This window comes from Opisthocomus hoazin, chromosome 4 (assembly GCF_030867145.1).
Source record: "Opisthocomus hoazin isolate bOpiHoa1 chromosome 4, bOpiHoa1.hap1, whole genome shotgun sequence".
In the NCBI taxonomy this organism is placed as follows: Eukaryota; Metazoa; Chordata; class Aves; order Opisthocomiformes; family Opisthocomidae; genus Opisthocomus; species Opisthocomus hoazin.
In genome coordinates this window covers 87,368,883-87,437,455 of record NC_134417.1, presented here as the reverse complement: position 1 = coordinate 87,437,455, position 68,573 = coordinate 87,368,883, and the positions used below count along the sequence as shown (strand labels likewise).

The following is a 68,573-nucleotide window of genomic DNA, read 5'->3' as shown; positions in this document are numbered from 1 at the left end:
TGAAAAAAGAAGCTCTATTATTTTCAGAAAAATAATTTCAAAAGGGCAAGTCAATAATAGTAGGATACACACAAAATAAAACCTTTGGAATCCTGTTGTTATTATTATTATTATTATTGTAGGGTCAAATGACTCAAATGTTATTGTTTTCTTCTTGCATTACCAGCCAAGAAAACCAATGACAACCACATAAAGCTCTGCAAATCTCAGCAGTTTTGATTCCCACTTACATTACTGGAGCAGCTGTTGCACTCGCAGAGTTTAGCAGGTCAGCTCTGCATGTGGACTGGCCCACACTGTGCTTCGTCTTCCTGGAAACTTTAGCTTGATTTAAGAGCAGGATTCACGTACAGCCTACCCTGCAGAACTAAACTGAACCTATAGCACTAGGCATGTTACCGTGTCAGAAGGGCTCCGTTATGTGCTAGGACCTTGTGGCACATATAGCACATAGCACTGGTTTGTGTACTGGTAAGAGACTTGTTTTGGTGGTGACTATCTTCATGGTAGGCATGCACGGAAGAGGTCTGTTCCACAGACATTCTTTCACTGTTGCTCTCTCTAAGCTGTTGGTTTCCAACAGTACAAAAAAAATGCAAGGGGAAAGTCAGCTGAAACCACAGAGTCTTGCCCGTCTGTGAGTCAGGATCATTCACCCACCTTCCCACTACCATGGTCATGGGGCAACAATGTCAAAGCTTAAGAGCACCGCTCCCAAAACATGAATAAACCTGTGCTGACCATGAGCGGGTTGTCTTGCCTGGTGTGGTGTCTTGCGGGGAAGGAGTTGCACGGCTCTCTTACCCCATCGCATATGATGAGCAATGCTGGAGGCCACCAAGAGCTACTCACATGAGAAAACAGCTGTCTTAGTTTGTATCAGGCTAAACTGAGTGGGGGGGATCCCAAAACTGCTGCAATAAGTTTAACAAGATTTTAAAAAAATTAGTTTTTCCATGAAATAGCAGGGACTGATCCTTCACCATCTCAGATGCTGGAGTATCCTAGCAGGAGCACATGAAACCATTCTGAGCGAGAGGAAGCATTCAGTGCGTGTTGGACTGTGTGAGTGCAGGTGTGAATGCCTACACAAAGTGCAGATTTACCACGATCCACTAGAGATCGTTGTATTTAAAGAAGGAATTTACAATAACAATTTCAATATGATTTCATGTTTGTTTCATGCACAGTTTGACTGAATACACTGGTACATTCCTCCACATGTTAACAGGCTTAAACCAGGACAGCCTGACTTAATTACAAACTGACTTATGCCGAACCGCATAAAGACGGTCAGCTGTCCATGGAAAACATGGTGCACCCATTTGCTCTTTCTTCAGTGGCTCTGTTGCTCCAGGAAAAATGAATACACCTTTTACTTCTGTCTTTTTCCACTTTCTTCCATGTGTGTTTAGTTTCTGTCATAGCCACTAGTAAATATGGGAACCGCTCATGTTGTGTGAGATGTTATTGCACCTCCTTTGCTGGCTGAATGGTTGCTCTTGGAACAAGATGACACCAAACTACAGGAGTCCCAGCCACTGGAGGTTGATTTAACTGAATTCAACTTCTCCAATAAATCAGATTATTTAAAATTAAAAACCAGAACAAATCACCATATGCAATGCTGAAGATGCTGACCACATCAGGCAGATACCATCTGATTCAATGACTTGTTAGCTATTTCAGATTTACTCCTGGACAAGAGTTTGAGCCCATGGACAGTAAACAAATCAAAGCCAAATGTGTTTTCGCTCAGGTTAGTTTTCATAGAATCATAGAATCATAGGTTGGAAAAGACCTCTGTCCACCCAAAACCACCATGCCTACTAAACCATGTCCAAAAGTGCCACATCTACATGTTTTTTGAACCCCTCCAGGGACAGTGACTCCGCCATTGCCCTCGGCAGCCTGGTCCAATGCCTGACCACTCTTTCAGTAAAGAAATTTTTCCTAATATCCAATCTAAACCTCCCCTGACGCAACTCGAGGCCATTGCCTCTCGTCCTATCACTAGTTACCTGGGAGAAGGGACCAACACCTGCCTCACTACAACCTCTTTTCAGTCGTAGACAGCAATGTCCTTCCTGTACTGAGGGGCCCAGAACTGAACACAGCACTCCAGGTGCAGCCTCACCAGTGCCGAGTACAGGGGCATGATCACCTCCCTACTCCTGCTGGCCACGCTATTCCTGATCCAAGCCAGGATGCCGTTGGCCCTCTTGGCCACCTGGGCACACTGCTGGCTCATGTTCAGCCGGCTGTCGACCAACACCCCCAGGTCCTTTTCCGCCAGGGCATGGGAGCCAGGATACCTGTCAGTGCTCCGAGGGTGTTAGGATGTGTTCCCTCTGCGTTTTTACCCAATCATTGCTTAGGCTTTAGCAGTGACCATGGCTCTCCTCCTGGTGCCAGAGGTCAGGGATGTCCTTTGAAGCTGTTCGTCTCCTGTCTGTGATCAGTCAAAGAGGTCACTTTGAGCAAGAGTTTACTTAAAGAACTAACAGAACAGCTCTAGCAGACACCAAGGAATGAATTTGGTTTTGCCAGATTTGGATAGGTGTCTCTGGAGGAGGAGAGAAGTGAGCACAGGAAGGTGCGAGGGCTGGGCGGCCTCAACAGCAGGATAACGCCTCTCGAATTCCCTGGGGAAGGGCGGTGGCTGGGCAGCCCCTTTGCCTGTGCAAGCAGTTAGTAGAGATTCGTTTGAGCTATCACAATATCAAACATGCCAACAGTGGATCTGTAGGCAGCTTCCTCCTTACCCTCGCTATACACACATGTACTGGGTAATACGGCAATGCAGAAGTACTGCAGTTGTTCAGATATCTTCCAAGGATTCGTTTGAAAGAGGTATTCCATCAAATTCCCGCATTAGCCAGCTACAGAGAAAGGACATTCGTGTATGCAGGCATTCTGGCAGGAGCTATTTGCTTTGGGGCCAGATGTAATTCAAAGTTATTCTGAATATTACGCTGGAGCAGCCTGGCCAAGCACAGTAATGCTGATTACTAGGGCTTTCCTGGTTTTCCAGATGGAGCTGATTTCATTTAGTTCTCTCTCTTGTAATTAATAACTTGTCCTTTTATTCATTTTTGAATATTTGTTTTATCTCTAGCATTTTGTAGAATAGTTTCCAGTTTACTTAATCCATTGCTTGCCTCCTCAGTGCACGCCGCAGAACTCATTCAGCCATACAGTTTAATAACGTACAGCCCAAATCTCTGCTGCGCAATCTCACATCCACTTCACATCAAGCTGGCATTTTTGTCATTTATATTTTATATGCTATAAACTCACAAATCGTACAATTTCATACTAGAGCAATGTCAATAATTGTTAAAAAAAAAAACCTAGCCACTAGCAAACATATGGGATCTGTATGTTCTGTCCTTTAAACAAGTGCAGATTTAGCAAGGAGGGGGAGGGAAAAGGAAGAGAAGCAGAGCCACAGCCCCCCGCTGCCAACGCAATGCGCGTTCCTGCAGCATCAGGGTTTGGATTAGGCCCATGGTCACCCTACTTAGATTTCAAATCAAGAAAAAATAGATGAAATTCAATTCCCCGCTGCCAATTTTTAGCCATATTAGACTTCTGCGTACAGAGGATTTTTTTAAATAGTGTTCACTTGGGGCTAGCCGTTTGCACTGACAACATGTTCATAAAAGGGATATCAGATGTTAATAAATGGTGAGTATTTGGTCTGTAAATGTATTACAGACATGTGTAAAATGTGCCATGGGTGGCTAAACACCAGCTGATTACAAACAGGGTTCCACAGAACAGCACAGATTAGCCAGACGTGCCTTTTTTGTGTTTTTAACTCCTGGCACGCAGCAGGGTCAAGTCCAGGACTGGGGCTCCTAAGTACTTCCACAATTTAAACAATAAATATTAATCTGCTAGAACATAGAAAGAGACGATGAGCTTGAAGCATATAGATGAAGTGGGCTTGCACGCAGGAGCTGTATGTTGGAGCCAGCCTGTACATCTGTGTGTACGTGCGCAGCCACACATATCCTATCGAGGAGGAGGAGCGATGTCAGCGGGTCCCTCTCAGGCTGCCCTGCACGGAGGGAGGTCGAGCTGCTGAACCCAGGAAGCCGTGCAGCAGAGGAGCTCACTACAAGAAGGACACTGAGGTGCTGCAGCATGTCCAGAGAAAGGCAACAAGGCTGGTGAGGGGTCTGGAGAACAAGTCTTACGAGGAACGGCTGAGGGACCTGGGGCTGTTCAGTCTGGAGAAGAGGAGGCTGAGGGGGGACCTCATTGCTCTCTACAACTACCTGAAAGGAGGGTGTAGTGAGGCAGGTGTTGGTCCCTTCTCCCAGGTAACTAGCGGTAGGATGAGAGCCAATGGCCTCAGGTTGCATCAGGGGAGGTTTAGATTGGATATTAGGAAAAATTTCTTTACTGAAAGAGTAGTCAGGCATTGGAACAGGCTGTCCAGGGAGGTGGTGGAGTCACCATCCCTGGAGGTGTTCAAAAAGCATGTAGATGTGGCACTTTTGGACATGGTTTAGTAGGCATGGTGGTTTTGGGTGGACAGTTGGACTTGATGATCTTAGAGGTCTTTTCCAACCTATGATCCTATGATTCTATCTGCAATATTGCGGTTCTGGCCCCAGCATTAGTGGGACAGTCACCTCCCCAGGCTGTGTGCTCCAAGTGTTGAGAAACCCAGGTGTGGGTATTTCTGGGCTTACTCTGCTGTTCTCAGGGGAATGTGGATGGATGGTGGTTCTTTATTTTCTTTTGTCCTCCAGTTACTTGGAGCATCTGGGATTCCAGTTCGTGTATATTTTAAAGCCTTTGTTTCTTTATCCTTCATGCTGCACTGTGACATTCAGTGTGCTTCAAATGAATGAAAAGCCTCCTTTCAAGCTAGTCACAATTCAATGCCTGTCTTTATTTGGGAACACATTTGGGTTTTTTTAAGAGATTAATGGCCAGAGGGTCACAACAGAGAGCAATGCATGTGACCGAATATTAACTTTTATTAGAATGCATTGAGCTCAGGAGCTGATTAGAGCCTTCATGAAGCAAGAGCAACACTAATGCTGGAAGGACTCCTAAAATCTTTCATAAGCTGCATTTAATGAAAAGAAAATTAAATACGCAAGAGCCGATGCATGAGTTGTACATTTGTGCATCCCACTCAATGAATGAATCATTTCCCTGCCTTCTCCTCTGACACAGAAATACCCATTAAAGACACTTAAATATTTATTTAAATATATCACCACAAGCCACCCAGGACACGGCCATTGCAGGCCAGAGCTGTTCTGGTGTAGCTATAGCCCTTCTGCAATGATTTGAGTAGAGGATGACATCCAGACCGTAGGCTGTCCATAAGAGGACATAATTGCTTGTATCACTGCGAAGGCAAGCGCCATCCAAACGGTTATGAAATTCACAAATTAGAATTTTTTTGTATTTCCATACTCCCCCATAACACAGATATGGCATGTGTTCATCTGGGGCAAAGCTTGACTGATGGAGCTCTACCAACAGTAACACTTCATCACGGGAACAGCACGTGTCCTTCTCACACAGGTACAGGCCCAGCTGTTACCAATTGCCCCAGTCCTGTTACTGGTGGAGAGCCACAGGGATGAGTGTGAATGGGTCGAATGGCAGCCGGATCCGGTGTCAGACTGGGATGCAGTACAGGACCAGCCATCCCCCTCCCCTGACACAGAGCACGGAGCCTGCTCCTCCCAATCCCATCCCCACAAAGCAGAGCAGCCCTGCAGGCACACACGCCTCGTGCCTCAGTGTGCTGGGGACCTGTCAGCCTTGCTCATGTCCCTTCGAAGGGCTGGAGACACTGGTTAAATCAGCAGCTTTCCCACTGGATTAACACAGAGCTTCGCAGCACTGCCAGCACTGTGCCCGTGCCTGTCAGGATCCATCAGCCAGCCAAGCCTTAACAGCGAATGGAGTAACGGAGTGAAAAAAATAAAATTACCCCTTTCTGAAGCAGCCAGAAACACTCTTAGCTAATACTGAAGACAGCTGATGACTTCACAGAAAGGAGGCTACCTGACTTCTGGGCACCGAACGCAAGGGGAAGCGCCCGGGCTGCAGTGGATGCTCCGTAGCTGAACGGGCAGAGATATCCCCATCCCAGCTGTGAAGCACTGAATGGGGTTCAGGAGCACGGAAACGACTGGGATGGACTGGGAGTGCTGAGGGGGAAGAAGGATGGGAAGAGGGTTTTGCGGAAAGTGACAGTGCTGTGGCTGTTTTCTTCGCTGCTGCCCCCTCAGAATGTTGTTGTCAACTGAAGGGCTTATGAATCAGGGAGCAAAGAGAAGATTGCTCAGGTTTTGTGCCTTCAGGGAATTTTTTTTTTAATGGATTTTTAAATGTGTGCTGATCTAAGGTCAAAGTAACTCAGGACAAATGATTTCTGTCACCTTCGCATCAGGACCAGCACGACACACTCCGACAGACCCCGCAAGTCGGTCAGATCCTGACACAATCCTCCTGTGTGTCCTCACACAGCACGAGCAGACCCTCTGAGAGCAGCGCGCCTGTCCTCACAACACACGTGTGCAGCAGTGTGACCCCTCCAGGCATCGGGACTCAGCGTGGTGGTCCTGGATGGGGCAGAGTGGGCACATGTCAGACCACAGCCGCACCAGCGAGCAGGTTCCCGGGTCTGCTTGTCGCCACCGCTTCTGGCCCATCACCCCCATGTCCTCCTTACAAATCTCTGCAGAATGAAAAAGCAAATTCATAGCACATAAATCAAGCTTAGAAAGGTTGCAAGTCCATTCCCTCTTGAACTCATCCAAGTGATGGAAATAAAGGACTTAGAGCCAAAAGCTGGTGTTTAACAATTTATTCCATGGGTCTGTGAGTGGGAAGGAGGGTGATGCCCGGTCTCAGCAGGCCATTGCTGGTAGGATGAAAGCTCAGCTAGAAGTAGTTGATGACTCTTCTGATGGACTGGACAGTTGCGCTGCGCGCCTGCCACGCATTGAAGCTGCTGAACTCACCCCGCTCCACCACGTACATACGGCCTCGGTAGTTGGGCTCCTCGTACAGCACCCACCTGAGCAGAAAGGGAGGGTCACCTGGGTCCCAACAACATGTTCATGTGAGGTGGCCTGATGCTCACATTGAGCGGCTACATTTAGGCATCGCAGTGCTGCAAAGTACCAGGGCCTGATGGTCCCTCTGCACTCCTGGTCCCATCCTGCACATAGAATCGTAGAATCATAGAATCATAGAATCATAGAAAGTTTTGGGTCGGAAGGAACCCCTAGAGGTCATCTAGTCCAACCCCCCTGCAGCGAGCAGGGACACCACTAACTAGATCAGGTTGCTCAGAGCCCAGTCCAACCTGGTCTTGAATGTTTCCAGGGATGGGGCCTCCACTACCTCTCCGGCCAACCCGTTCCAGTGTTTCACCACCCTCATTGTAAAGAATTTCTTCCTTATATCCAGCCTAAACCTACCCTGTTTTAGTTTAAAACCATTACCGCTCGTCCTGTCACTGTTGTCTCTACTAAAAAGATTGTCCCCATCTTTCCTATAGGCTCCCTTTAAGTACTGAAAGGCTGCAATCAGGGACTCCCCGCTTCACATTGCTGTAGGAATGGATCTCTATGAGCTTCACCATGTGTAACAGAAACAATTTAATAGCATCTGATAGTGCTAAAGAAGGATGTGAGTCCCCTCAGCCCCTGCATAAACCCGTTTTGGACTGTAAGGAGGAATGTGCAACACTTGAAGTATGTTTTTTCTCTTTGAACTGACTCCTTAGCTATGATGGGAACCACATTTAATAATTTCTCTCTTTGCTAGCAATCCTCCATGCCCTCTGTTTGATGCTTTCCAACAGACAGCAAGACTTGTCTTGGTTATCTTCACTTTATCTCTACGTCCAGAGTTAACTACAACTTCCCCTTGGAATACAGTCAAATAGATACAACACTCAACAACCTTGGTGACTTTGGCACACCTGACTTCTTCACCTAGCTTGGCTACATCTTTCTCCACTGGCATATCTATGTGCATGCCTTTCTCCATTTGAAGGTCCTGAAGTCATGAGCAATTCTGGTGGTCAACGGGGAGAAATGTTGCTGCTCTTCTCTTCATCTCTTTAGCACACACTGTGCCATGATCTTAATGTGGCTACAAGTGTCACCTCTTTCCTTTATTTAATTCTCCCATGCTTTTTAAACAAGTTTTGCCATTGCTCTGATAGTTTTACAGTCAGGTTTCCACCGGATCATTGCTGAACTGCTCATCTCTACCACGTTCTTCTCTTCTAAAAATTTGTAAGGATTTTTTAAGGATCTCTCTATTGGCTCAGCAATGACAGCAGAGCACAAATGCAGCCCTCCAAATCATTTGGTTTCTGTGGTCTGTCTCTTGCGAGGAATTCAGCTGTGACACCAGAGTTGGGACCTACTCTATGTGGGATTTCCAAGGAGAAACTCCTTTAGACACTGGATGGGTCAAAGACTGCTGGGCCTCCAGGGTCAGACAACAGCTGGTGAACTCAGATCAGTCTGACACAGAGCAAAACGCTGGAGGCCTTGGCAAAAAGTTGCTTATAAAACCAGCCACTCAGGGGCATTATTAAAATAAGCGCAAAAGGTTAGAGTATTTAGTTGAGCCACCTTACAGATTCCTTGACGTATTTGGATTTATTTTGTGTTTTTGAGAGGACACGGGGTGGGACTGTGGTGGGTCCCTTCTCTGCAGCATGGCTGCAACATGCTCGGCTGAGACATTTGGATCCCAAGCATTCCCTGCAAACAAAAAAGTTCATTCTTTGGCACTTTTTGCAGCCAGTTTATATAAGAACAGAATTACAAAGTCATCCTCAGACTTTTCCCTTGAAGCTCACTTTGCAGCGTGTGGAGAAGGCTGCCCGCTGCTCATGGGAGTGCAATGGCAGGCTGCCCTGAAGCCGGGTCCACACCATCACATATCCTGATGTGCGCCGTCAGAGAGCATGCTCAGCTCTTCAGCTTAATTAAGAACAATTTATAAAATTACCCTCCTCCTCTATGTACGCCCCAGCCATGTTTATAAGGCTTTCCTTCTTTTCTACCCCATCCATTCAGCTTATATGCATCTCTCCATATTTTTGGATGATCCTGAGCCTCTTTCTCCAGCAGCTCACCACCCCCCCCTTCAAGCACTCCTGAAAAGAGCTCCCAATCCCATTTTCTGCACTTTCCAGTCACTCCCTCCTGCTGCAAATACATAACGTTTTTGAAAAGACTGGATGGTGGTAGGACAGGGATGTTCACAGGGCGTTGCTGGCCCACCAGGACATGGTGGTTCTTCCAGCTTTGCTCTGCTGTAGGGCATCTTTCAACAACTGCTGGACCCTGGGAAACAATGCAGTGGGTTAGAGCAGCCTCTCACAGTCACTGTCTTTCCCAAGACCTCTGTGATTCTCTCCAAGCACATGGTTGATGTGTGGAGGGAATGCAGCAGGCCTTGGGGTAGATGGAAGCAGACTGTGTGACCTGGTGTCGTGATAAGAACCTGCCAGTTTGTCCTTCTGCTTAGGGAAAGACTGCAAAAAAGAGGAGTAAAAGGAATAGTAGAAAGATGGGAGTGAAGTGTATTGGCAGTGCAAGGTGATGAGTGAAGACTTGTAAGGCTTACTTAGCTGTTCGTTTATTGCCTAAAATTTACATTCTCTGAGACCATCAGTGAGAGAGGAAATCAAGTCAGTCAGGAGCCCAGAAAACAACAAAAAAAAAGACAATCCTGTCCTCAAGCCCAGCATGGGAGAGCTGATCCAAGCACATAGCACGCAGCCCTCAAACATCTCGGTGCTGTGTTTCATTAGCACATAAACCCAGAGGACATGGGAATAAAACTCGCATGGAACCAACTCAAGCCCTGTAAGCCAAAACTGGCTGCTTGGGCTGAAAAAATGAGCAGGGGAGTTCTGCAGCTCCAGCCTGAACCAAGCTGATGCTGTCAGTAGGGCTCGAGGTCACTCATTCTCCACGTAGGACTCGAGCCATGCCATGAGCAGCTGTCGCCTCTGCTGGGAAATAGGTAACGTGTATTGAGAGCTTGTTGGGTACTTGTTCTGGTTAATATTTCACAGCCTGACTGCAGCACATCTACCAAATGGTCGCAAATGCTTCAGCAGAATAAATGGTTGGTCTGATTCCTTCAAGTTACATCACTGTAGCTTGGAAAAGCCCTTTTTTGGGATATTGTCTCCCGGACTGTAAAACAAATTCAGCTTTTTGGAGCTGTCATTCCTCAGCAATGCTCTGTGGAGTGGCTGAGGCACAAAGAAGGAGAAGAAGCACTCATCTTCATCTAAAACCAGATGATACCATATGTGATACCAGAGCTGGCTCTGCTCGTGGGACTGGCAAAGCTGCTCGCCACGCAAACTGCAACAGCTTCTGAGGAGGAGGTAACATCTCCACATTGCTCCAAAATAGCAAGCTCATTTCCAGCGTGGCTTTAACAGCTTTTTCATCAGCCTTTCTGGCTGTGCGGGGTAGCAGTCGCCAGCGCCAAAAGGGCAGTGGGGAAGATGCCAGACACCCTCAGCCCCATTGAGACACCAGACGCACATTGCGTTGGGGGAATGAAGGGGGAAAATTGCAGAGGGAGACTTCAGTGCCGCTGGGAGCAGGCGAGGAACTCAAGGGGACCCTGCTTTACGTCCGCTTTCAGCATGCACAGGGTAAACCAGACCCACGCAGCCTGGGGATGTGCTGGAGACAGCATGTGGCTGAAACTCCCTTTGTCTCCATGACCTGATCTCCTCCGCTCCTCAAATGGTAGGCAACGGGTCCTTGGAGAACTTTGCCAGGCTAAGTCCAGCACCAGCTACAGCTGCAGCACTTCTGAGGTCACCTGGGCTTGTATGGTCCCTCCAAAGGAGAAAAGCAGCACCATAGGGTCCCGTTCCCCTCCCTGGTCTCACCTTTCCTCCTTAAGCCCAAGGCCAGCAGGTCCATCTGCACCATCCTGCCTTTTGAGGGCCTTTACAGACTCTTCCCCACGCTTTCAATGACCGTCTTCCCGGGGTCCGGATATAACTCTACAAAACACTGCCAGTTTCCTCACCACGCTCCTCTCAGTACTTTATTTTTTTTCTGTTTTTTTTAGTCGCTACTCGAAGCCTTTGAGAAGTCATGTAACGTTAACATAAGCAGTCTAGGCTCCCATGCGAGGGAAAGCAAGCTTTGTGCCCCTTCTACGTTTTGCAGGGGAGGGGGAAAATCCATCTGAAAGATTTAAGTGCTTGAAAGTTTCTGGGCAGCTTCCCAACTTCTCCAGCTCCAGGCTCTGCTACAGGGACACGTGTGGTAAATAATTGGCCCTAAATCTCTTGCCAGAGCACCCACAGGCTCTCTCTTGGCTTTGTAGTATTGGTACTCAGATGCCTTTTTCTTCAAATGCTCAGCGCTAATGGGGTCCCCAGTGGGCTCCAGCCATTTCTTCCCATCAGGAGCTTGTAGCTCTGCTCCTTAGTTTTAACGAACTGTCACTGCCTGGTCATAAGCCTCTTTTTTTGGAAGAGGAGAGGTCTCAGCTGAATCAGAAAGGGTCCTGCAGCCCACTGGTGTGAGGATGTCACGAGCTTGGATGGCAACAACCGTTTTCCTATTCTGGGAGAAAAGGGCTGAGGACAGAAAGGGTCCAACATCCCATGCCATGGCCCAGTGAGTGTGCAATGTCCAGGCCAGGCCAGGTGGAGAAGAGCGTTTGTGTGCGCCCTTCTCTGCAGGGGTTCCCCTCTGCCCAGCTCTGGCAGGATTTTATGTCATTCCCCTGCTCCCAGCACAATGTGCAGTGAGAATGCAGTTATACAGAATCACACAGAATCACAGAATGGTAGAGGTTGGAAGGGACCTTTGTGGGTCACCTAGTCCAACTCCCCTGCCAAAGCATGGTTGCCTAAAGCAGGCTGCACAGGACCTTGTCCAGGCAGGTCTTGAATATCTCCAGAGAAGGAGACTCCACAACCTCCCTGGGCAGCCTGTTCCAGTGCTCTGGCACCCTCAGAGGGAAGAAGTTCTTCCTCATCTTCAGACGGAACTTCCTGTGCTTCAGTTTGTGCCCATTGCCCCTTGTCCTGTCACTGGGCACCACTGAAAAGAGCTTGGCCCCATCCTTCTGACACCCACCCTTCGGATATTTATAAGCCGATATAAGATCCCCTCGCAGCCTTCTCTTCTTCAGGCTGAACAAGCCCAGCTCCCTCAGCCTTTCCTCATAGGAGAGATGCTCCAGGCCCCTCATCATCTTTGTAGCCCTCCGCTGGACTCTCTCCAGTAGTTCCTCGTCTTTCTTGAAAATGGGAGCCCAGAACTGGACGCAAAATTGACGGACTGTGGAAAGGGAAGATGGACGGATAGCAACCCTTCTCACAACTGGAGCAGATAACCATAAAAAGGACCGACACCATCGACAAAATGCAAACTCCCACCCAACAGCAAGGAAAAGGTGAAGCTGCCATCCTGCCGAGGCTTTCGGGAACATCTGCGGGGGCAGGAGGATGGGGCTGAGCATCTGCAACGCAACCACAGAGTGGGTGCACGAGGCACTGAGAGTGACCAGACCTCCGCCTCGGGATGGCTGTGCATCACTGCTGCCATTGCCCCTGCCTTTCAGAGGCAGGATTTAATTATACGGCGAGATGCTACTGCTTCATTTTTGCTGTCCGAGGAGGATGTTGCTGGTGTCACAGTGAGCCTCAGTGAAGCCACTTGCAAAGCAAAAGCCCTGAGCTGCATCACCCAGAGCCATCCACCCGCCCTGCCCAAAAGCCTCTGGGTGGATTTTGAAGGGGTGTTGGGAAACATGCACAGAAGTGTTTAAAAAAAAGAAAGGAAAAAAGTGCTGGGTTTAGGCTTCTTGTTTCATCCACCTTAAACAGATGTCTCAGAGCTCTTTTAGTTGGTGAAGGGTCTAGAGAACAAGTCTTATGAGGAGCGGCTGAGGGAGCTGGGGCTGTTTAATCTGGAGAAGAGGAGGCTGAGGGAGGACCTTATCACTCTCTACAACTACCTGAAAGGAGATTGCGGTGAGGCAGGTGTTGGTCTCTTCTTCCAAGTAACGAGCGATAGGACAAGAGGCAATGGCCTCAAGTTGTGTCAGGGGAGGTTTAGATTGGATATTGGGAAACATTTCCTTACTGAAAGAGTGGTCGGACGTTGGACCAGGCTGCCCAGGGAGGTGGTGGAGTCACCATCCCTGGAGGTGTTCAAAACCATGTAGATGTGGCCCTTTGGGACATAGCAGGCATGGTGCTGTTGGGTGGAAGGTTGGACTTGATGATCTTAGAGGTCTTTTCCAACCTTAATGATTCTATGATTTGATTGTGTTTAGCTGCTATGCTCCAGAAATCACGCTCCTTTGAAGCAGATCTTGATGGGCAGGCACCAAAATTCATCTTTAAACCACAGGTTTAACTCACATTTTTAGGCTTTCTCCAAGTCCTCCCAGCATCAACAGCTTTTTCCATGACCGGGGGGGTCTCTGCAGCTGACCGCTCCCCTGCAGCACTGGGTGCGGAGCACCACAGCGGCTGCGCACCGGGACACGTGTGGTTACTTACGCGCCATCGCCGTACACTTTGAGGGCGTTGATGCAGGTCTTGTCCCAGCCTTGTCCCTGCAGGAAGGAGCAATCTTCTGTCAGCTCCAGGCTGGGACCGCTAAAATGGCTCCCCTCAAATATTTCGATCCTGTAATGCTCGCCGTGCTGGGGACAAAGGGATTCGAGTCAACATCCCCAAAAAATGCAGGAAATTTTTTCCCTATCTTTTACAAGATGAAGAGGAAGATGGAAGGGTGCTTCGCAGCGGAATGTGAAAAGCAGTCCAACACCACCAATGCCAGCGCACACAGAGCATGCAGACTCGTGCCACCTCCCAGCATGCCACTACAACCAGAAAAGCAGCCAGAAACCCCTCGTTTCAGCCAGAAACCACCCGGCTGTGCCTTCCCGTGCCAACACGTGGCTGGTGGGACGCGCTGTGCTGTGCTCTGCCGATCCCCCCTCCCAGCCCACCAACCCTCCGTCCCAAACACCACACCAGCTGCAGCCTGGGTCTCCATGTACTCACACAGCTAAAAAAGAGTCTATATCCGGAGCATAAAAAGATGTTTGACCATTCCTCTAAACTAATTTGCATTGCCTCCAGTTCCACGTGTAGCTGCTGTTCCTGATGGGACATGTTGTGCCTTTCTTTGAGGAAAATAATAAATGGGAAAAGAATAGGAAACTTTCCGAGCATCATCGTTGCTACGTGAGCCCTTGAGGGTGACACAACATAAATTCCTCCGGGGAGATTTCTGCAGCCTGCAGCACAGGAATGTGGGACAGAGCAAGCTGAAAGGATGTTTTTAAGCCAAATTCAAAGAATACCTAAATGCATTTTTCAAATAAACAACGTCAACGCACGAGAAGGCCGGGCTGCTATGCCAAACCCCACAGCAGGCGGCTGCCAGCAGCAGCCGAGCGGGTACCGAGCCTGAGCAAACATTCCTCCGGGAATCTGCGCTGCAGAAATACCTCGAAGCACTTGCTGGCATCTCCCAGGGAAAATCATGGGCCAGGGAAGGAAGAGCACATCCTCGTGCCGGCTGGGCTCCAGGGCCCGGGGCAGAGCATCTCTCCCCGTACGGACCACGGAGGTGCTTAGGGAAGGACGTTACGGACCTGGAACAAACCCATTGCCGTGCCAAAAAGGCAGCTTTGGTGCCTGCGAGAAACCCCACCAGCTCCAAATGGGTTCATCATTGCCTCAGGGCTCATGAGTGACAGGAGAGTCAGATGGAAAGACCTAACCCAGATTTATTTTTCTTTGCTACTTTTTAATCTTCCCAATTAAACCTTCCTCTGGGTGCTGTTTTAAAAGCTTCATAAGGTGAAGGGTATCTAGTATACAGAAAAAAAAAATTATTTTCGTTTAGGATTTCTGATGAGTTTTTGCAGCAGCAGAGAATTCAGCCAAAATTTGCTAGGAGCAGCCCAGCTGCCCATGGGTCCCTTTCGGAAACCCCACACCTTCCGGTCCAGGCTAAAACATCCCTTGGGCACTGACCCTCCTCCACAACGCCCCTGCGAGTGTTCAACAGTGACTCGCATTAAAAAGCAAAACCACTTGCCACCGGCAGGACCTTGTCACCTCATCTGAAAAAACATCAGCAAACCTCGTCCCGCTGACGCTGCTGCGTTTCATGCTGTGAGAGGAAGGCGATGTGTCTTCTCCCAGCTAGGAGGCACGGGAAACCGCGACTCAGCTTTGTAGCCTGTGCGGACCACTCCACAGGGTGACAAACCTGCCCTGGGAGACTATTTCTTTCTCATTGGGATGCATTATTTCTAAAAAGCACAGATTTTTTATTACGTTTATTCACGGGGCTCGTAAAAACAAAGCCCAGCGGCAGCTCCGTCCGACAGACGCTCCGGTGGCACCCACTCACCATCCCGACGGGCCGGCAGGAGCCCAGGCGGTCGCCGTGGCCATTCCAGCGACAGAAATCGGGATAGTCGCCGTGCTCCAGGACGTACTGCTGCCCTCGGAAGTTGGGGTGGTCGAAGCAGACCCAAGCCCCACTCTGGACGCAGATGGAGTTGACCTGGTTGAGGAAACCTCGGTCCTGGAAGCTGCTGCAGCTGCCGCAGACCTCCAGCTTTCTGCCCGTGAAGCTTTTACCTTCGTAGAAAGTGATCTGAGGAGAGGGAGGGGAACGGGCCAGCGGTGAGAAGCAGGCGCATCGCCAGACCCCCAGTTCCAGCAGGTGGGAATCTCTTGCAGGAGCATCGTTTTAGAACACTTTGGGGTTGGGTTTTTTTAGCTGCTTCCCAGCAAAAGGAGCACAGCACCACTGGCATTTTTTCCTAAGAACCGTATTTGTTTTTCTGGGAAGGCAGCGCATCCCGCATTTATGACGCTTCTCACCGCCTCGTGCTCGCTCTCACATATTTCCAGCAGGAATGTTTAAACAGGAAACTCAGCTCCCGAAACGCGGCTCCTTCTGCCGCCCCCCTCCCCGGTGCCGCTACCAAACCTGCTCCCGGTGTCACCACTCCCATCGCATCCTCCGGGATATGGTCTTAACCCGCTCCTTCAACCCGGAGGGTGCTGGGGCTCCCTGGCCTCAGGCTGAAAGGAAAGCGGTTGGGTCGTTACTTACTTTTCCCGAGTACTGAGACATTTTCTGCTGGATGCTGTCCAAGCCCGGAAAAAATCAGGAGCCAAACCACAACCGCGATGGACCAGGAACGTCGGACACCCTGCTATATAGCAGCTGGACGGGGGGGGACACGGGGCTGGTGTGGCCACGGCTTTTTAACAAAGCCGCGGGAAGCGGGGGCTTTGCGCTTTCCTGCTTCGTAGGCAGAACTGCCGGTACCGGGGCCTGCTGAGTCCGGGGTTTTGATTTCGGGCAGACGATCTGACAAAAGATCTGCTTGGCAGGGCTTTGGTCGATTAGCGGTGCACATTGACTGCCCTTTTTGGAAGGACTTTTTTTTTTCCCCTTTTTTAAATTTTTATTTCTTTTGCCTTTTTCCCTTTTTTTCCCCTTTTTCCTTTTTTCCGCCTTTCTCCTCCCTTTTTCCTTTTTTGTCTCTTTTTCCCTTTTTTTCCTCCTTTTTTTATTCTATTTTTTTAGAACAGACAAGCAGTAAATAAGGAAACAACAGCATCTCTAAGCATGGCACGTGTTTCCCTGTATTGGGTTCACTTCTTTTTACTGATTTTTTCCCAGCTTCTCACCTATCACAGTGTGGCTGCCAAAAGCAAGCGTCCTTGGAAGACTCCTCACCAATAACCCGCTGCACTCCATCCATCAAAGCCCTGGTTTCTCGTTCAACCTTTGAACCTCTGTAAATGGCATCTCTGAAAGCCAAGGACCTAATCCCCGCCGAAACGCAAAGGTTGGGCTTGCAAACCCACCGACGTTATTCACAAGTGTTGTTTTTATGAATGTTTTGAGCTTTCAGCACTGAAGCACCGAGGCACAGATATGTCAGGCTTAGAGGGATTTTTAAGCCACACCACTGGCCATAAAGCAATATTTCTGCTATAGCTGCAATTGCTGCTTCACCGCTGTAGACCCTCAGAGTCTGGCAACTCCGATGCCGGCGCAATGGAAGCGGCTTTGTATTCCTCTCTTCTGTGTTATAAAAGCATCCAGAGACTTGAACTGTCTTATTCTCAGGACAAATGGCAAGGGAAAGCCCCAGCCCATAAACCCCGTCGGTTTGTATTAACGAGCCAGGCTAGGAAGAGGTAAAGACAAATGCACGGGGTGGCCCATGGACCAGCACACAGAGACATGCCAGGGCACCTTATTAAAAGGAGATTAGTCTTTTATGCTATTTAATAGCTCTGGAAGAAACCTCACACCCCGCTCCTACTCATCAAATCCTCCTCTTCATCACCCGTAGGGCTCCCATTGCCTCCCCCTCTCCGCCAGCGCTCCGCTCCCTGGACCGTCAGGTGCACATTTCGAATCCGAACCCTAAAAACTCATTTCTTGGCAGGTTGCTCCCATCGGCACGTGTGCCAGGCGCCTCGCTCAGCAACCCTGCTCTGCTGGCGTTGTTCACCGCTTCGTTTCAAGATTAAAGACTGCTTGGGAAGAAAGGATGTCATTATTAAGGCTTAAACGTACGCCGCCCTTTCAATTAAGATGCAAAAGTTAATAAGTGTGTGCACACGCACATGTAGGCTGAGCTGGAAGATGTCGCGTTGACTGGGACGTGCTGGAGGAGGAAGGAGGGAGGTGGCACATTGCGTGTGGAGAAGAAACACATCCTTCAGCTGACGCAGGTGAAGCTGCCCCGGCATTGCGGAAACGCTGTTTGCATTTACATGTTCTGATGGGAGGCAGGAAATAATGAAGAAAAGCTATCAAATTAAAAAAAAAACCAAACCTTCCTTGAAATGCTGATGTTATTTTCTAGGTTTAAATTAGTCAGCAAATGGTGTGAGAGAAGAAACAGCACATGGAAAGTCCCAGCTGGAAGAGCGGCAGCCAGGGTGCGGGGCATTACTGGTGTCCCCAAAGCCAGCCCTTCCCCAGGGCCTTGCACTTGGTGCCCTGGGAGAGAAGGACGAGACAGGCAACCTCTTCCGAGTCATGGCGGGGAGCACCAGGGTGATGAGGTGGCACCATTGTTGGCGTCGGGACCCAACACTCCCAACCACTGGGGTCATAATGGTCCACACGCTCTTTGCATTGGCCATGAGCTGGTTGGCACCTGGGGAGGAAGACCCACAACATCCACGACAAACTGGCCCTGAAGTGCTCAGTAAAGCAAATCGTACTGCAGGACGAGGTTTTTATGGAACCACAATAGCCAGGTTTCCTCCAGCTCTGTCTCATGATGGGATTTTCCTGTTTCTCCTAAGGTGCGAGCTTTAATTAAATCTGCAGGAACTTGACATATTTGAGACTTGTGCCTGGCTGTTAGATTTGTTAGAAGTTGTCCAACAGGTTCAAAAGCTATTTTAGGAAAGGTGGAAAGAGGGTGTAACAACTTTATGTTCATTCTTTGAGAAACCATGTTAAAGATATGAAACAACAAAGGACCCGTCTCTAGAAAAAAGGAAAATGATGGGAAAAAAGAATATTGAAGAACGGCAAATCGTAGTTCCTGGGCAAACCCCCTTAATTCCTTGCCAAGGATGGAAAGGCTGCCAATGGCAGAGATCAAAGAGCAGCCTGAGGAGCCTGCAGCCACTCTCAGCCTTCTGGACACACAGTGCTGGGTCAGACCTTGCCTACTGCCCGAGTCCAGGTGCAGGATCCCATCCCACCATGGTAGCCCACACTACCAGGATCGTGGACAGCCCTCCTCCGCTGCAGCCGTCTTAAGGATGAAGCATTGGAGACATAAAATCACAGAATGCTTTGGGTTAGAAGGGACCTTCAGAGGCCATCTAGTCCAAACCCCCTGCAGTGAGCCAGAACATCTTCAACTGGATCAGGTTGCTCAGAGCCCCGTCCAACCTAGCCTTGAATGTTTCCAGGGATGGGGCATCTACCACCTCTCTGGGCAACCTGTTCCAGGGTTTCACCACCCTCACTGTAAAAAATTTCTTCCTTCTATCTAGTCTACATGAACTTACAAGTTTGAGTATTTGGTTCTAACAGACAAAACCCAAAAGTCTGAGATTTTTTTGTGCGTCTTGGTTGGAAGGCAGTGAGAAATCAGGCTTGATGGCTGCAAGGGCAGCTCTGGGCTGTGGTATCTTTGCCTGCTTTGGCTGCTGTAGGGCGGAGGAGTGAGGAGGTCAGAGCCATTTTGCTCCAAGTTCAGGCCTGAACCAGGGGTGAGAAAACCAAACACCTCAACCACGCAAGATGGCCAAGCTTGATTTCAGGTCCATTGTAACCCTGCAGTTATGTCGCCAGCAAAATTGGGGCTGGAATGACTCAACACCACAGGACACTGTTGGTGCTGACACCAGTTGCAGAGACAGAGCCAGCCATGCCAGAAACCAGAACTCAACCACCCACGACCAAACCACCCTGCCTGGATAAACGTGGTGGCTCCAGCTGCCACCCTGCTCTGCTCCCCGCATCCCATCTGCACGCAGGATCTGGGCACAGCTCTCATCCTCTTGCAAAGTGATTTCCATTACATACCAAGGGGCTGCAAGCAAGGTTATGTTGGCATAAATCAGCCCAGTCTGGGGGGTCTTCAAAAGGCAGGCGTGAGATCCCACCATCCCTTGCTATGGGGTGTTACGCAGGATTTATGAAGGCGATTTTTCCGTGCCGCTCAGCAGACACTGACCTTCGGACGTGTCTGCACAGCAATGCGCCTCACAATAATCCGCAGCGTTAGGTGGTGCTGGCAGAAGTATGCTGCCGAACCACCCGAGTCACAGAGGGGAGACGCCAAACTCCCTCCTTCTCTGACGCAGACATTTCCTCAAGAGAGCAGGGTGTGACTCCTGGAGGTGAATCCTTGGGGCTGACCTTGCTAATGCCAACAGGAATGTTTCTTAGCAGAGGCTGAGCAGGATTCGCGTTCTGCTCAGAGGTACCTACTACAGCCGGGACAGCCCCACGCAAATAATCATTAAGTGAGCAACAGCCAAGGCATTGCACTGCATCCTCCGAAAGGGCCACGCTCCAGCTTCTGGAGGAGCTTTTGGTGTTTGCAAAGCAGCGTAAGACCCGGCACATGAAACATCTGTATCTCAGGGCTTTGAAAAGGCCATCTTGCTTTAAAAAGCTCACAGATTTCTTCACGTACCTTAGTACGAGATGCTTCTAGCTCATTAGATACGGGACAACCTTTGTGTCTAGCTCCTTCCCATGGAAAATTTTTTGTCTGGCTGCTGAAAAGGATGAGCACATCTTGTGGGCTGCTTCTGAGCAGCAACAGACCTCAGGGGGAGAAACCATCCTGATGACTCAAGGGAGAGTTTCCATATTAAACCCACGTTGCCCTATAAAGCACTAATTTCCGCTGGTGATTAACCCATTCCCAGTGCCTGGGCATGCCACGCGATGCCGCCCAGAGCTGCCAGGGTGGCTTGCTGCACTACCTGCGGGACATCTCTGCAAACCATTCAAGCAGAGAAGGGATCTTCCAATGCGCCGCTCCATGGGTGGAACACACCACCAGTTCCTAGAAATGGGAATCAGCTGCCAGGCAACAGTCTTGGGCTCAACGCGTTGGCTTCATCTCGGATGCACCAAGACAAAGAGTCTACGCAACGCCTCTACCAAGGGTGGCCATTCCATACCCTGACCCACCACGCAACACCTCACGTTGCCCCGTGTGGAGCACAGACTCCGAAACACCTCCTCACGCCTGAGCAAACCCTGTCACAAAACGACAGTTCAGACCCCGCCAGGTTCCTGCTAGGAAAAATAGCTCCTCACCATGGAGCTGGGACCTGCTGGTCAGGTTTAGCCAAATATTTCTTAGCAGCGCTGCAGAGATGGATATTGAAAAAAATCTGCAAAAGCTTGTTTTCAGTAATATTCTGCCAAGGAATCAGTATTAGTGCAGCTCACCACACAGCAAGCATCTGACTGAGATGGGACTTGGGATTTCATTTTGGAAAACACCAGACAGCCCAGGGTTTTGGGTGAAATCCTTCCAATTTTCATCACATTTCAAAAAGGAAAGTGTCCAGTAGGGAAACCTAAGGACACCTAAGGAAAAGCTGGATGCTGAGGACACCCATCACCCAGCCCTAGTTTAGCCACGTTCCTGCCATGCCTGTAACAAGCTGAAGGCATCTGTGCAAAGGTTCTCACCCCCCTCCCCAGCTGCCAAAGGGGAGTCGCTCTGACCTGATTAGATGAGGTTCTGAAGGTTAGTCAGGATCAGCAAAATGCTCTGAAGACGAGCAGGACTGATTACATAAGGGCTAATTAGAACCTGTTGATTTCTCCTTCTCCAGAGGCAACAGCCCAGCAGTGCTAATTAGCGGGATCAGCCCAGCAAGCCCGGGTGCGTCACCGCCCGCACCGCGCTCACGCCGTGCTGCACAGCAGCCCGCCGCATCTGCACCCAGCAGCAGCACAAATTCTTTAGCAACAAAGGTGCAAGACTGACCATTTCTGTTAAAGCAGGTGAAAAAAACCAAAATCAGGACCATGACATAGGCTTCCCCTTTGCATTTCGGGCCACTGCCCCCCTTGCGCTGGCAAGGGAACTGCTGCGAGCAGGGATATCGCCAGCTGGGTGTTCTATGCTCACCTGTGCCAGAGACAAGGGCAACTGCAAGTCGTCCTCGATCGCTTCCAGGGTGCAAGTCTGGACATGGAAACGTCTCTGTTCAAAGAAACCAGAAAAGTGAGAGCCTGAAGTCTTCACCATCGCTTCCAACACTGCAGGAACTTCCTCCGCAGAGTCCCATTTCAGCCCACACTCTTCTGCCCTTGGTTGAGGAACGGCCTAAGGCTGCCTGCTCCAGATACCACAATACAAGGGGCAACGGGCACAAACTGAAGCATAGGAAGTTCCATCTGAACATGAGGAAGAACTTCTTCCCTCTGAGGGTGACGGAGCACTGGAACAGGCTGCCCAGGGAGGTGGTGGAGTCTCCTTCTCCAGAGATATACAAGACCCACCTGGACAAGGTTCTGTGCAGCCTGCTGTAGGTGACCCTGCTTCGGCAGGCGGGTTGGACTAGATGACCCACAGAGGTCCCTTCCAACCCCTACCATTCTGTGATTCTGTGATACAGCTAGTGCAGACAGAAGGGAGCAGAAAAACACTTTTCCAGCTTTTTTATTCTCCAGCGTGCGTTCACCGACCCTTTACAGAACCTCAGAAGAAGTGCTGAGCAGAAGACTGCACAGACCCAAGGCAGATGGCCTCCAAGCCTTCCCTGTCACGGAGTTGATCAGGCAGGGATAAACTTTGCTACGCACAGAAACAACGGGAAAAAGAAGGATCACATGTCCACTTTCTGCCTGCAGTCCACCCTCCACTTGCTGAACTGCACCTGCCCCACCGCTGTCCCCGTCCTCAGCGTTTCCACACGCAGCAGGCCGGGAGGTACCGAGAGGTTCCTTGGTGTTCACGCAGCAAAGCGCAGAGTTGGACAGAAGCACGAGCAAGGCAGGAGTCATCTCCAGAACAGCGCATTTTAAATCCACGCAGGTCAATGGGAATTTAACTTGACAGGATCTTTGCGCTTTCGCCTCTGTCAATGACCATCCCTTACGAACAAGGCTAGGGTCCATTAAGTGCCTATCAGACTTGCTCTAGCCTGGGCGAGAGAACATCTGTCCTTTGTGACTTACCTTCTAATTCGTGCACCGTTCTCCGCAATCCTCCTGAAACCTCTGAAGGATCAGGGCCTCTGCCAGACAAGGCTGCATAAATTCATCAATTCCAGGCAAGCAGCAGTTTGCTAGATCCTGTTTTCTTGCTTCTGTCCCTAACACAGGGCTTCCAAGATGTCCCACCACCCCATTTCAGGGCTCTCATGGTGAAGAACGTAACCGGTGCCAGCTCTGAAGTCAGCGTAAGGAAGCACAAGCCTGCCCTGGCCTCTGTCAGACCCCAGCTGCTGGGAGGTGCCACCCCGAGAAGCCAACTGAGATCTCTGCACAGCAAAGGGGAGTCGTTTGCCAATCACGCTCGACTACACCTTTCATTACAGCTGCAAGACTATTGCGCATGGCTGGTCTTCAAATCTTGTTAGCAGAGAAAAGCTTGGACAAGTGGAATAATTCACGTTTCTTACTGGATGAGCCAGCAACAGGAGAAAGGAAACGTGTGCTGATGAATTCAGCTCTTCAGCTACTGCAGAAACCGCAAGAGCAGCACCTGCTTCTCCTTGCTGAGCGCATCGAGTCTTGGGAGTTCCCAAGGCAAATCATCCAGGCAGCCCGCACCAGCCTTCAGGCCCTCCCGAAAAGCCTCACCGCTGGAAGGCAGGGCCTTGATCACCCCACGATGATCAAGCTGAACATTCCCTCATCCACAGCCAGGCCCTTTCAAGCCTCAGCATCTGGCACACCTCCAGCACCAAGCCAGCAGCTTCTTCAGGCTTTAGACTGATCGTCAGTACAAATGGCCTCTGTTCAAAAAAAAAAAAAAACCAACCAAAAACCAAAAAAACAGAACAAAAAAATACACAAAACTGGTCATTGAGGTTTCTGGCATTCCAGAACTCCTACCGTGTGATGCAGACCCCATGACACTGCATCCATGATGCGATGCCACAGACTCTGGTCACGCACCAAGTCATCTCCCACCTGACGATTAGGCAACGAAGGATGCTACTGAACAGACGTACGCTGTTCCTGCATTCCACAGATCACTTTCTGAATCCTCAGCAACTTCACTACCAGCCAAACTCCCCTCGTTCCAGTGCTGCAGGTTCTCCTGAAGGAAACCTACTGTGCAGCCCCAGACCAGCCTGGCTCTGGAATGGAAGCGCACACTGGTTTCCCTGAATAACAGAACCATTAAGGTTGGAAAGGACCGCTAAGATCATCAAGTCCAACTGCCAAGCACCCCGACTTCGCTGAACATCAGCGATCGATCCTGCACAACGGTCATCCAGCTACAGGACCTGTATTTGGCACAGGGTACGAAAATCCAGGTAACAGACACGAACTTTCAGAAACTTTGGGAAATATCCCAAAGCGAGAAAACAAGGCAACTTTTTTTGCCAAGAAGTCAGTTAATCTCATGGTGACCGAAGAAAAGAGCAAGTTTTTCTACACTCACTGTTAACTGAGGGGTTTAGACAGTTTTCTATAGAATATAGGGAACCACTGCACAAGAAACGAAGAGATGAGACAAGCTGAATTTGTATCTTTCAGCACAGGCTGAAATGCAAAAGCTAATTGTGCTTGCAAAAACATTGCAAGTTTCCCTTCCATTTTACTCCTGCCAGAAATTAAAAGTTTTCAAAACGGACACAAAAATGCACGAGAAATACTTCAATTAATTAACTGGTCCCCAAATCAGCCTCCTGTGTTTTTGTTGTTGGTGGTTTGGGCTTTATGTACAAAGTAGATCAACTGCACATTTTTAAAAATATATGGTTGAAGCAGTTTGTTTCCAGACTTAAGAGATTAAGGCTTGTTAAGCCTCCAGTCCAAAAGCCAAGCAAAAACTCGCAGGCGGAAGCTTCGGGGCAGCTGCCAGAGCCGCACCAGGACGCTGGCGCTGTGCACGGCCGGGTGCCAGGAGCCCGCTCGCCTCTACCGGCGCTACCCCCACGCAGGAGCGCAGACAGGCACCACGAACAACCCACACCGGTTCCTTCAGGGCATGCCATTTCCTTTAAACGACATTTTTGTCTTCTTCGCAAGTCTACGCTTGTGACCTGGATAAATCCGCTCCGTCCCGAGCGCGTTCCCGGGCCCGAGGCCGCGTGAACAGTCTGTAGCAGACGTACGCCGGCCCCTTACTCGGGACAGATCTGCGTACCCTTTCTTCTTCCCAAGCAACAGCCAAACCAACTGCCGGCTCCCAGGATCTCACGCCTCCTTTTAAGGTCAGCAGGTGAACATTTTTCACACACACATACAAAAAAAGTTGATATGGAGTCATCAAGAAAAAAATTATAAACGGAGCATTTAAGGTTTGCAGCTATTTTATTTACAAGTATACATTTAACACAAAGAAACACTGATATCCAAGCCTAGTTAATAGTAGTGTAACAATATGCATCATTTTGATGATTATTCTAACCAACAAACTACACTGAAAAATTAATGCCAGTAAAATTCTTGGTCATAATATTAAGAAATACAATATATAAATTGAAAATATGATTGCTTAAAATTTGAAAATGGAAGTGAAGCCATTTGCACAGGAGTCAGAGTTTAACATAATCTGAAGGGAAAGGCTCCAAACCAACTGTTTATCTTTCAGGTTAACAGAAGAAAAAAATAATAATAAAAAAAAAAAAAAAAAAAGAAGCATAGTTTATCCTTAAAGATAATGGGCAGTTTTGCTTCTTCAGGTAGAATGTATTCCCAGTGTTTTCAGGTTTTGCAGTGGAATTACATTACTGAGCATGAAGACTTCCCTTGTGAAGCTGCCCCATCAATTTTTTCTGCCTCCAAAATTATCCTCTTAAAAACATCCACGGCAGTCTACAAAGAGAGAGTACAACATTAGTAGGTAAGGATAAATGGCTCTTTTACTGAAAAAAAAAAAAAGTTTTAAAAATGTTAGCAGTTTTACTGGCTACACCAGCAGATAAACATCCATCCAACGCTCATTCCAAAAATCGAAGAGGGAAAATACGGTAATTTCAGTTCTGAAAATTTTCTTCTTTTGGAAGAAAAGAGTAATAAACCCCTACTCCACAGCAATCCCCAGCTATTTTCTGTCACTGCAGGGAGGGCAAGTACAAACTGAGCCATACTCACAACAGAGCTAATAGCTGTAATTTGGCTTTATTTTAAATAGTAAGCTTGCGCTGAGTGACTAACAGCATTGAAGATTCTGATGCTCTGCTGCTCTGGAGAACAAATCAATTCATTTCCTCCAAGTAATCTTTAAGATTCCAAGTAATTCTAGAAAACTGCGGGTTTTTCAGCTCTAAACACCGACTTTGTGCAGCCCAGTATAAAGGTTACTTTAATATTCTTGATTTTCTCATCTTACCTATGGGCAAGACACGGTGCAAGAACACAAGGGGAAAACACGAGCCAAACTAGCCACTGTCTAATTTTAAGCAGCATCCTTTGATGAAGACCTTCAGAGAGAGAGGGGTTTTATGTTGTAAACAGCTCGAACTACAGGACAGCCATTGCTGACACGGTCAGGCTCCCTTCAGTTAAACTTCACTTGAACTGAAGCAGAGACACTGAGATAGGATGTCAGCCCACTCGAGTGGTTCAGGAGATTTTACAGCAGAATTTGATCAAGTCTAGCTTGGTTTCGGTGGGGTTTTGTTTGCTCATTTTTAAAGCTAATGAAAGATGGGGAGAGTCAGGTGCCCGGGACAACATCATGAATGCTACTTGTAGTAAATACCTTACACTGTTCATCTGGTATTTTCAGGATTTGTTCAGTTTTAAGGGTTTCAAAATTGTACACTAGCTTCCATCAGAATACGCAGAAACTACAACACGCAGCATCTGAGATTGCCTAGAAGTGATTCAAGAACAGATCTACACTACAGCCAAGGACCAGTCTAAAGTGCTTTTCTTCCCTACGGTGTTTTCCAGCTGAAGATTCACCACACGATCAGTACTTCAGCACGGGAATCTCCAGCTTGGAAATGGTCTCCCGATCGTCTCCGACATGCCATTTTATGTTTATCTAACCTCTAGCCATTCGCTTCACGAATTCCAAGCATACGCTCCTTAGGAAGGAACGTATATTCATTATATAAAAGCAGTCATGATATGAAAGAGGATAAAAAGGGGGTTTTGTCGTTTTTAATCAGCAGGCTGAAGAGCACCCTGTGATTTATAACTATGTGTTCTGACCTGAGAGATGTTTTTCTGCCTCCACAAGGTCTAATTCTTAATTGGATCACTTCCAAATTAATCCCATTGACTAAAGTAGCCCCACAAGAGTCTTAAAGCAATCTTTGCAAGATTAGACTGAATTTTTAATATTTCCTGTATTTATACCGTTTGTGCACGGTACTATCTCTGGAACTATTTAACATACTTCATCAGCTGGAAATAAGAGCATTCCTCTGTATAATGAAGTTTCCCTGCAATCCCAGCTGACTCCAATAGAAATGGCTCATTAGTCCAAGACTACACAACCCATTTCCTGGGCAAATTAGACTCTCGGAGAACCCCAGCCAGGGCTGCAATTGCTATCAAACTGGTGCCACTACTAAAGAGCTTCCCTTAATCAAAACTTGGCGACATACTGATTTACACATACACTGCACCAATGTTTCCTTACTTAGAGCTGACTTTTTCAACGGTTTCATTTTAATGCGCAAGTTCTTACACCCCTGCTTCCAAGCACCCATCAAAAAAACCTCCACAGTGTATTCTGTCAACCCAGCAGCTGCGCATGCTCTGCCAAAGACGTGCTGTTTGAAGCACCAAGCTGGAGCAGTTCACAGGGCTTGTTAATTCATTTCACAGAAAACTGGTATTCACTGAGGTGGTTTAATCACTGTCCTACAGTTAACCCTCAGGAATTTGTAATTCAGCCCAAATACGCTGAAGTATTTTACCATGAGCTTTTAAACGACGCAGGAAGCTGTGTTTTGTGACGAGGAACAAAGAACGCAGCCAGACTTTAAATGCATTTGTCTCCATACGGCCCGGTTACAGACCGTGGGTCACACCTAGCCTACAGAAAGCCATCTGGCTTGCTTCTACCTTTCTCCCCCGGGGCAACAAAATAGATGTCAGCCTGGGCAACACACGCTGCCTGCAGAGCTTCGCACCGCGCAAGAGGCTCAGCCGCTCCGGGGACAGCCGGCTTGGCCCTCCGCACCGGCACAGAGCGGGACACGCTGCCAGGAGCCGGCGCAGGAGGGCGCAGACACCCGAATCCGGCCCACAGCCAGCTCATCCTCCGGTATGCTGCGTTTGTCAACTACGCAACGGGTTGATTACTTCTAAGAGGAAATTCTCCAGTGCTTGTGCTACTGGTTTATCTCTGCACAGAAACTCCAACAATAGTCAGGTGAGGAAGAGAGGTCCATCCCGCCCCCCAAGCCCTCCCTCCCAGGTACACATGTCAGGCGCCTGGAGCGGGGCTTGGACACCCAAGAGAGCCCCGAAACGTGCACCGAGCACTGCATCTTCTGAGCTGGACGATGAAGTTACTCTTGTAAAACAAGTGCTGCCCAAGCAACTGCTTTTTACAAGAGCGCTGTTTTTGCGAGGAGTGGTGTACTGGGTTTGCGTGGCAAGGTTTCAGCAGCAGGAAGGCTACAGGGGTGGCTGCTGTGAGAAGCTGCAAGAACCTTCCCCTGTGTCTGACAGAGCAAATGCCAGCCAGCTCCAAGACGGACCTGCCACTGGGCAAGGCCAAGCCCATCAGCCATAGCAGCAGCACCTCTGGGATAACGTATTTAAGAAGGGAAAAAAACCTGTGCATGCTGGAGCAGGCTCCTGCCAGGACCTGCGGACCCATGGAGAGAGGAGCCCATGCCAGAGACGCTTTCTGGCAGGACTTCTGACCCCATCGGGGACCCATGCTGGAACAGCCTGTTCCTGAAGGACTGCACCGCGTGGGAGGGACCCACGCTGGGGCAGTTCGTGGAGAACTGTCTCCCGTGGAAGGGACCCCATGCTGGAGCAGGGGCAGATGGTGAGAAGTCCTCCTCTGAGGAGGAAGGAGCGACAGAGACAACGTGTGATGAACTGACCACAGCCCCCGTTCCCCATCCCCCTGCACTGCTCAGGGGTAGGAGGGAGAGAATTCGGGAGTGAAGTTTGGCCCAGGAAGACGGGAGGGGTGGGGAGAAGGTGTTTTAAGATCTGGTTTTATTTTCTCATTACTCTACTCTGATTTGCTTGGTAATAAAATTAATTTTCCCCAAATCAAGTCTGGTTTTGCCCGTGACGGTGATTGGTGAGTGATCTCTCCCTGCCCCTATCTCGACCCACGAGCCTTTCGCTGTGTTTGCTCTCCCCTGCCCAGGTGAGCAGGGCAGCAATGGAGTGGCTCTGGCGGGCACCTGGCCTCCAGCCAGGGTCAGCCTTCCACAAGCGTACTTTTTGCTACTTCCTTGCCCCTTCTAAAACGAGTTTTATCTAATGAATTTTGCATAACACAATTTGGCTGCTCCTCACTCCCTAAATTCTTCCAGTACAAGTTGGCTCCCAGCTTCAACTGCGTTTAAGACCAATTTGGATTCTGGTTGTATTTCAAACAATTACTACTTAATTGTCCTGGGATTAAGATGAAGTACTATACTATGGCTTAGGTGAAACACAGTAGGGAATCCCACAAGAACAACTCGAAGCTCCTGAAGCTAGCCCAAGCAGTTCAACATACCTGTAATAATTAAGCAGCGTGAGAAGCTACGACAACGATAGCCCAGCAGTGACCTAAAAGAGGTCTTTTCCATTAAGTCTCAGAATGGCCTTCTCAAAGCCCAGGGATTTCCCTAGATGACTGATACGTTGCTGACATGCAGGCTCCTCCAAAAGTCCTACCAGGTCCCCCTTGTCTGGAGGAGCCAATATGTAGCCTCAAATGTATTTGACCTTGGGATCTCTTCCCAGCCGCTACCATTTATCCTCACGCAGCACCAATCTTTGCCTCTCGCGCTTTCCGTCTATTCAAAGTCACACCACTTCTGGAATGCAGTATCTTTTGGTAACTCCTGGCAGAACAGCACTAGTTTGCCTAAGTTAATCTATTTCATAGATATACTAGGGCTGGGCTCCTAGGGCTCTCACAGATGCGCCAAAAAGGATTTTTCTCCTCTTGGCTGAAGCAGGAAGGGAGAAGAGTCAATGCTCTCCCACCCCCTTTTAGGGGGAAAGGAGTCTTTGCTATGAGAATCTGTTGCACAGAGTATCTTCTCTGGTTTCAGCAGTTCCTTGCAAACAGAGCTGTTACACAGGATAGAGCACATAGCTGACTGAGTGTGGTCTAACCGCTGTAGCAAGGACACCCTACTCTCCTCGCTGCTGTGAAGACAATCACGTACCAAACCGACTTCAGACCAGCACAGTAGAAGTTGTGATACTTTTGATCCACATCTACCCAATATAGATGGCTAGGTTTCAGAGAGAGCGGATTAACAGACCGCCCCCCCCAGCCAGGAAGGTTTGAGCTCTTTGAAGTTCTTAAGCTCTAAATTCCCAATCCAGTCCAGCTCATCCCTTTAAGCACCAAATTAGCTTTCTGTAAAGCAAACAGAATCTTAAGCAGTTTCAGAAGGAGTTTAGACTTAATCTTGACAGGCAAGTTACATTTTCTGTACCAAGCCAATACAAGGGATGATTTGGATGAGCCTGCAAGAAAGAAGTGCTGAGAGACTTCTTTTTTCAGGAATGTTAGCTTAGCTAAGGGGAACGTTCAGTACCAGAAGAATGGCAACCAGCTTTGTTACTAAGTTCAGAATAAGCCCTTTCCCCCTCCAAACCAGAGACAGTTTCAAAGGAAGAGAACACATTTTGTCTTGACAGAGGTCTATGTATCAGCTGTTTTGATCCTGTCAAATCAGGATTTTGGGGAAAAAAACACCTGAGTTCAGAAGTGCTTCTTCCAAGGAGCAAAAATCCAAGTTTTTCTTCCAGGGAAAATCCAACCTCGCTGAAGTAACTTGTAGAACTGTTGACAACAGACACCAGACAAAAGCTATTTGTTTTGCTTTCAGGGATGGGGGAGAGGGAAAGAAAGGCTGCTTAAGCAGGTCCTGTCCTAGCCATAGGACTGCCCTTTAGATTGTGCTGATGTTACCAAGGAGGTCAAGATGTGATACACTAGGTTAAACGCGAGACGATGTAAGCGTTTCTTCTGCATAAGGACTCATTTGCTTGAAACTAGCCTGACAATGTCCTTTTGACCTTATTATATGTCTATATTTTAAAAAAGCAAAAGCTTTGATACTGTTGACACCTATAGAAGTAAAAAAAAAATGGGGGGGAAGACACCCCCCACTCCATAGCAGTTATCCATTACTTCAAGCCCAAACTAGGAGGCTCTCGTAGCTTAGATACACAAGGTGTCAAAGCAATGACAAAGTATTATTAACAGCCACAGGAACAAATTGAAATACTAGACTGTATTTAAGAGGTATTTTGAAGACAGTTAGTTAGAGCAACCAAGAATAATTTGTTATTTAACATGTAATTAAAACACTGTCTTTCCATGATAGGAAACCAAAAAGTGTAAATGTGTGCGGGTTATATCACGTCAGATCGTGCAACTTCACTACAGCTGTATCACAGCAGTACCTGACAGCCTCTGCTGTATTCTAACACTTTCCTGTTGGGGTTTTTCTCCCCCTCAACGGACTTCCCACATTAGAAAGACCAAGCCTCGCCTAGCCCTTTAAAATGCGAGGTTTGTCCCTTTATACCAACTCACTCCTCTGCAACCACAGTGACCTCCTGTTTCAGGTCACTGCAGCAGATCACAGACCCTGCTCCACCCACCACGCAGATTCGAGCTATAGTTTGTCACTAACTCTTCTGCTGTGCCTAGTGAAGCTTAACTTTCAGTTCTTCATTTCCTCCCTTCCTTTTACAGTTGCATGGAAAAACTTGTATACATAAAACTGAATGTGGACAGCCATTTTGTTTCCAACCATCTACACAAAGTATCCGCAAAGTACACGAAATATTTTAGCTTCCTTTATTAAGTGAAACTATGAGTCATTCCACTACATTGTTATTCAAAAAAATGCATCTCAAATCCATTACCTGATTTTCTTTAGCAGAAGATTCCAAGAAAGCTGCATTCCAGGATTCTGCTAAAGCTTTCCCTTCTTCGTAGCTGATCACCCTGACCAAAGAGAAAAGGGATGTTTCTTTATAACTTGCAGAAGAATTGGAATTTGATACTTCAGCAAAGTCCTCAGAGTACCGAAGCACATAAATGCATGTAAGAGGAATGTTTTGTGAAGTCTGATCCAAAGCATTTGCTTTTGGCTGCTGTCAGGTAAGTGTATTTGTACTGGGCCAGGTAAAACTGCTATGTGACCCAGAAGAGCAGGTGTCCCAAAGTATTGCTTTGTTTTCATAATCTGTTATATCATCTGATATTTTTCAGTTGTGAAAAAATACACTTCTGTTACTTGTTTTGGGGGAAGGGGGTCAAAAAAAAAAGTGTTTAATGACCTTCCCTGGAACCTTACAGCAAAAGTCAACATGACAACAAAAGTTCATGGCTCCTAGTTCACATTCTGGACACAGTTCCCTTGCCAGTACCCTATTTTAACCTACAATTTGATTTTAGTTACGGAAAGCCAAGAACAAAACTAGCGCATTGCAGCCACAGGAATGCTGGCTGCTGTCTTGTATTTCCCACACACTGGAGTTCACATACCGTTCCATATGCAGGTCTTTTTTATTTCCAACCAGCATAATGGGTATTCTGTGAAAGAAAGTTCAGAACTTCAGAACAGTTATAGTATACTGAACAAAGTACTAGTAACATGCCTGCAATGAAATGAGATGAAAGTGTCACTACTTACTGGACTTTTCCCACCATATCCAATAACTTGCCATGGATAACTTTTATCACTTCAAAACTGCAAAATAAAGGGATGAAGTCACACATGCACTCCAATGTTTATCCTCATACCCAATACACAAGCAATTAAATGCACATGTAGGCTGCTGTGTTTAAAACTTACTCTATGTATAGCGGCAGAAGTACAAAGATGCCGAAAGCATTACCGATTTGCGTACAACAGACAAAACGGTCTCAAAAGCAGCAAAGACCAGCCTACCATTATAGCCTCCCTGGTTATGATACTTGCAGAATAAATAACATTACCCAGGACTGATGCACCTAACATAGGATTACTAAGCGCCCCTCCCACCTCCCATCTGGTTTGTATCTGCAGCAAGATATTTAACTGCTAGTGTCCAATAACTCTGGATGAGCATGTCAAAGTAAAGCAGTTTCAAAGAAAAAGGATTTAGTTAAGCACACTCCATCTTAAAAGAATACATAATTTAAGTACATTTAGTTCATAAAGAATGGTTCAGTTTTATTTATGTGAAAGCTAGAAGAAGCCTAAATTCTAATTTTCTATGGAAAGTGAGTAAACTGATCTGCAAGATGGTATCGAAACAGTGGTTATGCAAACACTTGTCGTCTGTTCACCTACCATGTACGTGGATGACAGGAGATAAGAAACAGTACTGTGAAATCAAGAAGCCAAAAACCCCACTAACGAAATCCACTGCATCTGACATTTAGTACTTTTGAGAACAAGCTACCAGCGCGTCTGAAAAGCAGATGTTGTGCTCCTCTAATTACAGTATGGAAAAAATGCTGGTACATGAAGTGCGTAATTCAGAGAGAGAGGTACAGGTTCACAGACGAGACACACTACAGCAAAAAAGTGACCGAAACTTTTCCAGCTTCCAAGGTTGTTAGCTACAGGCAGTGCCCTGACTTGCACTGCATTTCAATTAGAACTGAAATTCTCAAAAATAGAGCAGCACTCAAACACAGTTCCAACTCGGAGCTCTCCAAGAACTGGTGCCTAAAACCACCATTCAAGCTATGTGAATGATTAAAACTTCTGATTTCTGAATATATATAAATAATAATAAATGCTGCCATATTTAAGAAGGATTTTCTGTCAAGTAGGTCAATTTGTCTGACTTCAGCCGTAATTTTTGAGACTGCGTAGAACACAATACTTGTCCATGTTCAGCTAATGGTTTTAGTATATCCTATCAAGAAAATGACTTCTTCATAAACCAAAGCATGCCTTAGTCTGGCACAACATACTATTAGTAACTCAAGTATAATAGTACAGTTTACATAAAAATGTGGAATCAATGAAAGGACTTCAGGGTTACAAAAGAGTTTATGCTGAAAAGCTATTAGTGAAATACTGGTCTTGACAACTTATCTTGGACTTTCATTCTTACAATTATTTCCAAAACAAAGCGTTAAAGGGAGCTCGGTTGTGACAAAGTTGAGAGGCATTGCTACATACAGAACTAGGTAACCCTGTGAACTGAAAGAGGAATAAAACTGCTACAAAAAAAAATCTGCTACAGACCACAAAACTGTTTCTCAGTCTGAAGTAACAGGAAAGATCTAGCGTACTGGCCACAGAGTAACTGAATCACTGCTACAATACAATCACTGTTTCCTTTCCACTGTCAGGCCTGCTGTTCCCAGCACAGTTCGCAAAAGCCATGCCACGGCACAGCACCCAGGCAAGCCTGAGGTTCCAGTGCACAACGCTGCAAAGTGCTCTTGTTCAACTCGGGCTCTTCGTTTCCCAGTTCTGTGTATCTGCTTATCTAGTATCGTTCACAAGCTCCAGTTTTAGTAAAAAGACTAAGAACAAACAGCTGACCTTTGATAACAGATCAAGGTGGAAACCAAAAGAGAGGTGCCATTTAAACTCAAACACAATTCTGACACAGAAGTTGCTAAGAACTGCCAAGAATGAAATTAGCTTGACCAGATGAGTTTAATGTCCTAGAAAGCTTTCCAAATGAATAAGGCTAGAAGGAGCAGAGGCAAAGCCTAAGACAAATATTGACCAATCCAAAGCATCACCAAACCAAGCCATGAAACAGTAAGAGATCTGGATACCATAAGAGGGCCTTTCCAGTTGTGACAAGAAAATAGGGTTACAGCAAACAGCTCCATGTGTGAGTACAACAAAAATACTACTAGCTGTCAGCTAAACGTGTTACACAAAATCACGGAACATAGTAAGATACAAAACTGGAATTTAATTAAGTCGAACTAGAGCAAAAGCCTTCCAGTAACCTTGCTGCTAAGAGCAGAACACGGAAAACGTAAGGCGTTAGCTTTTACGCAAGTCCCATTTAAACCTCCCACTGGAGGTTAGCAGGGAAGAGGATAATGTTAAAAAGGGCATTTCTATTAAGTTTGCTGTCAAAGCTCTCGCCCCTGCTGATCAATACTCAGATCAATATACACACTTTGACAGAAGTCAAGACAGCTGGTGACTGTATTCTGATTGCCTGGGCAAGTTATCTAGGGCACCAGAGTGCTGTGGCAGATCTTTCCTATTGCTTAAACACCGTCTTGATACAGAACACAAAGAAGTGAACAAGACAGGGTCATTGCCACTTTGGAATTTCAAGGAAGAAGCAAAAATCTTGGATTAAGTTGATCAAGACTAAAATACTAACGAAAATACTATCTACCTACAGTCTGAACACACCTTGTTCTGTTAGAATTTTCACCATAATTTTGCCTTCTATTTTAACTGACTGAATGCTACCACTGAAAACGGATTTTCATTTCTTTATCTGGGCTGCTAGGCTTAAGACATCATCAGGCAGCAACTGGAGGAGCGCAGAGAGCACATGTCCTTTAGCTGCCAACCAGGGAACAGCACAAGCTGCAGAAGCTTCCAAGGTTCTATGTTTATTTTAGTCAAAGACATTTTTGTCCTCACAGTACCACTTATCAATTTACACTCTTCTCTTCACTTTAGAAGTGGAGAGTTATCTACTTAAGGCTGAGAATACTAACTCCTATTTCATGAGTTATGATGAAGCTACAATTAAAAAAAAAGTTAGGTAGTTTAGTATCACCAGACACACACGAAAGCCTGACTTCTGTCGCATCTCCTCCAGATCACAGGCGTTTGCCCTTCACTACCTCAGAACTGAAGATGAAAACAAAGAATGAAGGACTGAAAATCTGTTTAACATTAAAGACCTTGCAAACAATGGAAATTTAGAGCCAGACTGTATCCTTTTTTTGAGAAGCACAGAAGAGCCAACAGGCAAGTTGTTTTACCTGTATTTTATGACGGTCTACTAAAGAGCACTTGAGATGACCAGTTTTGTCTGCTTCAGATCAAAAGGCATGGAATGCTTCAGCACTTGTAAAAAGCTGATCAGCCTCCTTGCAAGTAGAAGGGAAGCATCAAGTTCTCTTCTACTTGAAGAGAGTGAGAGGCCTAAGGTTTGAATCATTTTACTCAAACAAAGATTTTTAGAAATAGGATTATTTTCACTGTCACAACAAAGATAACGTACAATACTAGAAAATTAAGTTCTATTCAAGAACGACCAGTATTTAAAGAAAGCAGAACAACCAGATGGAAGAGACAAAATAATGGAAGATGACAAAACCTTACGAAGGCTGAGACACTTCTTCCAAGTAAATGACCCTAGCTACAACAGACTCTGTCCTCAGGTCAGAATGGACCGCAGCCAGCAGCGGGGACAAAACAGACATTCTGGGAAATTTTTCAAATAACATATCTGCTGCAGCCTGGCAAGAGTGACTCTACAGGCCAGAAGTCATACATTGACACATTGCTATTTATATGAAAGTTTCCAACCTTTAACCAGAACAATCCAAGCCAAGAAGTCAAAGAAATCTCAGTACTGTAATGAGCTACAAGGCTGAGGGACCAATCTAGCAACTAATTGGGTACTTCACATAAGTGAACAGTGCCCTTTCGGTTCATATTTAAGTCCACCTTTATAACTGATGCTAGAGTAATGAACTCTAATTACTCCTGAAACTGTTCTATGTACTTTTCCTTACACCTCCAAACAGTGTAGCTCAGCACTGTCTCATTTCTTACACCATACCTTGCATATTAGGCCGTAAAGCACCTGTGACATTTGGGTCTGAGGGGAAATTTCTGAAAACCCATTAACTTTCATTTCCATTATACTTCTAGGGGAGATTCAATGAATTACACACACGTACAGAAAACACAGCAGATGCAGGAGCTGAACCCAGGATATATCTGGTTAATATCTGAACCAGAAGAACACAACAGATCATTACCTTTTTATTGACGTGACTGAATAAACAAGAATGTAGCCATTGATGTCTATGGAGTACGTCTGAGGAAATATGGAGTATTCATCCTGTAGAAGAAATAATGCATTTAAAATTATTTGCTGTCACAGCTGATCACTCGATGCTAGCAAATCATCAGCAGTTAAGTTGGTCTACTTGTAAGATATGAGGTATGGGACCATTTTGTATAGCAGAATTAAGTTTTTTCATCGTAATGCCAGATGCGTAATCTTTACCAAATTAAGAGAAAGCTGACTCAGTCTGTATACTCTAAAATTTAATCTACAGCTTTTTTGGTTTAGTCCCTCTAAGACTATTCATCAGCTAAAGCTATCCCAAATCCTCTTATCCTGCTTAATTATCAGTTTATACTAGTACAAAACACCCACCCTGTCCTACCACCAATTAGCAATTACATCTCTTCTCTTGCTAGTGATACATCTCAAATTCCTAATTTCAACAGCTGACGACAGGATCTAGCAGTTCATAATTTCAAGACTGATCATGTCTAAATTACCCAAGGGGTCTGTTAGGGAGCAAATAACTGTGGCTCACCAACTAACTAATGCTTATCAACCGTATGTCCAAGAAATATAGTTATTAGTTGCTTTACGACAACTAGAAGTTTACGTTATATGGCACGCATTTAATTGAAAAACAAACAAACAAACAACCCAGAAGCTTGATCACTAAATTTGTTACCCCTGTAGAAAAGGAACTGACCCAATATGTAAATGAAACAGACTGACATACTGCACGAAATGCAACACGAATACTATGAATCCCATGTTAAAAATCTAAGTTGTTCTAATCAATGTTTCCAGGAAACATCCCATATTGACAAGAGCGATACCTCTTAATGTATGAGTTCTCAAATTTTTAAACCTATGCTTCTCGAGACGTTAATTTTAGCTTAAGATCACATAACCTCTCTGTATATTGTCGTGACTAAACAGATGGAGCAATGCAATCACACAGCTTAAATCTAGACAGCCAAATTTCAAACTTCCTTAACTGGCAAATGAGGAAGAACCCTTTCTAAATCAACTTCACAGATTCAGCCAAAAAAAGTCTGAAAGAATAACACTCGACAAAAGATACCCTTATTTGCCTTTATTGCTACACACCGAGGGCAGCCCTCCCCCATCTTCACTGAAATGCCAAACTGTCACTTCCGTTGGCCGTGTAATCCCAAAGTCAATACAGAGGGATCGGAGCAGTCTGCATGTAAAACAGGTGAAAGTGCAACTCTGCAGTGGTTTGACTTTACCCGGAATTTCTCAGGCTTGCCCCAGCTAGAATTTGGTGTTACCCAAGATTTCCTTTTGCGCTCCTCCTCTGTGATGCTGTACCAAGACTCCGGTTTAAATGAACTGTGCAAACCCAAACAGATAACCACGAAAGGTAAAGAGGCATGGGACAGAACAGGAGTACCAAGAAAAGTAAGTGCCATAACCTCAAATGTTTCTAATTCATTACTTCATTTTTAGCTTCTTCAGAGAAGGAATAAAAGCTTCTATGCTTTCTGGAACTTGTGGGTCAAATGAAGAACTTTGCCAACTGATAAAACAACATAGCTGTAACTTTTCAAGTCATAGCCAAGTTCTCAAGTACGTAACAACTCTACAGTATAATCCTTGCTATGCTGTATACACATGAGGACTCCCTACGGAACATTAGGCAAGACAGACTTCAGACAGAAAGCTGTCCAAGCCACACCTTCCATAATCCAGCATAATCTCCCCCCTCTAACCCTGTGAGCCAGAACTCAAAGTTCAAGTCATAGGAAGAATCAAATCTGAAAATAACCACAGGCTGGGAAAGAAGTTATTTTGGTTTTACAATACTGTGTAACACTAAATCCACCCCGAGAATGAACCTCAGAAAGAGAAGTATGTTACCGGTGAAGTCACACTGCCTTCCCAGAAGGCCGTTTCTCCCTCAAAGAGAAATTTTACTTTTCTCACTACGCTGCAACCAGAGATGTAAGGCAAGCCATTTACGTTGGCAGGACGTAAAGCCTATGGAGCTTGCTCTGCTCTTCACACTTCACAGCCCGCCCATCTCAACCCTGCTCTCCTCTGCAGAATACTCCCCATCAAACAATCCTGCCCCAGCACGTGTCGCCAGTATTGCATTTTTCATCACTTCAGACACCTCTGGCAGGTTATAAGTGGATATAGTGCTGCTGATTAGCACCACAAGCTGACACCACATATATACACAGTACAATTATTCTGACGTCATGTAGTTCTCTTCAAAGAAAGCGACCAAACATACCTAGAAGGTTACAGCCCTTCTTAGTAGTGTCCCAGCTATGAGCAAGCATCCTACAGCTTTAAAGTCTTAAGTACTGGCAGCGTAGTATAACACCAAGTACTACACTACTCATAGTGCGGAAAAACCCCAAGGCATAATATCAGAACTCACGGAAGGTAAGAACAAGTAAGTAATAAAAAGTTTAGGATAAAATTACAGGAGTTTCACAGTCCCCGTTCTGGTTTTTTCCTAATATAGCATCTTTCAAAAGACAGAGCACTCCCGCGCACGGAACACGCGCTGCGAGTTCAGCCAAGCAGCGCTATGTAATGAACACCCGCACTTCACGAAGCTACTGGCCATGCCACAGGACACGCATCCACTGTCTCCTCCTGCACTCCCCGTCATTATGCGTGCCTTCATTCAGAAGCACGCCTGAATCATCATTTAAAAATGTAAACAAACTGCAGCAGTTTATTGGTAGCCCAGTAAGTACTACCTAGATGCATTTCTGTCTTCTCCCCATGACCATTTCATGGCTATAAGTCACGGTGGCGTAGCTGGAGCACACAAATAGGAAAACGTCATGGAAAACATCTCTATGGTTTATTGAAGTGACATTTTCCATCTAAAACAAGACTGCTAGTTTATTCTGTAAGTATCAAGCAAGCTACTTATGAACTTTTGGTACATCACAGTTCAGGCAGTTCCTTCTTCACTTTTTTAGGTATACATTCAACAGACAGGAGGAAAAAAGCACCCAAAAAACACAACAAAATCATCTAAGTAGACACTACAAAAACATTGCTCTTTGGTGACTAAATGACAAGGCACAATCATTTCAGTGAAACTTCAGCTTTGAGCGCATGGCTGCTACCAACTTCATACAGAAGTAACTATACTTGCCTTAATTATTAAGAAAGAGTCAAAGAAAGAAAGATAACTTACTTGGCCGGCAGTGTCAACCAGCTGAAGATGATATTCTTGGCCATTTACTGTGATCAGTTTTGTAAAAGCTAGAACAAATAAGAAACACATACACATTTCACAATTATAAACAAAGGAAGGGATCAGAAGTCACTCATCTATGCCTTTGTCAGCCAAGGCACTAAGAAAAAGAACTTCAGTTACAGGTTTTAAAGTAGCAGTAAAAAGCTAGATCAGGTGGCTGTACTCTTCACTAGCACATTACAGACAACAAAACTCAGAAATTTATTTCAAAATTTCAAATTTCAGAAGATTCTCACACTGGATGCAGTAGTTTCTCCTTTACTTACTTCGAAATGCATGTAAAAGCCTTTATGCTCTTTCCTTCTAAGAGACTTCCAGGCAACTCTAATTTGTGGTAACACAATACATTTAAACACAATTAGCATAAAAGCTAACTCTGAATTTATTGTAGGATATTTTCCTCAGTTTCCAAGCAGTTTAGCAAAATCAATTCCTAAATGTAAATACCGTGAGGTAAATGATCTGGATTAAAAAAAAATTCTTTGAGGGCTGAACCACATACCGCCTAACTTCTGAATATACTAAACCTCCATAATGAGGATTTAGCTACAAGCTGACCACGTTGCTACCAGCCTACCTAGTCCTCTGCCAGGAAGTACATTCAGTCCCTCAGAGCAATGAGCACTGCTTCTCTTCCTCGGATTCACGAAATGCCAACGCACTGTGAGCTGAGGAATGCTACTCAGTGTTTGTATTATGCAACTGCAAAAGCAAACAGTGTCAGCGCTCCTGTAGGAATAATGTACTACTGAGCACTACATGTACCAACCAGAGCACACAGGTCTGGCTTCAGAGCTTCACTTTGGCCTTCGTGTTGTGCCGAAGACACGATTACTGGAGAGTGCTCATACACTGAGTAAAGTTGGTGGTGTCCTCTGGCTGAGGTGGCTTTCCAAAATACTAACAGTCCTAAGAAGCTTCATCTTTCATTGCAGAGATGAGCAGGGAAATAGCTAACACTGCAGTGACACGTCCATCACATTCTACGTTGTCCAACAGCTTCCCGAAGCTGCAAAGTTGGAACGTTCTGGATCCTGCTGTGCAGTCTCCCGCCTATGCCTCCCGGGTTTTGTACAGGGTCTCCTAGAAGCTGAAGTTTGCCAGCTTTCCTCCTCCCCGCCAATGCTCGTTGCCCTGTCAAGTCTCCACAATGTGAGTATTCTCTTGAGTAAGTGGGCTGAAATATCTGCAACTGGAGGTTTCAGCCCACCTAGTAAAACACAGGACCGTTCTTAAAAGCGGAGTAATTCAAACAGCAAAGCCCAACTAACGCAGAGTGTTTAAATAAACAGAGTAAAGTGCACCTATGGTTTCCATTACAATACTGACAAGCACAGCTTGAAATGGAGCCTCAAAGAGAGCGCTCCTGCCTTACCCCGTCTGTCCCCCAAGCAAGCTGCTTTAGCACACGTGCGTGTGAGCTGCTATCAAGTCCCTGTCTGGATGCTGTTGTCATCACTGCACAAAATTTTAGGGTTACGAAGCAAGAATCCGCAACAGCTCTTTGCCTTGGGTGAATACTGTGGTGGGGACAGAAGGAACCGTTCGTCTGAACAGATGTTAACAGGCAGCATTGCTATATACAGCACCACTGCTTCAAGGCAGAGGGAAAACAGATGCAGCTGGAGAGGTACTGCATTAACAGGTATATTAAAAGTAACAGCCTCTAGTCTCTTGACACCTCACAGACACATCAAAGCACTTGGCAATCAAAGTAGCTTCAAGAGCCTCATGAAGTTAATATTTAAAAAGGGACAGAGACAGATGGCAGTGTTTTCAGACTATTCTAGAAGCCTAGAATAGACCCAGCATTGGGACTGGAAGCAGAATGTGACAGAGCCAGGGGAAGGAAGCAGTGGAGGAGTCACCGCAGACTGGGTGAGGAGAACTGTTAGTTCAGTGCAGAGGCTTGCAGCACCAGGAACAGCCCACTGCATGAACACAAATCTGCTTTGATGCAGTCATAATTAAGGACTCCCATTTCTTTGCTGAAGTTTTTTCAAATATATTCCTGGTAAGAATTTAACCTTGGGAAAAACCTGCAACTGTATGAAATGCAATTAGTGATCCATAGGTCCCCCTGATCCAGAGGAAGTCTTCACTTCCAATTCCATCACCTACATCCTGGGACATGCTGCCTTCTGCCGTGCCTGTGAGCAAGACACACAGCCGACAATACGACCACCGCACATCACGGCTCTTCTGGTACGCCAAGGACACATCTCAGCAGACCTGAACAATCTCTGCGGTCATAAGTCATAACGTGAGCACCTGCAAAATGCTGCTCAGCAGCTGAAGCCTGAGTAAAGCCTATTTTAACTCCTTGAAGCACACAGACCTCAGAACAGAACATGTTTACAGCTTGCAGCACATGACTGAAGTGCAACTACATGAAGAAAGCTGCAAACCTCACCTTACAATTGTTTCTAGTTTTGATGCCTTGCTGAAATTTGGAGAATATGATGCTGCAGTGAACAGCAGAGTGCCAGACAGATATATGCATACAGCTCAGGGTGCAGCAGCCAACAGCTGCCATGCAAAGAACTAAAGCCATTTTGCTGTCAGAGAAAGTCCTGGTACAATTACACGCAGAGCGCAGCCCTGAATGCTGACACAGCTCAGCAGAAGCGTAACTTATGCAGCAAGTCCATCAGCTGCTGACCATTGTTACTCTAAGACCACATATACTTCCGTTAGACTAATATGAACGAAATGATTTGCATACACAACTCAAATGACAGCTGCTGTGAAAACAAGACATTATGATAAGAAATCAGTACCAGGCACATGAATGCAGGCTTTCAGATCAATAGTGCCGCTGAGTAAAGGTACGAGAGAGTTGGGGCTGTTCAGCCTGGAGAAGAGAAGGCTCCAGGGTGACCTTAGAGCAGCCTGCCAGTACCTGAAGGGGCCTACAGGAAGGATGCAGAGGGGCTTTTCACAAGGGCGTGTAGTGATAGGACAAGGGGAACAGCTCTAAACTAAAAGAGGGCAGATTTAGATTAGAGATTAGGAAGAAATTCTTCACCATGAGGGTGGTGAAACACTGGCACAGGTTGCCCAGAGAAGCTGTGGCTGCCCCCTCCCTGGTAGTGTTCAAGGCCAGGCTGGATGGAGCTCTGAGCAACCTGGTCTAGTGGAAGATGTCCCTGCTCACGGCAGGGGGCTTGGAACCAGACGATCTTTAAGGTCCCTTCCAACCCTTACTATTCTATAATTCTACGATTCTATGAGAGTGGGAGAACATTATTCCCATAGAGCTACTGCCTGGTAGCTAAATACAGCCACCTTGTAAGGGTTCCTTGGTTACTACCTTCTACATCCCTTTCTATGCGTCTTCATTCCAAAGTCAATGCCTATCACTAATCTGTCAGGACATCTTTTACAACACTGAGATGTGTAATGCAACAGAGCAGTTTTTAATTTTTCTCAGAAGCGTCATTTCCACTCCTTGAGAAGGCTGCTCAGCAGCAGCTCCTGGGGAGAAGCACACTTCACCCTTCCAGCGCAGCTGCCATGACACGCATGGAAGCAGTGCAGCCTTAAAGATGCTTCCAGCAGAGCCATCTATACCTACAGGTATCACCTTCACAGCTAGCAGGGTGCCTCCAGGCCCCTCCTGCTTTCGAACACATTTCTGCTTACAACCATATTGCAAAACAAGGGTGGAGGTAGGAAGCCCTTGAGGGAAGGCTGTTCCTTCCCTTAGGGGACTACTGAACCTGTTTCGGGGAGAAAGGGAGACCACAGAGCTGCAGCACAGTGCAAGAAGCCTCTCTGAAACTCCAAGGAAAAGCAGAAAGCAGCCAGGCAGGCATCAGAGGAGCTGAACGAAATGTATTTGAGACTCAGGCAGTCAAGTCAGCTTTTCTGCAACACAGAATCACCAAATTAATGGTAACTAAAGACATCCCCGCAAACATAGGGGTAGGAGGAGTTACGTGCCCATCTTCATTATCTATTCCTTCTGATCTATTTGCTCTGAGTTCCAAATTAAGATTCTAGGTTTTATTACAGTAAAATTTCAGTTTTGTATTGTTCTGGCCCTAGCTCATCTGAGCCTATCTGTCTTCAGAGTCCCATCCAGCTCAGTGTCCACAGAGACTCCATCCATGCACTCCTGGCTCTGCAAGGATCTTCTCTCTCCTTCCAACACTCCCACAACTAACCGTTCCACTAGTTTCTCAATCTGGCTGTCTCAAGAATAGCCACCCATCGTGGTGTCACTCCTGTCAGGACATTCAGAAAGGGAAATTCTATTTTGCTAAGCAATTAGCTCTCACCTCCACCGCTGCCACAAAATGCTACAAGTTACTCCTCCTGATACACAAGTTTAGTAGAAGCAACTGAATCCAACACGCTTGTTGACTTCAAGAAGTAACTTTCCTGGTTCTAACATAGTATAAGCAAAGGAAAGGGTGAAAAGCAGCAGTGAAGTGGTATTGACTTTGTTAAACGCTACGTGAAGCCTGATGCAGCTTATTTTCCCATTATTACTTCCAAAGAAGGTAGAGATTTTTACACTGGAAAAATGAAACTACTAGAGTATTAGGTCTTACTCGTATTGTTCAAGGCTTGTATGCTACGCATCTTGCTCCTGTAAGAGCTTAACTATAGCTTGCCTTCTATAAAATTTAGCTTTGGACCAATTTTTTTTGCACAAGTTTTATTTTTTGAAGACAAAATTTATAAAGATTAAGCCAAAACAAAGCTTGTTCTGTTGATCACTTCATTCAAACTACCAGAGTATCACACAGGCTTAACATCCTACTGCACAAGTTCGAAACTGTAAAAATGCGTGCTACCATTGCATTTCAGAAGTCACTAAAACACAAAAACCCCAGGGTTGCGATCATGAAATCAAAGTTTTATTCGACACATGATTAAAATGAGCCAGTATGATCAAGTTACTCGCCTAGCACCACAGCTGCTGAAACACTTTATGCCCACCGCTCGCTCAGAAAGAGGCGGCTGGACTGTAATGAATACGGGGTGAGTCGCCTCTGAAGTCACTTGTTGCTCTTGGCAGCAGTTTTTGTGTTTGTATCCTCACTTACCCGCTATGCTAGCTATTCACAAAGGTGCTAATATTAAAAAAACTGCTAAGAGAAAAAAGACACCTGAAAAGTCAGTTACCCAGTATTTGCAGCAAGCTGACTGCGTGCCAGGCTTGTTATCACGCAGTTGGAGACGAGTAATTTAAAAGACTATCATGTTATCATGGCCACGGCACATCTACCGTCTAAGGCAGTCATTTGTTGCTGACTGGTATTGCTGGCTTTGTGTTCATCTGGATATACTGACCAAATGAGACGTCTGAGACTCTGGAATACTTGTATATAGTGGCACATCTTCATACAGGTATGACATACCTCATCTGAAGTGCCCCAGCTATATTGGGGAAGCAGATGTCCAAAAACATACACATCATACAAGAAGGAGATGCATTTTAGCCAGACTGATGAAGTTTTCCTTCATTTAGTGTTAAAAGAGAAATACACACACAGTGATTTCCACGCTGCAATACTGTAAACCTGGTAAGCATTGGTTTAAGAGAGTAATAAAATATAATAGTTAATTAATGAGCTTTAATGTTAATATGTAAAGGCCCACATAAGTAATACATATAACAACAATGGCTTCTAATAAAAGTTAGTTAGGTACAGAAGAGCAGCTTGCCATTTTTTTTTTACTTACTGTTCTCTATGGTTGGATCATACGAATCAACAAACTGTCCTTCCACAAACTGAATCGTCAGTGAAGATTTTCCTGTAAAGCAAGGAAAAGATGATTTGTATTGAAACAAATCTTCAGGCTGTTATCACTTTATACTTACAAGCAGATACACTAGTGTTGTCATAAGAGCCAATATCAGCTTTGTATGGTTCATTTAAACATCTATACATGACAACTGACCTATTTTTAAATTAAATGCCTATTCCTAGTAACTGGGTCTCCTGAACATACAGAAAATAGCATAAGAGCTACTCGGCACACGCTCTGCTTTTCTTTTAACATAGCATAATTTAAGCGCCTCCTCCAGTTTAAAATAAATCTAAAAGTAGCAGTGTCCAATCTCACAAAACTAAATTTAACAAACTGTTATACTTGGAAGGTTCTTCTGCCAAGAAGGAAAACTAGAAATAATTTTCAATTATTGCACAGAAAACTAGGAACTTGGATAGAATTAGTCAAATTTGGTTTGACTAGGAGATTGGACATCTTTCCCATGACAAAAGGATGACCCCAGGATTCCTGGTACCAACACACTCTCCTCTTCTACTGATCCTCTTCATGCCGCACTACAGCAGACTGGTGGATGCTGTACTTTTAAGCACAGTGACTGAGGGGGCATCATTGGATTTTTTCCTTTTGGAAGCAATTTAACTGCTACTTCTGCAGACAACGTTCCCAATTTCAGTTACGCTGATCTGATCATACACCCCCCAGTAAAGAGCAATGCAAAACGTTGCACTTAGTAGCAGACTGAAAAAAATGAAAACTAATTTAGTCTTAAAAGATTTTACAAGATGGTAAAAGTGAATCGCATATGCTGAGCATAAAAAGCACCTTTAAAGCTCTGCAACTGAAGACTTTTCAAAGTATTACTGAATTCTCAACACAATTTCCATTACAGAACATCATCTGCATTTGGGAATCTCCTAGATCCTATTACCTTATGTTTAGGGACAAACACACTCCTATCAAGATTGCCAAGGGCACTAGCTGCTTTTGCACATGAGCATATTCTTCATGCTCCTTTATACTCCTCTATCAGCAAGAAGCACAAACAAAATATGACCTCAAGTTAAAATTTAGACTCAAGACCATTCTACTCAGTGGAAGCCTTCCAATGACGTCACGAGCAACCAACGTTGTGGATGAACTACTTTATAGTAAAACTATTTTCAAGAATTAAGTGCTTTGGATAAAGACTGCCCACTTGCAGTGTGTCCTGGTTTCGGACAACTTGCCACGACACAGAGCTCAGACCATGCTACGTCTATACTTTGCTGTAGACACAGTCCTTTCCTAAGCATTCCTTCAGGAGATGTTAAAAAACTGTTTCCACTTCCAACATTCCCATTTCTCTCTTCGTCATACAAGGCTCTTGACCTGTTCACATTTGACTTTTTATTATCAGCAGCATACTTAACAAGTCATTTTGTTACAGGCATTCTAAAATATTGCAAGTCAGACAAAGCAGGAGAATGAAAGCTGATGCAAGGGAAGTTTGGCTTCATATTTATAATTACACGTGCAGTCAATTCCCTCATTAACTGCAACACTTCCAGCATTTACTTCTCCAGGAGGAAGAAAATGTTACACAAGCATCATCATTTGGGGATTTTCCAACTGCCATAAGTTCCATCAACTCATTGCTTGGTTTATTTTAACATCATTGCCCAGCTCTGCCACCCTTATCCCTTTGCTGTCTCCTATCAATAATGCCAGTTTTTTCAGGACACAATGCTAAAAAAACCAGAGAAACACCAAAAGGACCAACCAGCACACCACCTTTGTTTTTTTCTCAAACCAAGTTCTTTGATACAATTTTCTGTTACACCTAACAGCGCAACTGAAGGTGTGATACTCACTGTTCATGAGTTTACAGAGCACACTGCACTTTAAACTGCTGCTCCAGCAAGGAGAGGTGGGGCAAAAAGCAACCACGCACATCTGAAATCATCCTAATAAGGACAGACTTAGAACTACAACTATGCATCCCAGCAACTTTGTGAAACTGTGTTTTTTGGACACCGCTTAGAGTGAATGAACTTTCAAGCTATTTCTTCTTCAGCTATAAGCTGCTGAAGTTGCTACCCAAAGTTCATGCTTCCAGATTCTTTGCCAACACCAGCACATTCAGCATTCCATTGTAAAACAAAATGAACTATTCCTATATTAGGCTGTTGTATCTTCAAGATAAGAAGAGCTAAGTTAAGCGTAGATCATCACCGAACATTCTTCCTCCTAAGAAGGATCCTAAACTAACTGAAAGATTTGACTGCTACCATCTGGCTGTGCTAAGTCTGGAAAGCGAATACTAGAAACAAGTCGGAGCCAGTAGAAAATGCTGCATTTAACATCCAGCTGTATTAATTATTGCTTTCCTCCTAGCAGTGAAAGAGGAGGAAACTAAACCAGACAAAACTAGTGTTCCAACACTCTCCTCCTAAATTCCTCCAAGCTTCGTACCAAGCCTTCCAGCAAGGATGTGTTTGGGATCACAAGAGGATGCCTGCTTCCCCGGAGAAGACACAGGGAAGCTAAGCTCTCCAGTCCTGGATTCAGCCACGTACCCTCTGGGATGAGTGTATGCAACAGTATCCCACCAAACCAAGGCTTCCAAAGGGGACACAAGAAATTCAAAACCCAGGTCATTAACACCCCACTGCCTTGTCTCAGCCCACGTCTCAGCAGGACCACGTAAACAACAGCCTAGCTTGAACTTTATCCCACAGGTTTTATTCCAGGCCTTTGACCCATGCACGTGGACAGAGAAGAAAATCATGTTGACAATTTAGCTCCTATCTCCTCTTTCCCCAGAATGATCAGGCAACATTTTCAGCACAAATTACAACATCAACACAAGGTCTGCGAGGCAGGGGCCAAGGAACTGCACGCAGCTGCGCTTACCACTGTGCCAACCCCGTCTTGGGGCTCGGCAGGGAGGAGGACGCGGGGGGACACTGCACTCCTGATGTGGATACGCTCTGGCACCCTTCAGCCTAAAAGGACCACAGAGCCCTACACCAGCAGCAAAGGCTTAGTGAATTGATTACTCAAGGGCACGTACCTCAAAAAAGGCTCAGCTCTAATATGCCTTCGCTGGGAAAACATACTGAACTTTTTTTAGTTTGCTAAAGTTTTCCCTTGTAGCATCCTCCACGCTGGTACTTTTAGTGTATCCACTGTCCTCAAGTTTTAGGAAAATAAACATCTGCTGAGACCAAAAGCAGAAGCGTCATGAGCAGAAGGAAGGCAAAGTCTGCTTGAAGCAGTTCACTAAATTGATGGAGACCTGCAATTTTAAGATGAAAAAGCATTCTCAAAATCTTATTGGGGAAGATTATAGTTTAGTCTTTTGCCTCTGTTTAGAAGCAGAGAGCTTAAAATGACTAGGAAGAAAGAAATGAATCAGATAAGTGCAACACTGGGGCAGGGCAACAGCATGACTCCTCCAGCTGTACTTGCTACGGTACCTCAAAGCACCAGATGCTCTATGGCAGAGGAGTTGTAAGCAAAACCCTCAAGTTTACTGACTCTTCCTCTCCCTGGGGGAACAGGACAGAAGGTGAGGGCTGGGAGGAATGGGTTTTGTAAGTGTTTAGAATACAAGTCCCAGGTGGCCGAAAGCTCAACTCAAGTTGTTCAGAAGGACCCAAAGGGTATTTGCATACACAATTTGTTATTTATAATACCATGTGGGAGTGGTAAAGAGTTTTCCCCACTGTCTGTCAAAACAGAAAAGGAACAGGTTTTCAGACAGAAAGCCATTTCAAAAAATAAAGCTGTCGTATTTCTGTGCGTACAACGGACCACTCGCTACACAAAGCGGAACATCCCGTGAACGCTCTGACTAGCGCAGTCACAGCGCATCCGTTTCGAATGCCATTGCAACTGGCAAGGTAAAACAACTGCCACGTTCTGTTTCACTCATGCTTTTACTTCTTGGACAAGAGCTGTGGTATTACATCTAGCCTGAAAACTCAAGCTTCACAACACTAAGCAGTTTGCAAAGCAGATGAGTGACTGAGCACGGGTGGGCTCACAAACAGCCAGCCTCCCCGACAAGGTCATGCCCTCTCCTGGGTGCACCACCACCGGCCTGCCGACCCCGTCCCGTGGCCCTATGCCCCTCGCAACGGGCAGAGGGAAAGCCTGGATGAAATTCTCGTCTGCAGTCAACTTCCCCCAAGCCCAGGAGACAGAAATGACGCAACCGGCCAGTGAGCAAGTCAAACAACAGCTCCACAAGCGAGGCATTGTGCAAGCTCGATTCTGCAGCTGCCCTCTAACGTGGCATCTCCACGATGACAGCCACGGGCAGCACAGGGCACTTTATCTCAACAGGATGAATTTCTCAATACTCGAAATCGTCTGCACAAGCAATGAGTAAACAGTTGGACAGGGTCAAGAACAACAGCTACTGAAGAGCTGCAACTCTCCGTTCCGTTAGAATTTCAGATGCATAGTTTCTTTAACCCATCTTTTCCCATCAAAGCTTCTGCTTACGTACTGTGTTTAATTGTTGTTCAGCAGCCAGCACCACCTAATCCACTCCCTACCACAAGCTTAGCATCTTACCTAAGGTAGTCTCTATGTACATCTTCTCAGTCCTACCTACAGCATAAACTAGTTTAGGCTTTGTCACAAAAGGATTCAAGAAATTTCACAATGAAATGCTGTCAGTCATATCAAATTAGAAGACTTAATGCGTACCCAGCTTTCAGTATCTCACTCACAGCTATGTCAACTTACTATGCTTCACAGAGATGAAGTTTTCATAATAAAAGTTACACTCAGCCTGACTTGAACATTGGGATCTTTATCTTCTTTAATTCAGAATACCAAGATGCACAAAATGCAGACACCAGCTCTTCCACAGTGTGGACTATCTGTCCATCCTCAGAGCATGGAAAGGGACAGGACAACTTGGAGCAGACAGAGGTTTAACTGGGTACCAAAGGGAATTACAGCATCACCCTTCAACAAAAATCTTTTCACAAGATAGCAGATGATCTCAGAACCCACCACTATCTCATCATTCACCTCAGGCCTCATCATTCACAACTTTCTACGGTTAATTAAGATTTTTCTCCCCCAGGTACTAATTAGGACTATGTAGTTGCTATTTTGCTGTCCACTGCTATGTAGTTCAGGGAATCATTTTAATGACTATAAAAACAATACACCTGGATCAGTAAAGAACTCTGTTTCTAAACCTCTGGAGACAGTGACACAATGAGTACCTTGTGTTTTACTCAGATGCAATTTAATTTTACTATTAGACTTCTAATCATGAGGAATTACCACTTATAAACATTTACTTTTGAGCTGCAGCTTTAGGATACCAAGATCAAAAAATTATTTTCTAATGCTTACAGAGAAAACTCTTGCCGACACACAGCGCTCAACTGGTGCACTTGCTCCTATGATGACAGGGAGGTGATTCGAGACAGCCAGCATGGCTTCACCAAGGGCAAGTCCTGCCTGACCAACCTAGTGGCCTTCTATGATGGAGTGACTACATCAATGGACAAGGGAAGAGCTATGGGTGTGCTCTATCTGAACTTCTGTAAGGTGTTTGACACGGTCCCCCACAACATCCTTCTCTCTAAATTGGTGAGAGATGCATTTGATGGGTGGACTGTTTGGTGGCTAAGGAATTGGTTGGATAGTTACATCCAAAGGGTAGCGGTCAACAGCTCAATGTCCAGATGGAGATCGGTGACAAGCAGTGGCCCTCCAGGGTCCACACAGGGACCACTACTGTTTAATATCTTCATCACTGACATAGACAGTAGGATCGAGTGCACCCTCAGCAAGTCTGCAGATGACACCAAGCTGAGTGGTGCAACTGACACACCTGAGGGACGGGATGCCATCCAGAGGGACCTGGACAAGCTCGAGAAGCAGGCCTGTGTGAATCTCTTAAGTTTCAACAAGGCCAAGTGCAAGGTCCTGCATCTCGGTCTGGGCTGGGCAACCCCTGCTATCAACACAGGCTGGGGGATGAAGAGATTGAGCACAGTCCTGCCGAGAAGGACTTGGGGGTCCTGGTGGATGAAAAGCTGGGCATGAGCCACCAATGTGCACTCGCAGCCCACAAGGCCAACCATACCCTGGGCTGCATCCCCAGCAGCCTGGGCAGCAGGGCGAGGGAGGGGATTCTGCCCCTCTGCTCTGGTGAGACCCCCCCGGGAGTCCTGCATCCAACTCTGGAGCCCTCAGCACAGGACAGACCTGGAGCTGTTGTAGCAGGGCCAGAGGAGGCCACAGAAATGATCCGAGGGCTGGAACCCCTCTACTGTGAGGAAAGGCTGGAAGAGCTGGGGCTGTTCAGCCTGGGGAAGAGAAGGCTGCGGGAAGACCTTATTGTAGTCTCTTAGTACTTAAATGGGGCCTACCAGAAAGACAGGAACAAACTTTCTAACATGGCCTGCTGCAGTAGGACACGGGGTAATGGTTTTAGACTAAAAGAGGGTAGATATAGACTGGATATATGGGATAATTTTTTTTACAGTGAGGGTGGTTAGACACTGGCCCAGGTTGCCCACAGAGGTGGTAGATGCCCCATCACTGGAAACATTCAAGGTCAGGTTGGACAGGGCTCTGAGTAACCTGATCTGGTGGTAGATGTCCCTGCTCACTGCAGGGCGGCTGGACTAGATGGCCTTTAAATGTCCCTTCCAACCCAAACTATTTTGTGATTCTAGGATACTCATGCTCAATTTGCAACACAGAGTGGTGGCAGTCCTCTTATCTGGAAGCACTGTCTGAGCTCTCTGAAGGACAGACTAAAGAATCTGCTCTTATAATCCTGTAAGAGTGAAAATCTGAGGACCTCATTGAGACATCTTTTGGTAACGAGGGACCTCAAAAACAGAAGAGACCTTCACGACAAACCAAACAGAAGATCAGCATTTCAGGACAGCACAAGCTCTTTTTCAACTTCTGTTGTGCTCTATCCCATTGCTACAACTGTTCCCTGCCTTCTCCTGATCTATTTTTACATTAGGATATAAGGAAATATATTTGACAGTCTAAGGCAAGGTATTGTAGCACGAACCACCCCTGCTGTAGAAGAGGACGTTCACATGACGGTCTGTAACACCAAGCACACAAGCCTGCAGGGAGAAAAGGGCACATGCCTGTTTCCCTTCCTTCTGCGTTGCACAGTCTTCTTGAGGTTTATCAAAGGTATTTCTCTGCAAGCCAGAAGAAATCTGAGATGCATTTAGAAAGGAAGTCAGATGGATTCCTTCCTTTTATTCAGATTTCAAAGCAGTTGGTCAAACTCATAAGCACATTTGCAGACCCTTTCAAGGCTGGCAGCAATAAGCCTTCAAAACACAAACCAGAAAGTCCTAATGATGCTCTCTTGATCATATTTTCTCTAAGGAAAGCAAGAAGCATGTGCTTTACTCCCTGACACGTAACAGCAAGCTTGCTCCACCCTGCTGCAGTGCTCACCCCTCAATGTTCACTTGCACTTTGCTACAATGCAGTAGATGTCCAGGGAAGTATGTAGGGAAAAACTCCGCTGTTTTGCTGTGACAGGTTAGCTGCCACTTCCATGTGTCCATTTTGTCTCCTTTTAAGTCAGTAACCTCATCAAAGTACTGTCAGAATAAATGTTTTAGCTATTTTAGCGCACCATCCAGTTACCTCTGCTCGTTACCCTCGCTGGCAGAAAAACAGAGTGCCACATTTTGCTTGATATTCCCCTTTTAATGAGGTAAACCAATTTTAATTCCGTGTGTTTACTATTACTTGTCAAAGACGAAAAAGCTGTTACAAGGCTTAAAAAAAAAAATCCAGAAAACTTCTGTGGCATACAGCTCACCTGGCCATGGTATACATGCACAGATGGCTGCACCCAAGATGCTTTAAACAGCTCAGGAGAACTGCATCCTGGGCTCTCCTAACTACAAGCAGAATTCAGGCATTCACATCCCAGTCAGCCAGTGTTTGCTCAGATAAATACCATTCCCTGTATTCCCTACAGCCTTCCTGCAGAAACTGTGCATCCCTGCAGCGCCTTCCCACCTCCCTCCCCACAGAATCATGCCTGAAATAGCTCAGGTGGCAGCAGAAATTCAGACTTGACCTATCAGGCATGTCTGCTAGCCTAATTAGCAAATGCATTTCTAAACTAAAAGTTAGGCAGTACTACTTGATATACTGGACTTCTGAAGGGAAGCTTATTAAGCTTAAAGATCAGACCCTAATGGTTCAGTTTATGATACGCTTAGAGAGAAAGAGCCTGAACTTTGTACCGATTTCTCCCCGAAGAGGCAAAATTCAAGTCGTACTGCTGGGTAGAAGCCAAGCCCTCTCCCCCTCTGCACACACTTCAGGCAGCTAATTAGGTATCTGAAAAAACTTGACCGTTCCTTGGATCATCGTACAACACGAAATGTCTTTGCAAGATACTTTCAGTAACTCTCATTGATTCATCGTTAAATTAATTTTAAAATTCCGTGTCTTTAGAATAAGAACACGTATGTCTTGCTTTCATGCATTCCACACGCTCCCTTTTTCCATCTTCAAGGTTTTCATCTCAACACCAGGGAATGAACTCCCAACTACCAGCCAGTTCTTTCTTGACGCTGAATATCACTGAAGTGTCCAACTTCAACTACCTTTCTGCAAGACAGAAACATCAGGACTAGCAGGTTTTAGGCACTTCTCCAAGGAGTGGATCTATCCAACTGCAGTCACCAGCACCAGCTCCCCACCCGCCGCACAGACACTGCCTTACCTGTGCCCGCAGCACAGCTGAATTTAACGGCCGACGCCAACAAACTCTCCTCTATACACGCCATGGGACAAAGCAGCTGCTTAGGTTTACCATGGGTTTGCAGCCACCATTTGCATTTGTTTTTCATTTCTGTGCAACTGCTGAAGTTAACACCAGCCATATTAAGTTATAGGCTACTACTGACCACCCGGTAAAGCACTGGGCAATCGAACTAGCCAGCGTGCAGAAGTACAAATTGGGATTTTTTAAAACAACATTTCTATTAGAAAACAGGATAAACTCTTCCTTTCACTGCTAATCTCACTTACGTTTTCAGACCACCAGATCTACACCAGTAACAGAGAATCACAGAATCACAGAATAGTAGGGGTTGGAAGGGACCTCTGTGGGTCATCTAGTCCAACCCCCCTGCCAAAGCAGGGTCACCTACAGCAGGCTGCACAGGACCTTGTCCAGGCGGGTCTTGAATATCTCCAGAGAAGGAGACTCCACAACCTCCCTGGGCAGCCTGTTCCAGTGCTCCGTCACCCTCAGAGGGAAGCTTCAACAGCACAGAACCTTTACAAAGCTGAAAGGCCTCAGCCTTTCAAGGGATCAGGAGGTCTTCCCTAAGGATCTTCCTTTATAAGGATCTTAATGAGGACTGGAGCCACGGCATCCACTGTAACCGGCACTGTGGACGCCATACCTCATCGTTGCTTACAACTGCCACCGAGCAGAGGGCTAAGTCTCTGAAAACGTTAGTGAAATTTTCCCAGTACCATTTTGAAAAGGCAAGTCTAGGAGCTTGACCCTGAGCTTATCGTAGTGCCAAGTAAACTGTCAGAAATGAAGCTGAACAGGTGAGAAATGGGCCCTCTGACAGTACCACTGAAATGCATACGATACTGGGCCTGAAGGATCTTCCTGGAATTGCAAGAACAACAGTAAGAGATGCATTTCTCTTCCTTGTTGTAGGATGATAGAAAGCAGGTACCTGACAAAATCCTGATGAGACAGTAATGGTAACGTCCCCTCTCTGGGTAACATCACCCAAGCAAATAGCACGATATACATCCAGCACCCACGGCTAAGAAATTTCAGCCTCACCCTGACAGAAGCTCCACAGAGCTATTTGCCAACCCACAGCAAAACCTGAAGATACTACTGATTTTTTCCAACAACTACAGGCAGGCTACTGTTACAACATATTGAACATGCATATCTCAATCTAACTGTGTAATAATTACTACAATATCCTAGCAACAAAAGGCAACTTCAGCCTGCAGCAGCGTTAATGACTACGAAGTAGTCAGCCAACGTAACAGACTCTTCGTGCCTTCACAAATGGTCCAAAGTCTGATGAACCCAATGCCAACCAACACCAGCATTGCACATGGCAGCCAAAACCCGACTTTCGTGGAAAGCATGCGGCTTACTGGCAGCCATCATCAGTGCACAGCGCATCTACCTGCCATGTCCCGCACCGCTGGAAGTTCCCAAAGCTGCACAAAACATCAGGAACCGTGCTAGAACCTTGACAGCACTAACACCTCTTAGCACAAAACAGAGAAGGTTTTGTGCTCATTAACTCTGATTGCAAGCCTTCTTCATGTACACGCTTACCTGAGCAGTGTAACAGAGTAGCCTCTGAATATAGAGGACAATCTGTTAACAGTAAGGAAGGTTCAAAGTGACGATATACCAAAATCACAGCTTGACACGCATGGGTAAGACATCAGGAAAAAAAGACTCTGGAATAAGGATAACACCATGTAGAGTACCAGAAGACTCATTACAGCCCTCAACCTGGGGAAATTTTAAGGGAATTTAAGCCAAAGATCTGTCAGATATGACATGACATAGGTGATTTTGCCATAGGGCAGAGAAGATAGACTAGGTAACCCTTGTTTGCTATAGCACACTATGCAATTCTTGCCTGTCATGACAGCCAGCTGGCTTTCTTACCTTCTTAACCAGTGTCTATCCATCTGTTGGCTCACAAGGTACTTCAGATCAAAAGTTTTTTGGTAGGAATCACAATTTTCTATTCTCAGTTTTTACAGTCTCTAGTACAAAAAAGTTACAACATAGAACTCTGATCTTTGCAAGGAAGAAGAACAAAAAAATCAACAGAAGAAATAGCAAACCACCCCACCGCTCCTTGAAAACAGCCCAGGGAGATAACCAAGGATGACATTTGCAACCTGACATTAAAACGATTTTTCCATTTAAACTGTCTTTCACAGATGGTGTCTTCCAGCCAGTCCAGCTCCAGCACCTGCGGAACCACTTGCCAACAGAAGCCGGCTTCTTCACTTCCCAGCACAACCACGCAGCTTGGACAGGGAGTCAGGTATCAAGCTAGAGTTCAAGGCAACCTACCTTCAGGCCGACCTTCAAGAGACAGAGCAGTGCACTGTACAAATGTCTGCACAGCAACACAAACAAAATTCTCAAAGTGCAATAGTGATTATTACTCTGCTATTACCCAGTCCAATCATACACTAATGCAGCTAACTGTATTTGTAAATTCAAGTCTATTTTAAACAGTATCTAAGAAATTAAGTACTTGACATTTACTTGGCTAAACCATATAAAATGTGAACTATGACATGCAAATAGGTCAACGGCCACGATTTACCACAGGTACAGCAAAGCCGTTCAGAAGTCGCTTCCCTCCTTTGCCTGCCTACTTCGGAAATAACCCATATCCTCATTTTTTGTTTCCACACTTCCACGCTGTAAGAACGGGAGAGGCATGGCCCAACCTTCCCCACAATACTCTGCCCTTAAAACTTGGGTCCATACACCCCCTCTCATATTGTCCCTTTTTCTCCTCATCAGCCTCCACCTTTAAGCCCTCTGAACCTCTGGGACGTACAGGCCATACGCACATAAGCATCTGGATGCTAAAGTAATGGGATGCTCATATGACCACCTTCAGAAAAAAAAAGAAACATATATATCCTACAGTCTCACCATTAGCTGTAAATTGTGTATGAACTAGCGGCTTTTTAAGATCCCAGTCTTTTTGCCTGGGAAACCAAAGAGAAGGCATCATCTTATTTTTCTGTACTACCATTCACTTACACACGTTCACAGTGGTTGGTTGTGACAAAAGCCGAGCCCAAGGCCAGGCTTAGGAACACCATCCAAGGCACTCATCTAGACGAGATTTCAACAAGCTATTCACTGAAACACTTCTGGCAGCTTCACTTTAACTCTTCCTCTGTCATACCACCACACTTAAGGATAAAAGGTATTTTGCAGTTGAGGAAGGACAAGCAGAAAAACAGTTTAGGTATCATAAGACTCCTTGATATGTTCCGTATAAAGATGATGATTTTGGAATGTTCAGACAACTTCTTGCTCTTCCTAGCTCTACCGCTCAGAAAAACTTGGTTCATCTTGAGTTTAAAAAATTTTTAGATTTAAATTTAGCAACCAACAAAGGCTTTATCAAGAATTTTGACAACCTTTTCCTTCACATATGAAAAAAAAGTTAAAATAGCACAACCAGCACCTTTCTTTAGAACTTATTCGCCTGTGTCAAACCATACAGACGAAGCAGAGCATCTATTAGAAATGGACATTTCCAAGCAAGCAATTCAGAAGATGCTGCAGCAAACTAAGAAACACGGTGCTTGTTTATATGCACGTCTCAAAGCAGAAACTTTCAGTTCTAATTCCAAATGCTAATTTTGAAACAGATTTTAGAACACCAAAAGTTTGTTAGTAATCGAGGACCAAGCCTTAAAGCAAAATAAATTTTACTGCATTAATGTCAAGGGCTTGATTGTTTTGACAGTTTGTAGGACAGATTTAATGGAGTTTTTTCTACATATTATGCATCCTAGCTCTTATGCATGTAGCAAGAGTACCTTTAACAGAGGTCGTACATATTGAATGAAGTTTTGGCAATACAATCTGACAAGCTGTTGAAGCTACACAGATGTATCCCACTAACTCAGGAGACAATGTTGTCAAGAGACACTTTCGTATTACACTTGCACATGTTCACACCCACACGCTGAAGACCACTTATGTATTCCCACTTTTTCCAAATTAAAATTCATTGAACTCAATACTCCACAGAACAAAAATAACTAGCTAAGATTTGTCATGCATGCTGCTCTGGTTCCTGTAATCTAAAATACCTAAGAATACCAACAACCTTTCCAGAACTATTAACCACTCATTCTTTAAGACTTCAATGTAATATTAAAAAAGAGAGCTAAAAGGAAACTTCACTGTTTAAAACAGAATCTATTGGAGAATGGCGATTTCTTCAGTTCACATCTATTTAATATAGAAGCACCACAACTTTTCCGAACAAGTCTTCCGAGTGTCACACATTAGGGTCTTAAAAGGCCTTCAGAAATCATTCGCATGCCTCAAAAGATTAATCTTTGGCCATCATCCACAAACTCTTAAGGATTTCATCCAAATTAAACTGCTATGAATCTCCTCTTCATGTTCTAGTCGTAAACTCTCTAATTCACATAAGAAGTACCATAAGAAATCCCATTCCCTTCTGCAGGAGCCCCAAGGCTCACAAGCTATTCTTTGTTTGTCCTGTCTTCATCTTCACTGGCACATCATGCTTGATAATCCAAAATCTGCACTTCAAGAACTTGTATCATCTGTTTATACCACTACCTTTTTCACCACTCTCTCATCCCATATCCTTCGTACAACTCCACTTAAAACTTGCAGGTACAGTGATCAAAGTGCATACGGTAAACTGCGGAAGAACCAGTGCATCTAAACAGACAAAGTAGTTGTGAATCACCTCTACGCTGCAACAGCGTCATTAAACACTTACAACTAGAGGAGTCAACCAGGTTGAGGAACCAACCAGTACTTGTAGGCAACAGATGTTTTTTAGGATATCTTAGCAAACACCGAAGATCACTCTGAAAAGCAAGAGAGCCTTTAGATTTGTTTCCACTGATCTTCCAAGCAGGAAGGCGATCAGTGATTCTGCACGCCTTGCACATTGTATTCTGGACTTTTGGCTTTGCTCCACTTCAGAATCTTCACTCCTAAGCATTTCCAGAAAATTCCAGATCTTATCACTTCAAGCATCATCTGATTTTGAAGACTTCAGAATAAGGTTTAGATTTACCCCAGGTCAAAACATCTTACTTTTCCTTGATTCTTCATGAAAGGATTAGAGTTGACTACAAAGGTTATTTAAACAAGAACCTTGAAAAACTTGATTTCTTCACAGCTCCCCAACGCACGTTTCACCACCTTTGCACAGCTATCTTTTTCTGTCAAGAGAACTACTCAGGTTCAAACGGCCCGCTGCTGACAGTTTACGAAAAAGCATTCATGCTTATCTGGAGTGGCAGACGAAAATACTTACAGCTGTGGTTTCATAAGAGGTCTGACTGAAGTAAAGAGCCTACTCCACCCAACTCCAAAGAGCTCACGCTCCTGACCCCAATCCCTCTGTCAAGGCTGTCCTAGCAGAGCCGAACAGCTGAGTGATACGAAAACTCTTCCTTCTGGTTGCTTTACTTGTCAAAGAAATCCATGCTCTGCGGCAGTGGCAAGGCTCGCAGTGTGCCAGGGCGGGTGCAGTGTCCAGGCACAGCGGGGACCAGCTCTGCTCCTGCCAGGGGAAGCCCCATCCCACATTGTGCATCTGCATCTGCCTTCGTTACACGGCAACTGGAAACAAAAGAGGCAGGGACATCTCTTGAAGAAAGCTGCACCTGAAAGCCTCTTTCTGCACTCTGTTCAAAATCTACCAGAGTTTACTTCCTTGTCACAGAAGTTCAACACAAGCATCTTTTCCCCCAAAAAACAAATTCCACTGTACTTCCTATTTCTCAAGAAGGAAATATAATCTTTGCAGCCCACATGCATGTGTTTTGGTAAACTTAATATTCTTAAATCCTCTTAAGAGGTCTGCTAGACAACACAGAACATGGACTCCCTCAACATTCTTCCCTTTTCCCCCCATCCCATACACCCTTATTTGCAGGACCGCTGCCATCAGCATACAAGCACTGTATAGGAAAGCAAACGCCCTCACCAAGATTGGAAGAGAGAAATTTTAAGCAACAACCACCCCCCAAACTCAGGAAACACATTTTAGTTTCTCACAGTATCAAATTCACAACGAATTTGCCATTCACTTCAAATATAAGCCTTGGAAAAAAACAAGGAAGCCTCTCAAGTCCTTAAGGAGACAGATGCATGACCAACAAGGGCAGCTTCGTGTTTTTACATACTGTGCTTCATGTCTGCAGCTTCCGATTTAGGATAATTTGGGCTGACACCAAGCAATTTTTGACTCATGCAGGATTCGCAGAGCTTGAGTGCATTATGAACATCCCACAGAGAAGCTGTTTCAATTCTGGGTTGAACACACAATGAAGTCAAGCAGTTTTTAAAATACGCCCTTGAATGTCACCTTCAGGAGAGTTAGAGGAAGTTAATCACAGTCGGTAGTTGATCGCATTTTAGCCTGCTCTTCGAATCCCAAACGCGTGGTTATGCTAAGTTTCTGCAGCAGTGCGTACCACAGAGGTGGTTGGTTTACCCAGAGCCTACACTTAAGGCAGCGTAGCGTATCTAAATGGAGAGCCTCAGCTTTATATAGCCTATAAATTACAGGATCTACATTTCATTCGGTTTCTCCCATCGATGTTAACTCTAAGTTGAGTAATCAAATGCCAAAACACTCAAATACACAAGCAAAACCTGCAAGCGTTACCACTTAAAGAGATCAGAGTAGGCAATTTAAGGGTTAACCCTGGAACGGTGTCCTCAAATAACCCTGCCGTGGCTTGATATTACAGCTGAACATGCTGCCTCTAGTGCTTCCAGCTACTGCTATCAAATGTGCTGTAGCAACTTTCACTGCTGAACAGCGCAGGCAGTCACACCGAAATGCAATTAAAGCCGGCATTTCCAGCCTCATTTCAGTCCCCTGGTAGCTGCAACCTCTCCTTTTAGCAGCACTGCTGCACCCCGGCAGAGTCCTAACGAGGGAAGCGCTGCAAAAATAATCTTGGCACTCATTAGGGCCTCGGCAAAATCTTAACCTTAGGTATCGGCTGGATCCTGAACTGCTCTATTTTCCTGTTAAACCTCAGGATTTCCAATGTTACAGACACAACCAATTCTGTAAGCCAAATCACAGCACACGATAGCAGTAATTTCTCCATTCCTTCTCTCTTGACATTTACACGGGCAATTTATTGCCTGCTAAAATTACCACTTCCCTCCGCCCAGTATCAAAGGGATACCTCCTCAGCGCGGTGTGCTACTGTGCGAACAGATGCCATCTTTCAGAAGTGAAAAGCAAAGCCTCAACTCCATTTTACAATACAAATACTATTCAAATAACTCATGTTTTCAAAACCATTCTGTCCTGACAATTATACTTACTATTTACAGGTACATATTAAAGGTACTGCGTTTTCTGCCTTTCTTGCTTTCAGGCAAGGTGGAGGGGGCAGAAGCATCTTTTAGATTAATACAAGCACCTGGAAGCCTTTCCATACAAATTAACCTTGGCAGATAGCTTCTTCCACCATAGCCTTTTTCACTACCTGCATGCCGCAGTCGAAGACCATGACTACTTCTGCCTGCAAACCACGGTATGGACTGCTCTCCACCTACACAAAAAGGCTGATGTATAAACCTGAAAGCTGCCGAGTGCTACTGAGCTGGGGAAGAAGCTAGGCAAGTCACCACTAACTTAACCGGATTTCCCCCCCAGAGCTATAAAGTGATCAGGAGAGCATGTTCAGATCACGAGTCCAAATGCGTAAAATTCAGAAACAGAATTCCGGTTTCTGCAAGTGTCTCTGTAATACCAGCAGCACAAGTTATACGAACAGAAAAAAAAAAACAAATCAGGCTGAGATAGGGACCTACTACTGAAGCATCCAAGCCAAACAACACCTCCCTGCTTATCTTAAAGCCATCAGTTCAATATAATGCAGAGAACCCCAGTAACGAGCTTTTTACAAGACGATCTAAGAAACCTCTTCCTTGATACAGGCATTTGTGGTTTGAATTTACATATTTTTTCTATAAACAAAAAAGAAACAAAGTGAGCACAAAGCATTTTGGACGACTATACGCTGCTGTTTAGAGCAGCTGTTACCCGAAGAGATTCAGAAAATCTAAGCCTTGCTTGATTTATTTCCATGCAAACCACTTATTTCCAGTTACATTTGGGATATATTAAATTATGACTAAAACAGAGGTATGAAGATTCTTATTAGTTGAGGCAGTACCTTTTAAAATCTTCTGCTTCATCATGCACAATCAGATTTTTTCCAGAATCAGATCAGGTAGCTGGTCCACTCTGGTCACTTATCAAACAGTAACCACAGTCAAGTTCCTCCCACTGTGAAACTGTCCAATTTTTGGGATGAAATCCATCTGATTTCTGCTCAGAACCTCATCGAGACAAGCACACTTACATAATGGAGCTTAACTTCCTTAGACTGATTTCAGCCTGAGCAAAACCCAGAGGAGACATTCTTGTGTGATTTTGCCTAGCGTCATGCCACAACCTGTATGCTATACGCACATGTAATTGGCCTTCCTGACCAAAACACAAATCCCAAAGTTTCTGGCAAATACTCCGTCTGCATCTCAGAAGGCGCGTCTGCCCGGGAATTCGTGAGGCTTCCGCTGTGATCGCTCCCATCAGCGAAGCACACCAGTTTCACATACGAAAGGGTTGATGGTGGTGTTGAAAGACAGAGGGAGTGTATTCAAACAAGCAGACTAACGAATTTTCTATTCTGAGAACTATTATATCAGAATACCACTCCCTAACTCTAGTCTGTCTGATAACTGCACTGGGATAAGAACAAAATTTAATGTAAGTAAAAGAAATAAGGGCTTAGCATAAAGCCAGGACCAGATTCAGACAAGTTCCTCAAATCCCTGTGGAGGACGTGCCTGCCCATTACTATACACACTCATAACCTGAAAGATCCGCAGAAGTCTTGAATCATCGACCGTAGGGAACAGCTCACTGCTATAAACTGTCATCAAAACCTGGTTATTTCAACACGAAGCTGCAAGACACAGGAGAAAGAGCTCGCCATTTTCTGACTGGCCTCACCTCAAGCACCACACACATCACAAGCAGAGCACGCAACGTCACGGAGCAGGTCACTTCAGAATTTACGCTAACCTATAGCATATATATACACACGCACACAACTGTAAACATTTTACGACTTGCCAGAGTTAGCCTCCCTCATTCCAGGGCCAAGATTAATGTTACTGGCAATAGAATGTAGCTCCCTAATTACAAAAGGAAATTTAGAAAACATTTCTTTCCAGTCCTTCAGATTTTGCAATTATTCTCCACCTTAACAAACATTAGTTCTAGTCAAATGTTGTATTTTCCCCAGGAGAAATGCTCATCATTTTCTACCACTCAAAAGCCTGTCCTAAGAAGAGATCAGATCCTCTCCTACCCGGGGTTCAAGTAGTATTCTTGCCATCGCGATACAAAGCAAGACTTACTCAAAAGCTTCTCCGAAGCCAAACCAAGTCACCATCCTCCTACACTTTAGGAGGCATACTTGGATAAGCAGAGGACCCAACTTAAACCTCGCAGTTTAACTTTCTTGTTTTTCTAACAGCTTTACAAGATGGAAGTAAGACCCCGATGATCTGTTTCTACTACTTGAACTTTTACGTAAGTCTTTGCCTAGAAATTTAATGCTCCCATGCTTAAGAAGAGTAAATGCAGTTTCACCATGTAGGATTTTTACCAGAGAGGGGTAACACAGGATTGTCAAAGACAATGAAAGGTAAACTATAGTAAACCAGTCTTTCCCCCCCTTAATTCTATGTTCATACAACTTGTAGCTGTCCTAATAAAACTGATCTTGTCCCATCAAGCCTAACGTTGCACTGGTCTCAGAGAACTTCAGCTGAAGAAGTTCAGCAGTAGGTCTTAACAGACACTCGGTAACCTTTCGTCCATCCTTTCCGTATGAGTACTATTGCTCAAAACACCACCAACCCAGTTAACAATACTATATTATTTCTTTTTTTCCTCAGCTGAGTACATATCTACTATCATTCGATTTTTTGATTGCTGCTTGTCATTGTCAACAGATGAAAGATGAAAGCTCAGCAGTTCACCCAGTGCCCATCACAGACTTCTAACGGACAGCATTTCAAGCATTCTTCCCTCCCACTTACGCTGCCCATTGCTCGTTCTCCCCAGTGCTCAAAGAGAAAAGACAACACAACACACAATGTCAGGGACTGCGAGGAGCGATGTCAAATGTACTGCGCACACTGGTCCATCTGCTACAGGCTGCTCAAGGACTAGGCAAATCCATCATCCTTTTTGCACTACCCCGTCTCAAACGCAGGCTGCAGTTACACACACAGTCTAAGTAAGAGCTCCATTTATTTAGCCTTTTTTTTTATCTCTAAAACAAGCATTTTTTTTAGGGTTCTTTCTGCCGAGTGCGTAACGGAAGGCAAATTGCTGATTTAGCCACTACTTTAACGCAGAGACCCCTTTTCCAGCAGCACAGAACCTCCCCGGTGTACGGCCCTTTTCTTCCAGCCGCACACGATCCTCCAGCCCGATCCGCCGCCGGGCCGGACCCGCCCGGGGAGCTGCGCTGTGGGGGACATCGGGGACCCCCCCCCCCGGCTTCCAGAGCCCCAAGGCCGAGACATCCGAGGCCGCTGTCCATGGCGGGCGGTCACGCAGCGGAACCCCTCCCACAGCTACCGCAGACCCGGGCGGGACGCTCCCGGGCAGCTCCTCCGCCGGGCCCTGCCCGCAGCACCGGGCCCGAGCCGCGGTACCGGGCCGAGACCGCCCGCCCTCATCCCCCCGCTCCCCGGCTTTCCAGGCTCGTTCGGGAAGGCCCAGCCGGCGAAACTTCCTATTAAGGGCCCGGCGCCCGCAAGCCCCGGGCCCGCAGCGCTCTGCGGCGCCGCCATGGCGGGGCCCGCCCGCCCGCACGCCGCGGCTGCGCGCTCCCGGCGGCGGGAAGCGGGGCGGCCCTCCCTCCCCTCCCTCCCCGCCGCTGCACCTGCTGCCGCGGGGGAGGGCGATGCGGCGGGGGCCTCCGGGCCGGGGGGGCGCTGCGGAGGCCGGGACCCGCGCGCCGCACTCCCCCCCCACCCCCATCAACGTCCCGCCACCCCCCCCCTCCCCTCACGGCGGCGGCCCGCGCTCACCCACGCTCCGGTAGCCCAGGATCGCGATCTTGCGGGACTTGGACGGCGGCATCTTCTCCCCGCCCGGTCCCGAACCACATCAAGGGCGGCGGCGGCGGGGGAGGCGGCGGTCGGCTGGCGGGGAGCGGGGCGCGCCGCCAGCCACATGCGGCGGGGGGGGGAGGAGGGAGGGGCGGCGGAGCGGCGGGCCGAGCGCGCGGGACCCGCGGCGCCTGGCAGCAGCGGCGGCGCCCGCCCCACGTGACCGCCAGGCTCGCCAGCCCCTCACGTACCTGTGCGTCACCGCGTCACAGGCCGGAGCGACGACCTCTCCGCTGCCGCGAGCCGGCGCCAGGCGCCGCGATGGGCGGGGGGGGAAACTCGCTGCGTCATCCCTTTCCTCGCCCGCCGATTGGGCGGCGGAGGCGGCGCGGGCGGCTATTGGGCGAGAGTGGCGGCTGCGGTAGGGGACGGCGTTCAAAGAAAGGGGCGGGGCTGGCTCAGCGGGGACGCCGATTGGGCGGAGGGAACTTGAGAGTCGCGCGTGCGTGCCCCTCCCAGGGCGGGCGCTGCCTTTACCCGGGCGGCGGGCTCCTGAGGGGCGGCCGCCAGCGTTCGGTAACGGCCGCCGCGGTCCTGAGGGCGGGTCCGGTGCCGCGCCGCGCCGCACACCAGAGCGCTGCGGGCGGCTGGCGGCTCCCCTGTCAGGGACCAACGTGACAGCTTGGCTCTGTGAAGGGAGATGGGTTTTCTTCTCCCCGCCCTCAGCCGTTCGTTCCCACGTGCCAGCGTTCGTCTGGCCTGGTACGAGGGCAGGGAGCTACAGCAGAAGAGAGCTGCCCGCGCACAGAAAAGATTTGCTTCTGAAGATTTGCTGGGATCAGGAATAGCGTGGCCAGCAGGAGCGGGGAGAGGATCGTGCCCCAGAACTTGGCACTGGTGAGGCCACACCTCCAGTACTGTGTTCAGTTTTGGGCCCCTCACTACAAGAAGGACATTGAGGGGCTGGAGCGTGTCCAGAGAAGGGCAATGAGGATGGTGAAGGGTCTGGAGAACAAGTCTGCTGAGGAGCGGCTGAGTGAGCTGGGGATGTTTAGTCCGGAAAAGAGGACGCTGGGGGGGGACCTTATTGCTCCCTACACCTACCTGAAAGGAGGTTGTGGTGAGGCAGGTGTTGGTCTCTTCTCCCAGGTAACTAGCGATAGGACAAGAGGCAATGGCCTCAGGTTGCGTCAGGGGAGGTTTAGATTGGATATTAGGAAAAATCTCTTTACTGAAAGAGTGGTCAGGTATCAGAACAGGCTGCCCAGGGAGGTGGTGGAGTCACCATCCCTGGAGGTGTTCAAAAAACGTGTAGATATGGCACTTTGGGACATAGTTTAGTAGGCATGGTGGTGTTTGGGTGACAGCTGGACTTGGTGATCTTAGAGGTCTTTTCCAACCTTAATGATTCTATGATAAGCAGACAAGCTTTAGGGAGGTATCTGCACTGTTTGGCATAGTCTGGCTGTACATCTCCCGGATTATAGGATTTTGAAGGCTAAGCACTGGTACTTAAACAGTAGGTGTGACGGCCTTCAGTGAACAGGTACATGATGAAAAGTCAGCAGTTTAATGAGAAAATGGGGGGTTTATGTGTTTTGTCAGCAATGGCTGGTGGGGGTGTCATTGTGCACACTCTTTCTCCGTGCCCAGCCTCTCTTTTCCGCTCACTGCGGTGCGGGTTCCTGTTCTGTCATGGCTCTGGAGTACCCCACCGAGGACAGGGAAGCGTTCACAAACCCTGCCTTGGTCACCAGAGCGGCCCTGTGCACAGCTCTCTGCGAGGTGCGGAGAGGCAGTCCTGCCTGATGGGGATCGCTCCCTTCCGTTTTGCTTTGCGTGCTCTAAAAAACAGAAATCTTTAAACAAGCCGCGAGGCTGGTGGCTTAACAGGCGTGAGGATGGCAGTGCCCGTAATCCTGCAGGACCGTGCCTCGAGGATCTCGGCAGCTGTGCTGCCATCTTCGCACCCGCTCCCTCTGCAAACATGGCGTGGTCTGAAATTCAGGCTATTTACCGAGCCAGAGGACTGAAACCCCTGAGGTCAGAGTTACCTTCCTGTGATGTGAACAGGTTTGAAAACACAGGTGAAGGTTGGGGCAGTTACTTTTTCAACTTCCATATCCTTACAGTTCTTACTACCTGGTGTGTTTTATTGAGGTGCTGTGGTTTGCACGCTGCTGAAACCTAATCTACATGTTCAGAAAATATGTTCAGGTCTTTCCAGGGAGTGGTAAGCACCAAAATTTTTTGGATTCCTGTGTCTGGTTTTGCTCTCTCCTTGGCACCCCACTTCTTTTGATTAGGTATTTTCCCTTACTCTCTTTTTCTTAGCTCGCTCACCTGTTGCACCCTTGTCTTTTTGTTTGTCTCGTTTCTGTTAACTTGTGCTTGCTCACTCTCTCTGCTCATTTAGGTGAGGTCACTACTGCAGGGTGTCTGCTCCCCTCCTTCAGCTGCTTTATTTACTGCCTTTAATCGCAACAGAGTTGTCCCACCAGAGGACACCCTCCAGGCTTGCTTAACCTGCATTGCAGCAGGAGCACAGAACTTGCCCTTTCTGGGCACGGGTGGCTTTTAAACTTGCAGAAAAACCTATGACTTTCTTTTCTTCAACTGGTTCTTTGGAAGGAATTGGCTAATAACCCTTATTCCATCAGGATCACGTGTTTCGTTCTGTCTTGACTGGAACACTCGAAATACAGGCAAATATGGAGCTTTTGGGGAACTCTGT

General features: G+C 46.3%; 2 protein-coding genes across 3 annotated transcripts; both read right to left on the bottom strand.

Moving 5' to 3' along the window:
- Positions 1-6,927: 6,927 nt before the first annotated feature.
- CRYGN (crystallin gamma N) lies at positions 6,928-16,184 on the bottom strand. The gene is made up of 4 exons (XM_075417492.1): positions 16,164-16,184; positions 15,450-15,698; positions 13,577-13,722; positions 6,928-7,063 (listed from the first exon to the last, which is right to left on the bottom strand). Exons 1-4 carry the CDS (start codon positions 16,182-16,184, stop codon positions 6,928-6,930), a joined length of 552 nt encoding a protein of 183 aa, XP_075273607.1.
- Positions 16,185-25,051: 8,867 nt separating this feature from the next.
- Positions 25,052-65,998, bottom strand: RHEB (Ras homolog, mTORC1 binding). Of its 2 annotated transcripts, XM_075419823.1 has the most exons (8): positions 65,819-65,996; positions 45,838-45,909; positions 40,078-40,145; positions 36,856-36,938; positions 32,567-32,623; positions 32,419-32,466; positions 31,794-31,875; positions 25,052-25,574 (listed from the first exon to the last, which is right to left on the bottom strand). In XM_075419823.1, the coding sequence occupies exons 1-8, from the start codon at positions 65,868-65,870 to the stop codon at positions 25,482-25,484; spliced, it is 555 nt and encodes a 184-aa protein (XP_075275938.1). In that variant the 5' UTR covers positions 65,871-65,996; the 3' UTR covers positions 25,052-25,481. The 2 variants fall into 2 exon arrangements, with proteins under 2 accessions (XP_075275938.1, XP_075275939.1); XM_075419824.1 differs by lacking the exon at positions 32,567-32,623 and having other exon boundaries at positions 65,819-65,998.
- Between the last annotated feature and the right edge of the window lie 2,575 nt (positions 65,999-68,573).

Excerpts from the sequence above, each read along its gene's own strand:
- CRYGN (XM_075417492.1), bottom strand. The coding sequence starts at position 16,184 with ATGTCTCAGTACTCGGGAAAA. Across the intron at positions 15,699-16,163 it reads TGTCTCAGTACTCGGGAAAA|ATCACTTTCTACGAAGGTAA; the intron begins GTAAGTAACGAC and ends CCCTCTCCTCAG. Across the intron at positions 13,723-15,449 it reads CCTGCCGGCCCGTCGGGATG|CACGGCGAGCATTACAGGAT; the intron begins GTGAGTGGGTGC and ends CTTTGTCCCCAG.
- RHEB (XM_075419823.1), bottom strand. The coding sequence starts at position 65,870 with ATGCCGCCGTCCAAGTCCCGCAAGATCGCGATCCTGGGCTACCGGAGC. Across the intron at positions 40,146-45,837 it reads TGATCCAACCATAGAGAACA|CTTTTACAAAACTGATCACA; the intron begins GTAAGTAAAAAA and ends TATTTGTTCTAG. Across the intron at positions 36,939-40,077 it reads TGGTTGACACTGCCGGCCAA|GATGAATACTCCATATTTCC; the intron begins GTAAGTTATCTT and ends TTTCTTCTACAG.